General features: G+C 37.3%; 7 protein-coding genes and 1 long non-coding RNA gene across 9 annotated transcripts; 1 reads left to right on the forward strand and 7 right to left on the reverse strand.

The window, feature by feature from the left end:
• Window positions 1-5,820: 5,820 nt before the first annotated feature.
• Window positions 5,821-10,835, reverse strand: LOC121050228. The gene is made up of 9 exons (XR_005802418.1): window positions 10,689-10,835; window positions 10,234-10,557; window positions 9,858-10,014; window positions 9,393-9,454; window positions 8,977-9,141; window positions 8,334-8,481; window positions 7,586-7,695; window positions 6,620-7,410; window positions 5,821-6,473 (listed from the first exon to the last, which is right to left on the reverse strand). It is a non-coding gene; the product is annotated as an uncharacterized LOC121050228 (long non-coding RNA).
• Window positions 10,836-13,834: 2,999 nt separating this feature from the next.
• Window positions 13,835-15,872, reverse strand: LOC112169225 (uncharacterized isomerase BH0283). Its single transcript, XM_024306225.2, has 6 exons — window positions 15,715-15,872; window positions 15,386-15,598; window positions 14,813-15,124; window positions 14,461-14,622; window positions 14,228-14,311; window positions 13,835-14,137 (listed from the first exon to the last, which is right to left on the reverse strand). Exons 1-6 carry the CDS (start codon window positions 15,742-15,744, stop codon window positions 14,030-14,032), a joined length of 909 nt encoding a protein of 302 aa, XP_024161993.1. The 5' UTR covers window positions 15,745-15,872; the 3' UTR covers window positions 13,835-14,029.
• A 7,486-nt stretch (window positions 15,873-23,358) lies between these two features.
• On the reverse strand, window positions 23,359-26,144 carry LOC112169223 (uncharacterized isomerase BH0283). Of its 2 annotated transcripts, none has more exons than XM_024306222.2 (6): window positions 26,000-26,144; window positions 24,957-25,169; window positions 24,374-24,685; window positions 24,022-24,183; window positions 23,786-23,869; window positions 23,359-23,700 (listed from the first exon to the last, which is right to left on the reverse strand). In XM_024306222.2, exons 1-6 carry the CDS (start codon window positions 26,042-26,044, stop codon window positions 23,593-23,595), a joined length of 924 nt encoding a protein of 307 aa, XP_024161990.1. In that variant the 5' UTR covers window positions 26,045-26,144; the 3' UTR covers window positions 23,359-23,592. The 2 variants fall into 2 exon arrangements, with proteins under 2 accessions (XP_024161990.1, XP_024161991.1); XM_024306223.2 differs by lacking the exon at window positions 26,000-26,144 and adding an exon at window positions 25,283-25,559.
• Window positions 26,145-26,516: 372 nt separating this feature from the next.
• On the reverse strand, window positions 26,517-28,623 carry LOC112169224 (uncharacterized isomerase BH0283). Its single transcript, XM_024306224.2, has 6 exons — window positions 28,463-28,623; window positions 28,161-28,376; window positions 27,563-27,877; window positions 27,230-27,394; window positions 26,953-27,036; window positions 26,517-26,868 (listed from the first exon to the last, which is right to left on the reverse strand). The coding sequence occupies exons 1-6, from the start codon at window positions 28,490-28,492 to the stop codon at window positions 26,761-26,763; spliced, it is 918 nt and encodes a 305-aa protein (XP_024161992.1). The 5' UTR covers window positions 28,493-28,623; the 3' UTR covers window positions 26,517-26,760.
• A 290-nt stretch (window positions 28,624-28,913) lies between these two features.
• On the reverse strand, window positions 28,914-32,211 carry LOC112169226. Its single transcript, XM_024306226.2, has 7 exons — window positions 31,774-32,211; window positions 31,414-31,484; window positions 30,546-30,654; window positions 30,279-30,361; window positions 29,854-30,012; window positions 29,592-29,699; window positions 28,914-29,332 (listed from the first exon to the last, which is right to left on the reverse strand). Exons 1-7 carry the CDS (start codon window positions 31,844-31,846, stop codon window positions 29,180-29,182), a joined length of 756 nt encoding a protein of 251 aa, XP_024161994.1. The 5' UTR covers window positions 31,847-32,211; the 3' UTR covers window positions 28,914-29,179.
• A 1,308-nt stretch (window positions 32,212-33,519) lies between these two features.
• Window positions 33,520-37,272, forward strand: LOC112169234 (transcription factor bHLH7). Its single transcript, XM_024306241.2, has 7 exons — window positions 33,520-33,673; window positions 34,444-34,880; window positions 35,288-35,434; window positions 36,071-36,136; window positions 36,592-36,657; window positions 36,750-36,809; window positions 36,904-37,272. Exons 2-7 carry the CDS (start codon window positions 34,476-34,478, stop codon window positions 37,060-37,062), a joined length of 903 nt encoding a protein of 300 aa, XP_024162009.1. The 5' UTR covers window positions 33,520-33,673; window positions 34,444-34,475; the 3' UTR covers window positions 37,063-37,272.
• Window positions 37,273-37,358: 86 nt separating this feature from the next.
• On the reverse strand, window positions 37,359-41,952 carry LOC112171580 (transmembrane protein 64). Its single transcript, XM_040508585.1, has 12 exons — window positions 41,718-41,952; window positions 41,005-41,261; window positions 40,791-40,852; window positions 40,507-40,561; window positions 40,100-40,198; window positions 39,850-39,936; window positions 39,155-39,271; window positions 38,782-38,874; window positions 38,603-38,633; window positions 38,276-38,389; window positions 37,642-37,730; window positions 37,359-37,464 (listed from the first exon to the last, which is right to left on the reverse strand). Exons 1-12 carry the CDS (start codon window positions 41,950-41,952, stop codon window positions 37,372-37,374), a joined length of 1,332 nt encoding a protein of 443 aa, XP_040364519.1. The 3' UTR covers window positions 37,359-37,371.
• Window positions 41,953-53,198: 11,246 nt separating this feature from the next.
• LOC112171581 lies at window positions 53,199-55,940 on the reverse strand. The gene is made up of 4 exons (XM_024308742.1): window positions 55,792-55,940; window positions 55,566-55,626; window positions 54,365-55,448; window positions 53,199-54,031 (listed from the first exon to the last, which is right to left on the reverse strand). Exons 1-4 carry the CDS (start codon window positions 55,938-55,940, stop codon window positions 53,199-53,201), a joined length of 2,127 nt encoding a protein of 708 aa, XP_024164510.1.
• Window positions 55,941-58,024: the final 2,084 nt, after the last annotated feature.

The raw sequence follows: 58,024 nt of genomic DNA on the forward strand, positions 1-58,024 counted from the left end.
TAATTGTTATTTCCTCATATTTACTTAGTTATTTCCTTAAATGAATCCTTTTTGTTTTGGAAAGTTTCTACTTCTAGAAAGTTTCTATTTTCAGTAAAAGTTTCTATTTTTAGTAATAGTTTCTATTTTCAGGTCCTTAGAGCAAATAAAGCTGAAATGAGCACAAGGGCTGCATAAATGAGCTGAAACGAAGAAATGAAGTTTTCCTGGTCCAGCCGGGAAATCCTGTTTCAACCAGGAAACCCTGTTCAGAAAAGGAAACTTTGTCAAAGCAAGACTCTTAAGCCAACCAGGAAGTATGGTCGAAATAATGAAGAAAAATGATGTTGGGAGAAGAGTCCTGGAGGCACTAGGAGACATCATGGCTTGAAGATGACACATGGAGGCCCAAGAATCTTCTAGATTAATTATGGATTTCGGCAAAAATGTGAAAAGCCCAAGTGGTTTTGGGTTGTTGGACGTAAGGAAGATATTTTTGGGAATTAAATATGATTTTTCCATGGGAAATCATGAAGATAATGTGAAAAATAAAGAAGAAATCAAGGAAAAACGTTGGAAATATTATAGGGAGAATTTCAAGGGATTGTGCAACAAGATGAGGCTCAAAACAAGTCCAGATTCGTTCCTAAATCCCCTCAAGATATTCTGGACGAAAATAAGGAATAAAATCTGCATTTTGTCATGGAAATCAAGAGAAAATCAAGGGGAGACATTAAAGATAAGGCCATGGGGAGTTTTAAGGGAGAAAATGTTCAAAATGCGTCCAGATACGTTATCTAGGTACATCCCTAGATATTTGGCCGAAAATGATGAATAAAATCAGAAATAATCCTTGGAAATTCAGCAATTATATATATTAAAGGATTATGGACTTATTTTGGAGCCTTTTGATTGGTTGAGTGACACAACAAAGCTGACATGGCGCTACGTGATTGGTCGAAGCTGTGTGGAATTATTAAATAAATCTTTGGGAAAATAAAAGAAGATTCATGAAGCTTGGAGACCAAGTTCACGTCCCCTATATATACTCCCCCCTTAGCTTGACGTTACACACATTCTCTCATACAGAAAATACTTCCGTAACGTCAGAAAGCTCTTTCCCTCTCTCCATTCTCTAGTTGTAAGTTCTGCGTTTTCAAGCAAGGAGATGAAGAAGAAGAAGGAGCCGTGAAGACATAGCCTCCATCATCCACCTTGAAGACTTGCTTCCAAGATTCAAGAGTCCAACGTTCAAGCTCTCCATCTCCATCTCCACTCACGGTGTAATTCGATCTTTTTCCTTGTAACCTTTTGGTTTTCCTTGCTTGATTTCGTAGGCTAGTTAATAATAATGTTTAGGGCAAAGTTTAAGCCCAATTTCTATGTTTAAATAAATATTTTGAATTCCATAATTGTGATTCTAAGTTGCTTATGTGAGTTTGTTCAATTGAATTTGCTTGATAGAAAACTTTTATATGTTTATCTTATTTGGGTCGACACTTATAGGATTTGCATGTAATTGGTGCTAGATTTAGGTAAACAATTCACCTAATAGTTTTGTAAACCTATTTCAAAAGTAGTAAAGGCTTTGGACAAAGGTCGAATTCAATTGAAGAGGATTGCAAGTAGATGAACTTATTCATACTAGGTTGTGCACTTAAGTTGATAACCTTTGTTTATGCCTCTTGCGTTGAACATGTCTTGATTAGCTAGCTTTATAGACTTTGATTGCATGTTTAATAGGATTAATCTAGGTGCTTTCATTTAGATTAATTAGTACAGGAAAGTAAAATATGGGAAATCATTTGCTTTGAATGTTTCACATGATCAACTTCTTTCTCATGACTTAGATGATCAATTGTAGGATTTGAATCGAGGTACCTCACATGGAATTGGTTTTGATCTTTGTTTCTTACGTTTCATTCTTGTACATGTGTTTTTATATTTTATTTATTTTGTTTAGTTTAATTTTTGAAACCCTAATGTTAAAACCCCCCTTATTTAAAACTAGGAGAGTTTTACGGTGCTAGTTTTTTCGCTCTGCTAAGGTTTCTAGCTAGGGCTTCTTCGCATCTCTTTCTCTCGGCATCCTCCTCTCTCCCACTATGGTTGATCACGTTACCGCTCGTCTGGCAGCAGCTTTGGCGATCTCCAAAGACTGTCGGACATCCTTTGGTCTGGCTGGTGCTGTTGCTGTCTCTTCCCATCATTTTGCGGTGGGGAGACTTCTCTCCGTCACGGCCAAGCGTCGAGCTAATCCCAAGGCTTTCTTGGGGACCATGACCTCTTTATGGGGGTTTGTAAATCATCTCTCTGCACGCGCAGTCAAGGGTCGGTTTGTTTTTCAGTTTTCAAACCCAGAGGAACGTCTGAGGATGATCAAGGGAGGGTCGTGGTTTTTTGGTAAGTGGGCGCTGGCTATGGCTAAGTTCGATGGTTTGAAAGATCCGGCGCAAGTGTCCATCTCTTCTCTTCCAGTGTGGGTGGAGATTATGGATCTACCACTGGTCCTAGTTACTGAGGGCGTTGTGGCACTCATTGGAGCTACCTTAGAGGAGATCGTGAATCTGGACAAGGCTGGTATTCGTAAGGGCACGACGGCACGGGTTCGTATCCGTCACACTCTTTCGTCTCCGGTGAAACAGGTTTTCCCTCCATCCACCTTTGATTTCACCTCTAGGGCATTTGCGATGGTCAGGTTCAGATATGAGAGACTGGTCGGGTTCTGTCGGGTCTGTGGTATGCTAGAACACCAGCGATCGGGTTGTGCTGGCCCTCCGGAGGCGTTGCAGGTCTCTGTCGGCGCCAACCCTAACCCTAGCTTGGTTGGGTCGGCTTCTCCGAGCCTTGAGGAGGTTTTGGCTCAGTCCACAACACCAAATCTCTTTACTTCCGTGGCTAAGTCGACCTCAGGTTCACTCCAGGGTTTCTCAGCGTCGGCTATAGCTGCCCAACTGGCCAAAATTCCATCTCCGGTTCAAGGGGTTAGTGAGCCCATGCAAGTTACTGAAGTTATCCCATTTCTAAGTAGGAAGAAGAGAACGGCCTCTGCGGCCCTCATGCAATATACTAAACGTAAGAAGACAGGTACACAGGTACCTCATATGGAGGTTGTTGATCTGGGGTTTGAACCTGAATCGGCCCTGAAGAGTAAGAATGGGGTTCTCTTAGTCCTGGGCGCAAGAATAATCCAAAACCCGCAGGTTTGAAACCTAAGAAGCTGATTTCTGAGAATCCAAAACCTCGGAGGAAGAGAAGCTTTAAGGCAGTGGAAAATCCTTCCTCTGGTGAAGGCAACTTGGGTCTGGCTGCAGTAACACCATCCCTCACTGGTGGGGGAGGTTCACATGTCTTCTGGCAAAGGTTCTGAGCCTGAGGTATGAACTCCCATGAGTGCCCCCGAGTAGGGGACGTCAATGGGAATATGAATAAATTGGGATGGTCTTTTGTCTTTGGTCGAGGACCATTCTAGTAGTGTCGAACTTTGTTTCTACAGCACTTGAGCTTCATCTCATGGATTCATTATGTTTGATTAGTCTAGGTTTGTCTTAGATTTTTCATTCATGACTCTTTCTGTTGTTACCCGGAGTCCGGGTGAGTCATCTCTTGTAATGTTTCCTACTTTACTTCAATGGACTAACACCCCCCCGCGTTCAAAAACAAACCCCCCTTATTTTATTATTTTGTATATATCTTTTATTTTAGTTTTGTAAATATTATACTTTGTATTTATTTTAATTATTTACTTGTTTTACAATGACAGGTGTACTCTCAATCCCCGAATTTGAATGATCTCTATTTACCGTATACTAACGATGACATTTTCAGGGTTAAATTATACGCTTGCTCATAGCGTATCATCATCCTTGGGAAAGTTCATATTAGTTTCCGTAATAGGTCCTTTTTCTACAAGCAAGTCTCTCGTTTTTGAATCTAGACTATCCCAAACTCGATGATCAAAAATATTCAAATCAACTGATGACTTCAAGCATTCAAGTTCATTGGCAATAATTTCATGGCAAGTATTTTCATTATTTTCTGTTTCACCACTTTCAGTTTCACCTATATCACTAAGTTCTTCGTTTACTTCATTCTAATCTTCTACAAGCTCATCAGAATGAATTTGTAGTTGATCAGGTTCATTTACTAAATTCTCAACATGATTTTCTTTTGTTTCTTTAACAAAATATCTGTCTAAAGATCCCCGTTGAGATTGAATAATTTCTTCTTCTCTTTTCTCTCTTTTTCTTTTGTGAGAACCTGAGAGTTGTTTCCGAGGAAACATTATTGAAACTTGCTAGAAAAAACTCAAACAAGCAAGCCAAACAATAAACTTTGAATGATAAACACTTTAGCATAGAACAATAAAACCTGGAATCTGGAATTGGATTTTTTCCTTCTTGTTTTTCTTTTTGTTCGAGATTGGCTTGCAAATCCAACTTCTAATTGCACCTAATATTGAAAATTGAAAACTGATGAATGAGCAAGTTGTTAGAAATCGCTTTGATTGATAGTTGATAAACACTGGAGCATAGAACATTGGAAATCTCGAATTTGCTTTTTTCCTTCTTGTTCTTTCTTTTCTGATGGAGATTGACTTGTAATACTCTAACTTCCAATTGCACCTAATATTGAAAATTGAAAACTAATGAATGAGTAGGTTGTTAGAAATCAACAGAACTAAAAAAAAAAGTAACAAGACTTTTGACATCCAAATTTTCATTGGATATCAAAATTGAAAAACACACAACACCTATTTTGATTTGTACCTCAGCCTACATTGATGGAAAGCTGAAAGATTCGTATGATCACTGTAAAATAACAGAAACATAGAGAGGAGAAAGATTGGGTGATGGATGAGAATGAACTGAAGAATTGAGTAACCATAAAAATTGCTGGGTTTCAAGGTTTGGGACTTGGGAGAGAGCAAGAGACGCTTGGATAATCAATTTTGCGCTTGCCGTTGTGCGTTGGAAGAAGAAGTAAAGAAGCGATATGCGTCTAGAAATTTATTTTTTTTAATTTTTAATTTTTTACGTTCTACTCTCTATACACATATAATTAAATATATCTATTATATATATATATATATTAAATCTTATTGATAAAATCTGGTGCCCCCTCTATGTTGGGCCCTGGGTTGTCGCCAATGATGCTGATGGGCAAGGCCGACCCTGAGCCTAACTGAATCGTATGACACTTCAGATAAGCTTCATTCATTGCATTTGCATGATTGAGTTGTGCTTCCATCTCAAAGAAGCCTGTGTGGTATTACTGCTTGGTCCGGTGTCTGTGATGTTTTTGTTTTCCAAAGGCAATTGAATACTGTGTGTGTATATATCATACTTTCACTACTACAAAAAAATGATTTAAGGACATTGGAAATGAGTCCTCTATTACATTTAAGGACACCCAAAAAACGTGTCCTCTATCCGGGAGTCATTATAAGTCACATACAAGGACATGGGAAAAGTGTCCTCTTTTCCCTACAAGGACACTTAAACTGTGTCCTTAAAGACCAAAATAACGTGTCCTTGTATCCAATAGAGGACACACAAAATGCGTTCTCACATCAATAGAAATGTGTCCTCTTTTCCCTACTACGACACATAAACTGTGTCCTTAAATGTGCAAAATAAGTGTCCTTGTATCCATTAGAGGACAATAAAACATGTTCTCATATCAATAGAAATGTTCTCTACTAGGACACATTTCTTGTGTCCACAAAACAAAATGAAAGTGTCATCCTTTGCTTGTAAAGACTCATAATATGTGTCCTTAAAAGTTGAAAACTATCCAAAAAAAAATATCCAAAGCATCTGAAAACCACCAAAAGGACTATATTACTCACTAAAATACATTAATATACATACAAAATAAGTCCGCAGTGACTACAAAATGAACTAGAAAAAAAATAACTTAATGAATACTCTATAATCTTCTCTGAAGTGACTACAAAATGAACTAGAAAAAATAAATTAATGAATACTAATCTTCTGATTGGATATCAACCATGAATAACTGCAGCACTGCATTAACTCCACTTATATCTCCTTGCCAAATAATATCCTAAATAAACAACCCAGAAAACATACAATTAGATAACTGCTAGAATGTGTTATGTACCTAATAGCCGTATAATATTATCAAAGACCACAAGAATCCTCAAGTTATTCCTTTCTAAGAATTGGGAACATAGAAGTAAATGGTAGTTACACCTATACATAAAGAATTGAGAAAGCAAAATCAATAACAATAGGTTATAATGTTAAATTTCAAATCAGCAATAGTATGAAACACGCCCAGGGTGGTTTGATGCCCTGAGTGGTTTGAAACATTTCAAATCAGAATTAATAATATGTCACTAATAGTATGAAGTCAGCAATACTATATAAAACATGCCTTGGGTGGTTTGATGCCCACTGTAAGGAAGAGCTCAGGGTTCATTAGAGGCAGCTCCAGCATTCAAAATGAAAGTTTCGAGTTAAAGTTCACTGTATTTCAAATAGTGTAACATTTTAAACTGGTTGCCATTGGGTAGTGATGTATTCAAAGTTCTCTTGTTTTCCATGAGCAAAAGTATAAAAAGAAAAAAATAAATAAAGGCGGAGAGAGAGAGAGAGAGAGAGAGAGAGAATACCTTGTAGGTACAATTATGTGCAGACAAATCAACTGTACTAGTTAATCCTGCCCCTACCCACAAATAAAATGAACCAGCATTCTAAGAGTACAAAGAAACGAGCATTAAGTCATTGAAAATGTAGCATTAGGGCAAAAAAGATAAAGAATTGACTGCTAAAGATCCAGCTATAATATGTATATACATGCCAGGAAACGCATGTCTCAAAAATAGCCACAAGTTAACTTGGGGACATAAGCTTATATCTAGCAGTGTTGAAGAAGAAAATTTACACAGAAGTAAATCTGCATAAATTTGCCATATGAATACTCAACCGAACATAACCAAGAAATGAAATACTAAACCATAACTCTTTTAAATAAGAAAATAACCTTGAAGTTCATCATCCAGCATTTTAAGAGTACAAAGAAACGAGCACCAAGTCATTAAAAATGTAGCATTAGGGCAAAAAAGATAAAGAATTGACTGCTAAAGAGCCAGCTATAATATGTATATACATGCTAGCTGGAAACGCATGTCTCAAAATGTTAGAGAGATTTGTGTAACTGAAGATCCATGAAATCAAAGCTGAACATCAGTTTTGATTCTTTATATTTATACCATTGAATACTGTTTATAACTTATTGTAACAGTAGCATAACAATCAAATTACCTTAGCTATATAATTGCACACTGTAATTCGATTGAATCAATATAGAAACCACATTTTCTACATGGTATCAGCGTTTAGGTTACTTACCTCTTTCCGATCCGATTTCATCTTCCTCTGCTCAATATAGAAACCACATTTTCTACACAAAAATAGCCACTAGTTAACTTTAGGACATAAGCTTATATCTAGCAGTGTTGAAGAAGAAAATTTACACAGAAGAAGTAAATCTGCATAAATTTGCCATATGAATAGTCAACCGAACATAACCAAGAAATGAAATACTAAACCATAACTCTTTTAAATGAGAAAATAACCTTGAAGTTCATCATTGACAAAAGCATGGAGAGCATGGCCTTTTGATTCAATTAGAAGTACTGGTGAGCTTCCTTTCTTTAAGAACTCTTCATTTTCATCAACAAATATGCTGCCATTAGGGAATATTAGGAGTCAAAGAGATTACTTTTCTTTTTAATGAGCAAATTGATTGAGCGCGAAAAACAACAAGCAAAGGTAGTCAGATAAAATATAAAGCTCCAAAGATAATATCAAAGTAAATTATATGAAACCCATGCAATTTTTTTTTTTTTTTTTTTCACATGTCCATCGATTCAAAATGAACAGCCACCTCAAAGTCAAGAAAAAATAAAGCTACAATGTTTCTGTCCTTGAGAGATTTCCCTTGCCTATTCTGATATTAGTTTGTCTTTGAAATAGTGTTTAGTGGTATTCAACCTTGCAAGGAAATAAGTCCCTTAACTAGTAATATTAAAACACAACTACTCTGGAGGCTAATTAACACCCCTCGATATTCATATAAAGGTTAATGAACAGGGTACCAGTAAGGTGGCAAAGGAGGAGGAAATTTAAACTACTTATTTTGCAATTTCAGAGGGAAATTTAAAATGTGCCCATCATGTGTGCCTAGTGGAAACATACAATTCTAATTTTTAGAAGTCTAGGCAATTTCATATTGGTGTAAAGTTACCATTCAAAAACCAAGTCGGTGGATGTCCCTAGAATCCTGCTTTTTAAGAAATTAATGCATCATGAGGAAAGACAAACCTTAGTTGTATACCACAGGTAGTGGTAACTTTTGTGGTATTGATGTGATCTACAAATCCAAAGTCAGCTTCACCCCAGATCCCAGCTTTCTCCACAAATACCTCCCACTTAAGACCTTTCATGCCTTTAGTTTCAGATGCCATCTCAACTACAGAAGTTTGGGATGCTACTTGTTGGAAAATTTTATATTCAACTATAAATCCTAATTGAGCAAAATGATAAATCAAAATTAAGGATAAGCATAGGGCATTTCTCATAACTATTTCACCAGTATTTTATCTGCAGATTACTTGTAAAAGCACAAATTACCAAAAAAAAACAAAATTCATGATGAAGTACTGTAAATTGTAGACCCAAGTGCAAGAGAGTTCTAATTCAAACTCTCTACCAAAGTGTTACACAACAAAAACTTGGGGCTTCAGAGTTCGAATGCGGCTTGTCTAAGAAGCAGACTGTCTACAACTCTACATATATATGTACACACACACACACACACACATATAAAGACAGACATGTATGCATTCATATGTATGTATAAGATACGCAAAACATCTTAACAATTTGAAATAAAATATCTTGGCGGGAAGGAGATTGGGATTCAAAATGTTTGGAAGAATGCAGGCTCAAGAAACTGAGTATCTACCTTTGCTATGTTAAATACTGCAGTCTTGTAGTCAGCCAGTATGCTAACTGACCATGCTGGTAGATGATATGACACATAACGAAATACTACTCTTTTGTCATTATTGTCGTCCATATTAGAAATAAAAGCAGCACATGCTCCGGAAGAGTTGGTGAAAACATCAACCTGCAATGAAGGCGATGTTCATTAATGTCACCCAAGTAGGTAAATAGATTAAAATCACATCAGAATGCAATTGACGGAACTAATGGTTACAAGAGTTAAGCGGCAGAGGATATGGTATCACAGGATAAACTTACTTAACAAGATTCAGAAAATGGGAGTGACCATAACAAAGCTTTAAATAAACAAATCTAAATTCTATAAAGTAGCAGAATGCAATTTGACTCGAGTTCGGAATGCTGAAAAACACTCACCTGAATGATCCAAGATGAGCTATGGTATATGTAGCTTGTCTTAGTAGTCCAACGGAGAGACCCTACACATAAAAATCCCAATTAGAGAATCTAATCTGACAAGCTCTAAGTAACTAAAGTTCAACCAAAAAATTCTTCCACATTTTGAGCCTCAAATCTGATTTGCATTGGAAGGCAGCCATCATGGATGTGCTAACCTTCACAGATGATGAATTTGAAACATGGTAAATAACACATGTTAATAAACATGTAACAAGCGATACTGTTAAGTAAGAACTTATCTTTCTTCCCATGCAAAAATCCATCAAGGTAAAACTACAAATAAAGACCTTTAGTTTTCAAATGTCATGTTCCAATGCGCACACTGAGTGACTGAGCTGATAGTGTAGCTTATCCTATACAACTTTGAAAAATTCAACAACAAAAAGAAACAAAATTTAGAAGGAGAGAAGAGAAATATGATACCATATGCATAAACAGCAGTGTTCAGGAGTGTGTTTCCTTGTTTTGCTGGATCCCATTACCATTTGCCAATTGTGAAGCTGGAAGGACATGGTTCAGGAATCAGGACTGTATTTCCTTGTTTTGCTGGATCAGATATCATGCCCTCAAGGACAAAGCACTTTAGCAAAATAATAAACAAAATAGCAAAACATCAAGCCACATTACTTATCAGAGAATCACTGAGATGCAAACTATCTGGAATATAGATGTATTTTTTATCTTCCTCTCAACTATAAACTAAACAAAAAGAGAAAATGGAGCTAGTATAAACTAGTGTATAGTTGTTCTTCAGAATGATATAACATCAAAAAATAAACAGACAAAGAGGCAAAGGTACCTGGGCAAACAAAACCTTAAGAATGAGGGACTGCCATAAGAGAGGAATCAACCCAAATCCCAGAAATCGCCGAGTCCCAGCCAAGACTGACAGAAACGACACACCGGTCTTAGAATGGACGACGGAGGAGTTGAGTGCGTTCTGGATAAATGGGTGTGTTGGGTTCGTGGGTTAAGTGTGCGAGACGACAGCGACTCCGCCGCCTTCGTCACCTCCTTCTCCAACAACTCCTCCTCAAATCCCTAAATGGAATTTACACCCACACACAACTAAATTTTGACTGGAATTGAAGGACTGGAAAACCTAACAGAGATAGATCGACGGCTGTTTTAATCAACACAAGAGAGAGAGAGAGAGAGAGAGAGAATGTCAGCTCCGATAAATCTCCCAAATTTTCTGTTTGGGAAAAAGCATAATGAAAATGCCATAGTCAGATTGAAAGGAGAGAAAATTACCCATTCGTGGTAAGTGAATTTTTTTTGCTCAGAGCTAAAGAATCTGAGCTCCACAATTTGGTTATTCGACATGAGGAGAGGGCAAATGGGAGAAACGAGGGAGAGAGAGAGAGAGAGAGAGAGGGAGGGAAAGGGAGAGGGAGTTTAACATTTGGCCCAAAAAAAGGGGCGCCTTTGTGTGGGAAAGTTTAATTTTGGCCAAAAAAGGGCTTCTGTTGCCCTGTTTTTTTTCCCGCTCGTCCTTAAAAGGATTTTAGGACACTACAACTAAAAGATGTCCTTGTAGGGTGTCCTTATAGGCAGTATTTGTAGTAGTGTTTAAGTCTTCGAATTGTTCTCTTTTGGTTAATCATATATTTTTATCTTTATGATAAAATATCTTTTTATCCGTTATCTCTTTGAAAAATATGTTTTGTATTAGGTGTCAAACTGTTTAATAATTTTGATCATACTCTAATAGTTTTAGGGCGAGTCTTTCTTTTACCCATATATAGAGTTAGCAAACATGTTTTTTAAAGTACGCTTTGCAGAACTGAAATAGTGCAATTTTACTCAAAATCCAGTTTTACTCAAAAGCAAAGTAATTTTTTTTTGTAGGTTTGACTTTTGACTTGTATGCCAAAGAGAATTAGTGCAAGTCAAAGTTTTTTAATTTACGCTTTGCAAAATTGAAACAGTGCAGTTTTATTCAAAAGCAAAGTAATTTAAAAAAAAAAAATTATAGGTTTGATAACTCATTTGTTCTATGTTAAGGTGAATTAGCAAGTCAATGTCTTTTCATAAATCATTCATGTCATACTACAAGATCAGTTGGGAATCAAGCATATATACACAAGGATTGAAGTTTGAAGAATTTGAGACGAATGGAAGTGCAGTACTAGAAGCAGTGAGTAGATTGATAAAGGTAGTTCAATTGGCTAGAAATTGCCTAGTTAGAGGTAACTGTGTGGGCTGTTATCCGCGTGGTTGTAAGTCTTCCTTGTAAATTGCTTACATTCTTATAGCGTGTGCTTGATCATTGGGACTTCAAGCCTTAACTCTTCAGTTGTTTACTTTACATTGAGGGTTTTACTAAGTATACAAATTCTTGTGTTTTGCCCATTTTTGTCATTTAATTTCCATACGTTGATTGTGACAAGATTCGCCTCGGATTTTACCCTAAAATCCGAAGTGGCCCTACAGGACTCACCTTGGAAGAAATTCTATAAAAAATTTGGCGAAACTTCCCATAAGAGTAGACTACCCAAGACCTGTAGAAAGACAATTACACTTCTAATATCAAACACCATCCTCAACTCTTGGAGCCACGTTGCTCCCCGAATCACAACAAACTCCACAACACAACACAAATCTCAACTGAAGAACATTTAGCACACAGGTAATCAGAGCAATCTAATACACAAGATATACAAGAAAATAAAATAGAAAGATAAAGGATCGATAAATCGTACAATGCTAAAGCAGTGTATGACTCGACTCCATGTACTCCCTACCTCAACTAATCTGGTCTGCAAACTGGACATTTAAAACCGAAGGGCCCAAGGGAAAGTAATCGAAAAACGTTAGCGTGAGTGGACGAAAAATAAATAATAGAATAACTAAAATCGAAAATAAAACTTTAATACTTTCCTGCTTGCTTCTTAAAAGAAACCAACGATGCATGCAACAATAATAAATCATTTTTCTTTAAATTAGAAATCTTGTAACAACATACCAGCCCCACAGGATAAGCAAAATCAGACTAGCCCCGCTAGTCAAGTATTAGTAGAGTAAGGGGAAGAAGAAATCACCATACGACAAAGGAGCCTCCCAGGCTCAATCCTTGACTCCGACCCACAAACACAAAGTAAGTGAGAAGGAGCCTCGACTGCAACACACGTGAGGAGGAAAACTAAAAATAAAGCAACCCAAGTATGGTGAAAGAAAACATTGCGAAAACCAAAAGCCGAAATCCATAAAGCTTCCTCAAAATCTTGCAAATAAAAGCACGAGTGTGGTCTCCAACTGTACTTGAAAAATCTCAAAAATAAATAAATTAAATTCAATGACTTGTCTCATACGCCAAAATATTCTCGAATCAATAACAAATAAGCAAGATTAAATTATAAATTGTAAATCATAAAAAATAATCCAAAACCGAAATCATCACTAAAGCATTCCCAATGCCAAAAGCGAAAGCCGATAAATAATTGAGAAATATAAATCCATCGAAAATCCCATTTTCGAAAGTCTTTCAGAAATATCAACATTGGCGAATAAAAATATAATATTTAATTTCAGAAAATAATTTGTTGAAACTCAACCTAAATCATAAATCCAAATAACAAACCAAAATAGAATTCCAAACTCAAGCCAGTTTTCCAATGCAAATCATAAGCTCAATGAATGATACGATAAATAAATAAATAAATCGCTAATTCGAAAGAAAACAAATGCATGCATCAATGATTTCTTTTAAGAGGCAAGCGGGAAAGTATTAAAGTTTGATTTTCGATTTCAGTTATTCTATTATTTATTTTTAGTCCACTCACGCTAACTTTTTTCAATTAGCTTCCCTTGGGACCTTCGGTTTCAAACGCCCAGTTTGCAGATCCGATTAGTTTAAGGTCAGACGTACATGGAGTCAAGGCATACGCTGCTTCCGCAATATAGGATTGATCGATCCTTTATCTTTCTAGTTTATTTTCTTGTATATCTTGTGTACAAGATTGCTCTGATTACCTATGGGTTAAATGTTCTTAGGTTGAGATTTGTGTTGTGTTGTGGAGTTTGTTGTGATTCGAGGAGCAGTGTGGCTCCAGGAGTTGAGGATGACATTTGGTATTAGAGGAGCAATTGTTTTTTCTACAGGTTTTGAGTATTTCACTTTTAGAAGAAGTTCCGCCAAATTTTTGGTAAATATCTTCTAAGGTGAGCCTCGTAGAGCCATTTCAGATTCCAGGGTGGATCCTGTCAGATTGAACATTTAAATTTTGGTCTAATCTACTTTCGTACATAAGGGATAACTAGCTATTTTACAATCTCTTAACAACGTTCTAAAAAAATTGTGGTTTGACAGAGTTACAGTAGCTGGGATTGGTTGTACTTGGTTTCCATGCATTTTGTCTAAAATCCCAAGTGAAATGTGTAAATATGAGATAGAGAGCTAACAAAGCTAGCTGACATCAATTAGCTAGCAAAGATGACAACTGGACAGCACCAGTATCTTTCAAGATGCCAATAAGATGGAGAACTTATGATGAAAGGTGTAATCTCAGTTCAATGTAAGGGGATCTTTCCACCAATTAGATTTATTTCTTTCAAATGTTTTTCACTTGCATAGTGGAAAATTAAACACGAGGTCAAACTAGAACAGTTCCTTCCATCACAGTAACCGCCTTCCCTCGGAGTAGCACCCTTTGATTTTTCTCATCCAGATGAATGTACAGTGTTCCCCCTCTAGGTGATGCCTGAAATTAAGTACACAATTGTAGTAATATATCATCATAATATATGAACGGACAAAATTGATAAAGTTATGATTAGTGCACAGATGTTACCTGACATGCAACAACATCACACTTTCCCAGTTTCTTGCACCAGTATGGTGCTAAGCCACAATGTGCACTCCCACAAACAGGATCCTTGGAACACAAAAGCATGTTAGTTTTTGTTCTTAAATGGAGTTGAGCATCGATGATAGAAACTTCAAAGTGGAACAAAAAATTTGGTTCCCGAAGATATCAGGCAGTACTATTGTACTAGCTAGAAAGAAACCTGCTAGCATCCTTACCTCATTGATCCCGAATTTCGGGCAGAAGAATCTACTGATAAAATCAAATCCAGACTCTGGAGGAGCAACTCCTGTTACAATCACTCCAGTACCTGGACATTTTTCAATTGCATCTAACTGTGGCAACAAATCTGCAACAGTCTTTCCAGATGCAAGCACCACCTGGAAAATGTAACAAGTCTCAATGAATTAGCACATGCTTAACTCCGCAGTATTTAGAAACACAAATATTGGAATTTGGAAAACATATTCAAATAGTGATGCATATCGTAACAGCCTAATCATTCATGCCATTGTTTATCAAAAAGGAAAATATGAATATCACATCAAGAAAAGGGAATGCAGGATTTACAAGTAGATTATCTGCAACTGTCCTCATTATTTCAACCACAGGAGCACCCCCCAAGGCGTTGGAAATAAACGAAACCTCAGCAGAATTGAATTCAGAAGATGGGTCAGCAGGAAAATTCAGTTCAATAAAATAGTTATCTCGTGCTTCACCATTTTTTAAATGTGAACCGTTGGCTGCCTTAACATGATCTACAACCTTTTTAGCTGTTAGAATTCCAGACAAGGTCGAAAACTCAATAACGTCGGAATCAATCAAACCAGACATAAACAGGGTATAAGCAGCCGCTAATGTTGCATGACCACAAAGCTTAACCTGCAAAAGGATACTATTTTAAGTATTTATACCAAGCTTAACAAGAATTCTATATATCAGTATAAGTCAATTGTCACATCAAATATATCAGGAGCCAAATATCTAAAAGGAATCATTTTCACAAAGTTCTTGTTGAAGATCAAGTTTTTTCAACCGATGATAAAAATTACATGGACCCGGATGAAAGCTAGAAACTCCCAGAGAACTCATGGATCATTTTTACTTTATGAAGGGAAGTAGTAAATAGAGGTGAGCTCAGACCTCTGTAACAGGAGTAAACCATCTGAGTTTGAACCTTGGTGTGGAAGTCAAAGAAGGCGAGTGGTCCGAGCCATTGAGGCGAGTCAAGTAACCTGTCTGAGAGAGATTGAACTCCGTGGCCAGAGCTTGCATCCATTGATCATCTCTGTCTTCCTCTAGAAAGCAAACTGCTGCTGGATTCCCCTTGAAAGCTGAGTCGGTGAAAGCATCCACCTGTTTAAGGGCATTTCAATACTCAACTCTTTCATGCAGTAACTTGCCACGTATAATTCATACACACAGTGACAGACACAAAAGGTACCCAAGAGAGAGAGAGATAAATAGAGTACCACAGAGTATTTCACCGGTTTCTTTGCCATGGAAAATGGTTATGCAGCAGCAGTACACTGTTTGCTGGTGGATAAGACTCTTAATAGACAGAAAAAAGTTTATGCCCGCCGGCGGCTGTCCAAATTTCTATATTTTATCACCGCCTCATAGTACCTTTTCCGAACTTTCCTTTTTCTCTAATTGACCAGTAGATTAGAAGCTAGACTTTTTGGTACGAAAAATACTGGTTTGGTGACTTAGAGATGTAAAGGAAATGGCTAAATTCCAGCGAGAATATTGTTTAGTATTCATTTATTAAGTGGAGATTTTGAATTAACTAATTGCAAACGAACCCACTTCAGCCACACTACCAACCCATGACTAATTCTATGGTGAGCTCTAAGTTCCTCTGTTTGACATATTCTTTCACTCAGGTTATGCATAACTATAGGTTGGCTCTCAATGAAGTGCAATGCTAGTTTTGATTCTGAACCGGCATAAAGCCATAAACAATAGAGGAAACTTGCATATGGTTCTTATTTTGTCCATAAATAACATGGCTCATGAACACATGCCAATATGAGAGAGAGCTAACTAAGCAAAAATAACAGGGTACTCATGAACACATGCTAGAATATAACTATTCATCCACCTAGCTGTTCAATCATTCACACAGTTGGTTCAGTTTTACACAGGACATAGTCATATATAGTGTTAGTATTTGTTTGAACCGACATTTGCATGTTCACTAGAACATAGCTAATGTGCATGGTTATTGAATGACTTCTAATTACAATGAGCTGCTCAACAAGTAATTTGGGCCGGTAGCCAGAAATGTTGGCCAATGAGAGTGGCTCATGGAACCACACCTAACTCATCTCTCTTCCCTAAGTTGACTCATCTCTCTTCCCTAAACCTTAGCAGCGCATGAGTTAGGCTGGCTACATGATGTCAACATGCTTCTTGCACTCTTAGGCCTTGTTTGGTTCACGAAATTGAGGGTATGGGAAATGAAATTTCTTCATTTCCTATGTTTGGTGTGCACAAGGAAATGAACAACTTTCTTTAAAGAAAGGAAAATATGGGGAAAAGTGAATTCTTTCATCTTCTAAATAATTTATTTTTCCTTCCACTTTCCCAGCATAAAATGTGCATTAATTACATAATAAAAATACATAAACTTTTATTACATAAATCATAAACTTTCCAAATAAGTTTCATATCTATCTGACAATCACCCGAATGGTAGTATACCACCCTTTATATGCAATATGTCAAGTTTGTTTGTCCTTATTTTAAGAAGCAATCCCTTGTCTGGAGAATTCCCTCAAGCTTGTAGTCTGTGGTCACATATATTGGTTGTAGATGTCTTGGACAACAATTTGGCTGGCAATATCCCCAGTTCAATGTGTTTGGCTCCAAAACCAGTATGGGTGCAAACTGTCTCTTTTGAGCGTGTGCGCAGGTGTGCCAGCACCGTGGGGTGCAGTCGTCGGAGAATCCCTTGACCTGACTTCTTGATCAAATGTCGTGGACGAGGAGAGCACCAACCTCGTCACCAGGTTCTTCTCTATGCCTTTCGGAAAAGGACTTCTTGCCTTACGGATAAGGCTTTGGTTGTGATCTCTTCGCGACACCGAATCGATACTCAACGTTATAGGTTGAGCAGAGCAATCACTGGGAAGTTTGGAGAAAGCACGGGTTTTGCTAAAGCGTGACTTTAGCTTCGCTGGTTTGCGAGGGTGTTACCTTTGCTTCGCTGGGTTGCAACTAGGTTGCGAGTAGGTTTGCTCCGGAGAGGCTTTGATAATTTGTATGATTAGTTGATTTGAGAGTTGTGTTTAATTCGTCCTTGAAACCTGATATTTATACCTAGGGTTTCGACTGTTCCTTACCATAGAAGGATTATTGATTAAAGTTTTCTATTCGATCTCCGCTACCTGACTCCAATAATGGCTCGTTTTCCTTATGGATCACTGAATGAGTGAAGCTATAACCCAAACTCAAGTAGGCTTATTTTTGGGCAGTAGGTATCGGCCTGCTGTGCTAAATCCCCTAAGGGATCTTGCTAAAAATACTTTTGGGCTCAAACACAATGGGTGTTCCCAGCTCATTAAAAGTATTGAAGCTGAGCAACAGTAATTTTGGGGTCAGATTCCTTCTTCTATATTCCAAAATTGCACCGAGTAGTTGAGTATTGATCTTGGAGGCAATAGATTTATAGAAGGCATACCTCTACAGAGAAAATCAAATGTCTCATCCAAGTTACATATGCTCCGATTGCGATCAAACTTTTTAAGCGGACATATTCCCCATCAATTGTGCTCTCTTCCTTCTCTTCACATCATAGACCTTGGCAACAACAACTTTCTAGGGACCATTCCCACAAAAAAAAGAAGTGATGAAATATATATATATATATATATATATATATATATTTTAGAAGAGGGCCAATCTGAAATAAAATAAAATATTTTGAAAGAGGGCCAATCTGAACAATACTTGATACCTAGCCAACCTGAATGAAAATTGACTCCCTTGATGGCTTACTCTCTTTTGTTGGCCAATTTGGATTTTCTTACTTATTGGCCAACTTGAGTGTTAATGTTTAAGATTGAGCGGTAGCCCAAGTCTTTGTTAACGCTGGTCCGATGGGCGGACTGCTACTTGCAACGTTCTCAGAGGTTCCACTACCTGTCAAGTAAAATACAAAGCGGCGTCAGAGGGAGACCGCGTTGGGCGGTCTTCTCTTCTCCGATGCCTAAGTTAGTCAATGTATTTGTGTTGACAGAATAACAGCAAGTAAGTAGTAAATGCGTAATTAATGAGGAGAGATGAGAAAACCTTTTATAGGTGGGGAAGGGGCCGAGCTCTTCCATGTTTTCAATGTGGGACTGATAAGCTTCAGTTCCCAGCTTCTGGAGCCTCTGAAGCTATCTTGGCGTGGCGCGTCAGCAGTGATCTGGGGGTGAGCCGGGGCTCAGGCAGTAGCCTGCTTGGCTGTGTTTCCGTAGGTCACACCGTTGGCGGTAGTTGGTACCGCTGGTGGTATCATGAGCGTGGCTCACTATAGGTAATTATGCTTGCCAATGCTCATGTAAGTACATTGAGATTTTTCATTTGTTGGCTTACTCAAAACAGATTGCTTGTTGGCTTCCATAAGTCATTTTCCCTTGTTAGCTTACCCTTCCTCACTTTGGCTAACTTGAAAATTGTCTCCCTTTATGGCTTACTTTCTCTTACTTGGCCAACTTAGACTTATCTACGAATTGGCCAACTTGAACTTTTTCATCTGTTGGCTTACCCAAAATAGCTTTGTTGGCTTCCTTGAGATTTTTCATGTGTTGGCCAGCAAGAGCTACAAATTGGCTTTCTTGTGATATTTTTTCATTTGTTGGCTAATCCTTGGTGTAGCTTACTTGTTGGCTTCCATAAGCCACTCTCATTTGTTGGCCAACTCCAGTTCTATCAATCGGCTAAACTCGAGTAAGTTATTTGTTGGCCTTCGTTAGCCGATTTGCCGATTCATTCTTCCGTTGGCCGATTTGAACATAAATATTCATTGGCTTCCATGCATCCATTGACTTGTTGGCCACCCATAAGATATATTCACGTGTTGTCCTACTCAGACTTGTTCATTGGCTTACTCATGAACAACTCACTTATCTACTCGAATGTCATTTGATCAAGTTGTCCAATTACTTACTTACTAGAGCGTGAATATAGAAGCCAACTTATCAACTTGGATTTTGGCCAATAAATTTGGTTCGCTAGCAATGTTTGTACCCACATTTGCATGTTCACTCGGACATAGCTAATGTGCATGGTTATTGAATGACTTCTAATTACAATGAGCCTCTCAACAAGTAATTTGGGCTGGTAGCCAGAAATGTTGGCCGATGAATAATTGGACACTTCGTTTGGTCCAAGTTGAGTCAGACAAAAGTTAGGCCTTTAGTTATCAGCCGACCCGTAGTCATCAATTTGAAAAGAGATTTATTGACTGAAAGCTCATCGGCCAATTGTTCAAATCACTCTAGTCGGTTTCCAACTCGAACTCAAATTGGGAAGATAATAGCCGATTGACAGAGAAGGTCGATAAGTGATAAAGATGAAATTTGATCAAGTTAGTATTTCAATCGAATTGAAGTTCGTTAGCCGATAAGGAGAGTTCAATCTAAGATAGTCTACTTCAAGATTAATTATAGTCGTTGGTGATGACCATCAGAGCCAATCAAGATAGAATCCAGCGTCAAGTCAGTCGACGATAAGTATTGGAGCCAAATCAAGATAGAGTCACTTAGCCAAGAGGAGGCCGAATTCCACTCAACTTCAAAGAGTCAAGATATCAGTTCAAGTCACAGAGCAATCAATATAAATAGATGCATCGACAAAAGACATCACACACACAACTCCATAAACTCAAGCCATCAAGATTTTCTTGTTTTCGACTTACCTTTTGCTTATGTAGAATTTCCGTCTGTTCCTTAGTTAGTTTGCTCTGCTAGTTACAATTTCAGTTACTTTACTTTCCTTGTTGCTTAGTGCCTTAGTATCGATTTTGAGTTGTTTTCTTTGTTTTCTTTCAAACAATAGTTAATAATTTTCAGCCATTCCATATTTTAGTTTTGTTGTTATTATCTTTTATTTGCTCCTTCTTGTCTTTATGCTTTGTTTATTTGATCATGTTATTTACTATTCGTAGTTGCATAGTAGCTATCAATCTTGAAGATTGCATTCGTTACGAGTTCACTTTTACAGTTACATGTTATTACTTGGATCCGATTGACTTAAGCCTTGTGACCAGACAATTCGTATTCACTCACACTTTCACAACCACACCTAACTTACCCAACCTTCAGCCACCAAGTCCTTGATCCAGAGGCAGCGAACTATCGGCCGAGAATAAGTTCCTTCCTCGGCCAACAATCGCTTGACAAATTAGAATCACACGCACTACATCTCCGATTGCACACTTGGCCTTCTGGCTGTGTGCTGGCACGCTCCACAATCTATTCATAGAGAAGGACATTTGTTCCTTCATCTCTCGGATATCTAGGCCGAGGTGATTTTCAGAGGCAACATCTTTTGGCACGCCCAGTGGGACACTAAATATTTTTAGGCGTTGTTCGTAGCATGCAATTCAATCAATCACAAAATAATTTGTATGAACCGAATACGGCTGACTCAAGTGTCGGCCAACATGGCTATAATTATCAAAATTATGGTTTGGAGCAACTTAATATCGGACGAGGTTACTACCAAACCTTCGGCCAAAATATAAATGGCCAATTGGGTCATGGTAATTGGCAAGGTTATAATTCTAATATACATATGTATGAGCCAACTAATAATTCTATCAGCCAAAATTGCCACTCTCAATTGGCCGATAAAAATTATCATAAGCCGAGGTATACCAATGGTTTCAATTATGGTCAATATAACCAAGATAGTCAATATGGGAACGGTTTGTCTAACTCTACATATGGCTACAATGGGCAATACATCAATGGTAACAATATGGTTATACTTTGGCATATGGTTGTAATGGACAAAGTTATGGCTTCAACCAATTCCAAGTTAAGCCACAAGCTTATAATGGAATCGTTCACAACCAAGTTTCAAGAAATCAAAATGCTTATGCTGGTTTGAATGGTAGAACTGATCAGACCAAACTGAAGGTTGAGGCACCTCAAGACTTTAGAAAAGTTGCCAAGGAAATTGTGGCTAAAGTTTGGGCTAATTGGCCAACCCACCCTTATCATTCCCCCGCTACAAGACCTACCTGGCAACATATATTTTCTGTCTCCTAAAGAAGTTCCAAAACAAGTGGAAGTGATAAGCCTAGTAGACCAAGAAGTAGGAAATTTCGATGAAATAGAGCCTATAGTCAATGAAGAAGAATTCGAAGTAAAAGAGATATATCAGAAAGAAGTCATTGATTCGCCAATCTTTTGGGGAAGTTTTGATGAACCAAATTTTGTCTTCAACATAAAGTCATTCCACGATGCATATGAAGACGATGAGCCCAATTATGACCACAATGATCTTGAACTTGGGGGGCTCACTGACCACCATTTGGGGAAACATGAAATTCCTACACTTGAAGACACCAGACACATTGACATGATTATGGAAAACAAAGCCAACCAAGAGAAGGCTTGGTCGACTGAAGTAAACTTTGAAGATGAGATCAAGAAGCCGATTTCTCTGAAAAATGATCATTATGTAGTTGGTTTCAACGACCATTCAATCAAAGAATTTATGCATGTCAACATGGTCACTGGAGACAAAGCCAATTTAAATGAATCGAGGTCGACTAACCTAAATGCAAAAGCCATAATGACTCAATCAAGTTTGCTAGTAGAAGAAACTCATTCTGGAGTTAAGCAAATAGACCATGAGATGAAGATAGATATACAAATCAAGATGGTCATCGGAGATAGAGCCAAATTCAACAAAGTTTTGGCTAAAATAGATGCATGGGTAACCTTGGCCAATCAAGAATTCCATACCACACGACTTACTTTAAGGCCGAAGATCAGGAGAATTTGGTTGATCTATTCTGCATACCTCTTTACGGTTTTCACAAGCATTTAGTCGAAGCTAATGACTCTTGTAGATCAAAGCTTGGAGTCAAGCATCGTTGGCCGCCGCCAGGCCCTCCTGAGTCACTACTCTAACTCGATATTTATGTGTGGCCGTAACTTTATTTTTCTGCCAAGACTCTTTGATCGAGTCTCTTAATTTGCTCAGTTGAACATTATTAGCCAAAACCTTATTTTTGGCTGAGATTCTCTTAAGATACTGCTCAACCATATGATATGCAAATGCAAACCAATCGGCTGAAAGATGAGTACCGAAAACACATACTTTATTTCTTGATAATCAGACCATCATATGGTTGGGAATCAAGCATATATACTCAAGGATTGAAGTTTGAAGAATTTGAGATGAGTGGAAGGGCAGTTCTAGAAGTACTAGAAGCAGTGAGTAGATTGGTAAAAGTAGTTCAACTGGCTAGAAATAATCTAGTTAGAGGTAACCCGTATGGGCTGTTATCCTCGTGGTTGTAAGTCTTCCTTGTAGTTTGATTACATTCTCATAGTGTGTGCTTGATCACTTGGACTTCAAGAGTTAAAATCAGCAGGTATTTACTTCACATTGAGGGTTTTACTGCGTAAACAAATTCTCGTGTTTTGTCCATTTATGTCATTTAATTTCTATACGTTGGTTGGGCATTTAAATTGTGGTCTAATCTGCTTTCGTACGTAAGGGATAACTTGCTATTTACAATCACTTAACAACGTTCTAAAAAAGCTCTGGTTTCAATTGTCTTTTCTATTCAAGTCCTCGATCTCTAGGCCATTCTAGTACTTTAATTGTTTTATTCCTCGTTTATGATATGATAATCTTAGCCTCCACATTTGTAAGATGTATTAATCTTTTGGAGATATAATATATTTTGGACCTCATCTAACATTATGGACGGGGCAATAACTCTAGACCAATGTTCTTTTTGTACCAATGAAGTGTATCATCCGAGTCTTGGTAATCGAACTGTTTTAAAATCCCAGCAACTGTAATTCTGTCTGAAATGTTGACAGGGTTACAGTAGTTAGGATTAGTTGTGCTTGGTTTCCATGCATTTCGTTTAAAATCCCAAGTGAAATGTGTCAATATGAGATAGAGAGCTAACAAAGCTAGCTGACATATCAATTAGCCAGCAAATTAAGATGACAATTGGACAGCACCAGTATCTTTCAAGATGCCAATAAGATGGAGAACTTATGATGAAAGGTGTAAACTTCAGTTCCAATGTAAGGGGATCTTTCCACCCATGAGATTTATTTCTTTCAAATTTTTTTCACTTGCATAGTGGAAAATCAAACACGAGGTCAAACTAGAACAGTTCCTTCCATCACAGTAACCGCCTTCCCTTGGAGTAGCACCCTTTGATTTTTCTCATCCAGACGAATGTTTAGTGTTCCCCCTCTAGGTGACGCCTGAAATTAAGTACACAATTGTATTAGTATATCATCATAACATTTGAAGGGACAAGATTGATAAAGTTATGATTAGAGAGTCTACCTGATATGCAACAACATCACACTTTCCCAGTTTCTTGCACCAGTATGGTGCTAAGCCACAATGTGCACTCCCAGTAACAGCATCCTGTGAAACACAAAAGCATATTCCTTTTAGTTTTTGTTCTTAAATGCAGTTGAGCATAGATGATAGAAACTTCAAAGGGGAACAAATATTTGGTTCAGGACAATATCACAATACTACGGTACTAGTTAGAAAAAACCTGCTAGCATCCTTACCTCACTGATCCCGAATTTCGGGCAGAAGAATCTACTGATAAAATCAAATCCAGACTCTGGCGGAGCAACTCCTGTTACAATCACTCCACTACCTGGACATTTTTCGATTGCATCAAACTGTGGCAACAAATCCGCAACAGTCTTTCCAGATGGAAGCACCACCTGGAAAATGTAACAAGTCTCAATGAAATAGCACATGCTAAACTCCGCAGTATTGAGAAACACAAAGTATTGGAATTTGGAAAACTATTCAAAAAGTGATGCATATCTCAACAGCCTAATCATTCATGCAATTGTTAATCAAAAAGGAAAATATGATTATCACATCAAGAAAAGGGAATGCAGGATTTACAAGGAGATTATCTGCAACTGTCCTCATTATTTCAACCACAGGAGCACCCCCCAAGGCATTGGAAATAAACGAAACCTCAGCAGAATTGAATTCAGAAGATGGGTCAGCAGGAAAATTCAGTTCAATAAAATAGTTATCTTGTGCTTCACCATTTTTTAAATGTGAACCGTTGGCTGCCTTAACATGATCTACAACCTTTTTAGCTGTTAGAATTCCAGACAAGGTCGAAAACTCAATAACGTCGGAATCAATCAAACCAGACATAAACAGGGTATAAGCAGCTGCTAATGTTGCATGACCACAAATCTCAACCTGCAAAAGGATACTATTTTAAGTATTTATACCAAGCTTAACAAGAATTCTATATATCAGAATCAGTTAATTGTCACATCAAATATATATATCAGGAGCCAAATGTCTAAAAGGAATCATTTTCACAAAGTTCTTGTTGAAGAATGAGATCAAGTTTTTTCAACCAATGATAAAAATTACATGGACCCGGATAAAAGCTAGAAACTCCCAGAGAACTCATGGATCATCTTTACTTTATGAAGGGAAGTAGTAAATAGAGGTGAGCTCAGACCTCAGCAACAGGAGTGAACCATCTGAGACAGAACCTTGGTGTGGAAGTCAAAGAAGGCGAGTGGTCCGAGCCATTGAGGCGAGTCAAGTAACCTGTCTCGGAGAGATTGAACTCCGCGGCCAGAGCTTGCATCCATTGATCATCTCTGTCTTCCTCTAGCAAGCAAACTGCTGCTGGATTCCCCTTGAAAGCTGAGTCGGTGAAAGCATCCACCTGTTTAAGGACATTTCAATACTCAACTCTTTCGTGTAGTAACTTGCCACTTATAATTCATACACACAGTGACAGACACAAAAGGTACCCCAAGAGAGAGATAAATAGAGTACCACAGAGTATTTCACCGGTTTCTTTGCCATGGAAAATGGTTATGCAGCAGCAGCACACTGTTTGCTGGTGGATAAGACTCTTAATAGACAGAAAAAAGTTGAGGCCTACCGGCGGCTGTCCAAATTTCTATATTTTTTCACCGCCTCATAGTACCTTTTTCTCTAATTGACCAGTTGATTAGAAGCTAGACTTTTTGGTACGAAAAATACAGGTTTGGTGACTCAGAGATGTAAAGGAAATGGCTAAATTCCAGTGAGAATATTGTTTAGTATTCATTTATTGAGTGGAGATTTTGAATTAACTAATTGCAAACGAACCCACTTCAGCCACACTACCAACCCATGACTAATTCTATGGTGAGTTCTAAGTTCCTCTGTTTGACACAGTCTTTCACTCAGGTTATGCATAACTATAGGTTGGCTCTCAATGAAGTGCAATGCTAGTTTTGATTCTGAACCGGCATAAACAATAGAGGAAACTTGCATATGGTTCTTATTTTGTCCATAAATAACATGGTGCTCATGAACACATGCCAATATGAGAGAGAGAGCTAACTAAGCAAAAATAACAGTGTATTCATGCACACATGCTAGAAACTAACTATTCATCCACCTAGCTGTTCAATCATTCATACAGTTGGTTCAGTTTTACACAGGACATATGTAGTGTTAGTATTTCTAAGAGAGGTGAAGAAGAAGAGAGAGAAGAGTACGTACCAGATAGTATTTCACAGGTTTCTTCGCCATAGATAAAATGATCATGCAGCAAAGAGTCTAAGAGAGACTAAATATTAATAGTCTAAGAGAAACTGGCGGCTAGTCCAAATTTCTATGTTGAGAAACTGGCGGCTAGTCCAAATTTCTATGTTGGGATAAGTTTTCATTGGTCGGAATGCTCGATCTGTGTGGTTTGGTCAAGTTGCTATTTCAGTGCATGACAACAACTAAAACGTTCACAACGTTTTACACGCAATTCATCAATGACCTGGAGAAGCCAAGGAGTAGGGTCTTTCCGACTTTCTGTGGAACAAGCCGTTTCAATCTTAAAAGGGAAATTGACGTTGGAGTTAAAACAAACAAAGATCGTATTGAGGTAAGAGTTAAAAGATAAAAGATAAAAAAATTTCACTTGTGACGAAAATTAGTCAGCAATAGTTTCGGCGACAAAAATATGTTTGGCAATGGTCTCGAAGATTAAAATCACTTTCGCCAACAAAATTTCATTAGTCGGCAATGATGTCAAAGATAAAAAAAATAAATAAATCTCTTTTGCCAACAAATGATTAGTCGGCCATGCAAATTGTGCAAGTTCAGAAGACACACACTTTGGTGCAAAGTGTATTATGGTCATACAATTGAAAGCTGTATATCAGACATAAACGAGCTGGCTCAAATTCAGACCTTCATTCAAATTTAAAGTGCATTCCCATCATACAAGTTATTCATTTTAATTGTTTGTAAATTCACCCCGGCCAGTACTAAACTAAAACAGTTCCTTCCATCACAGTCACGGCTTTCCCTCGCAGGAGCACCCTTTGATTCTGCTCATCCAGATGAATGTTTATTGTCCCCCCTCTAGGTGATGCCTGGATGTAAACAATGATAGCATATCAACATACTGAAGTGAACAAATAGAGCTATGAGAAAAGCGTGCATGAAAAAGAGAGTACCGCATATGCAACAAGATCACACTTTCCCAGCTTGTTGCACCAGTATGATGCTAAGGCGCAATGTGCACTCCCACAAACAGGATCCTGATAGACAACAACAACAACAATGTCGACATTTATTTCAGTTTCAATTCTGAAATCATTTTCATTTCAGTTTAATCCTTGCAATCAACGTAAATGAAACTGGTAAATACCAAGCTGCAAAAGGCACAGGACAAGGGACAAAGTAGGTTATGCACATCCATAGTTCCATATATGGTTCGCGCTAGCTTCATACCTCATCGATGCCGTGTGTAGGACAGAAGAATCTACTGTAAAAATCATATCCAGACTCTGGAGGAGCAACCGCTGTAACAATTACTCCCCTTGTTCCAGGACACTTTTTTATTTCATCATACTGTGGCTGTAAATCTACAACAGCTTTTCCTGACGGAAGCAGAACCTTGGAAAATGTAACAATTAAGTTTCATGTAAGAGTACATGGTAGACTCCAAATAAGCCAAAAGCTAAATAAAATGAACAAATTTCTCCCTCTAAGAAGCACCTTGAGAAATAAAAGGATTGGGGAGCATATTCCAACTAACGATTTGAGAAAGATAGCAGGACTTACAAGCAAATCATCTGTGACAGTTGTCCTCCTTATATCAATGACTGAAGCACCATCCAAGGCATTGGATATTAACGAAGCATCAGCAGAATTGAATTCATTTGATGGATCAGCTGGAAAATTCAATTCAATAAAGTAGGAGTCTTGTGTTTCACCATTTGGAATAGTTGAACCACTGGATACCTTAATATCATCTGGAACCTTTTTAGCTGTTAAAATTCCAGATAATGTGGAAAACTCAATAATGTTGGAATTTACCAAACCAGACTTAAATAGGGTAGATGCAGCTGCTAATGTAGCATGACCACAAAGATCAACCTGCAAGACAAAATCATTTTTCGAAGCTTAATTTACTGACCAGAAATTGCTAAAAGAAAATCTAGTAGGTATTAACACTACACAAAATTGAAGATAACAACAACAGCAATTCCATACTCTAAAATCCTGATAGGTATCACAAAATCCTAATGAACACCCTGGATTTAGTACATAACCTTGTTATCATGGACTCCGATCAAACACACTACTACCTTTCAACCTTGCCACTATGTAGACAAAGAGAAATAAGAACCAAAGAAAGTAAATATAGGTGAGCTCAGACCTCAGTGACAGGTGTGAACCATCTGAGACGGAACCTAGCTGGAGTAGAAGACAAAGCAGGGTCAGAAACCAAGTCAGTGAGCCGACTCAAATAACAGGTTTCGGAGAGATTAAACTCGGCAGCCAGAGCTTGCAACCACTTGTCATCTCTGTCTTCCTCCAACAAGCAAACCGCTGCCGGGTTTCCCTTGAAAGCTGACTCAGTGAATGCATCCACCTGTGGAATCATTCATACTCTTACAGTTTATTTATACAATCTAACTGAAAGAAAGAAGAGAGAGAGAAAGAGAGAGAGGAGAGTACCACAGAGAATTTGACAGGCTTCTTCGCCATACTGGAGATGATAATGCTGTTTTGCTAGCGGGTGAAACTTCAAAGACAGAGAGTCAACACCTGCTGGCGGCTAGTCCAGGTTTCTGGTTTACTGGTTTGTCAAGTTGCTATTTTAGACTTTTAGTGCATGATAAGAACTGCAAGTTTTTTTTTTTTTTTTTTTTGAGTATGACAAGAACTGGAAGTTTAACAAGTAACAACGTTATAAAGGTAATTTATGTGTTTTCATCGGCGACATTGACAAGCTAAGGTTTTCAACCTCAAAATGGAAACTCATGCTGGAGTTAAAATCAAACAGATCTTAGCTGCCCATTTTAAAGCATCTGGTTGTTTAATTGCCCTAGAAACATCCAATAAGATAATTCGACCATTTTGTGCAAGGGAGAAAGGGACCTAAAACAAGCTCAGGAGACGGAGCCTCTGAAAAGAATGTAAAAATCATGAATTCATTGCGCCCTACAAACACAATCAACTTCTTTTGTTGACTGAGAAATTAGGACAAAGCCTTTACAGAGTACAAACCTACAGATGAACAACTATTTTTACCTGAGATAATCAAGGGTCGGTGCCAAGTAACTTAATAATTTACATGGTGAAAATACACAAAGTAGCAGCAGCAGCACTAGACGCCCAGCTTTTATTATACGTTATAATATATATGAGAGCTCCTCCCCAATGGAAATGGAATCACCAAACTCCTTGTTTGGTCATCTTCAAGAAATGGGACAGAGTGATATTTGGAACTTCAGATGAGCACCTTTTTTTCTTTGTTATCTTGGTCATCTTAGCTGACTTCCCTTTCTCTGATTCAGTTACAGTCACCGATACCAAGTTGTAGAACTGTAAACACCACCAGCTTGTTATTAAGAACATTCCATGAAGGCTTTGATAAACCAAACAAAGTTGGCAAAACATGCAGCACCTCTACCTTCAAGGTATACTATTTCTTTAGGTCCGGTTTATTATTAAGAACCTTCCAAGGAGTAACAAATTTGGCAAAACATGCAGCGACTCTACCTTCAAAGTATACTATTTCTTTAGGTGGTTAATACTATCCTTTGATAGAATCCATAGGAATTTGAAATATGTGATTATTTACCTCACAAACACCATGCAGCAGTAAACGACGAAAAGGGTCTTGAACCCGTAGGATGAGAGAGTCTGCATCTTCTTCTCCAGTCTCCGTTAAATAACCACGTATGCGCTCCTGAAAATGAAAGAAATTTTCTACTCAAATGATGAGAAAATATTCCAGTTGGGTTATAATTTAATTTAGAGAAAGATGAAACTGCGTATGTGGGATGGCAAAAAGTATGTAAAGCAAACCAACAGAGAGATAGTGAACACAAACACAGATTTACCTCATATCCCTCAATAAGGTCTGAAACAACGCTGCGGCGAAGTGCCTCCCTTGTTTGAGAATCCACCCTACGCCATGCATTCAAGACAGCCATTTTATCAGCATCAACATTGCCCTTCTTGGTTTCACAAGAGCTCTCTAGGGAATCAATAATATTAACCTGTCAAGATGGGATATTGGCTGGAGGTCAGTATGAACACACATGCAGTGATGTAGATACTGAAAGAATAATTAATAATTTTAGAAGGGCCCATTATCTGTTAACTTCAAATATAAAATTCTTCTCTAATAGACAAACTTGAGCCTCCATTTGGCTGCCCGAATACTTGAATTTAATTTTGGCCAAGTTCATTGCATTGAAATCACTGGAACGAAGGAACTTAAAAGAAAAAACCATGTCTGGAAGAATGAGAGAGGCCGAAGGACCTGTCTATCCATGTCTATATTCCTAAATGTGTCCCACTCTGGCACATTAGTCATGCAAAATGGTGACAGCGGTACATCATCACCTGTAGATTCAACCAAAGCCATTGTTGGTATGAAAAGTTCTAAAAAGTAATAATCATAAATAGGCTGCTGCAGAGTGAATATATGCAAGTTCAATAACCACAGAAACTTCAGAAACACATATGGAACTAAAGTTGCTATACATAAATACTTATATTATAAGACTTTTATCAGTTATTTCAGTACCAAAAGGTGGTGGAGCAAACAAGCCTCTAATTTCTTCTGCATTCAGACGAGGAACAAGTTCCATCAAGAGGCGATCATTTAACCATCTTCGAGACCGGCGGTTGCTAACCTACAAAAACTAAAAATCGTCACAACATGAACTGACAAGGAGAATAATTTCTCATTTGACCTCGGAAACTGAAAAATCTTCAATATTTTATGAAGGATTAAAGCAATACATTTATTTGATCAAAAGAAGGCAATTCATTCGTACAATTTTTGAAGGCTGTGAGCAACTTCACATGCAGAGCAGACGGTTGACAGTATAAAACCCATCACTGCAACCTCCAAATATAACATAATTGGCACACATCTTGACATTTTTTTTTTTTGAGAAACTATACTTAAGAATTGCTCTCTCAACTTTATTGAACTTCCTTTTTCGGCTCATTAGAGCTAATTATATGTTCCAGTATATCATGGAAAACCCAAATTTCCAAGGATGCAGAATCACTGGAAACTTCAGACATGTTCACGCAAAAGAGCATGTCTAGAATTCATCTACCAGATAAGATAGGGCTGTCTTAACAATTCACTCACCAAAGCACAAGTAATTTATGTAACTGAGGCAACATTGGATTATTCGATTGGCAGAAAATGGATTGAAAATGCATGCTCTTTGTTGGTGAATTGAGTTCTGAAGATAATAACATGCCATTTCAATTATGTAAATCACTCCTACCCCATAAGTAATACACCATAAATTCACCATCTACAGTCCAGATTGAGTAGAAACAAGCGATACCACAATTGGAAAACTCAGTTTCAGAAATACATTTTACCACACAAAAACCAGAAGTCAACTTATTAAAGTGAATCGAGATAGTACCGTTCCAGCCAACCCCTCCAGAATCTCAATCTTCTTCTCAACCGACATTCCACGAGATTTGACACTCTCACCTGTCCAAAGGCACCATCTTTAAATCCAAAATTTCCAACACACTCATCAAATTGATCCTAAATTATAAGCTAACAAGCAAAAAGAACTAGCAGTAAATGATTTGGGAATAAATAAAATGAACATGAAAACACAAAAAAAACTAATCGAATCCAATTGGTACCCAAAATTCTCACACTGTTTCACTCTTCACACATAAAAAAAAGGCCAAGTTTGCAACTTTACTACCCCAATCCAAATAATGAGTTAAACCCATTTGCACAAGACATAAAGGAGGCATAAAAATGGTACCTTTTCTGGGTTCATGGATAGGAGAGGAGAGGAAAAGGGCTTCTTCTCTGTTGAGAACATCAGCGGTCGCCATGATTGATTGATTGAATGAACGAATGGATCTAAAGCCTCTGGCTTTGTTTGACTCTTCTTCTTCTTCTTCTTCTTGTTCTCGGTTCTGGGCTGGTGGGTGTTTCAGAGAAAGCAAGGTAGGACTTGTTCTTTGTCAAACAGAGCCTTGGAAATAATAAGGAAGAGAGAGAGAGAGAGAGAGAGAGACTCGGAGAAGACTGTGGAATATGCCTCTGTATATGCTTCTGTCTCTGCGATTGTTACTTGTGAAATTGTGAGTCTGGGCACGGGGCGCGTGGCACGTGACTGACTGAACGGGAAATTGTGGATGAACTCTCCTGCTGCTCTTGCTGGCCTGGTTGGTCTGCCTTGTTTTGCTGCTTTCTTTTCTGGGTTCCTTGTGTTTGTCTTGTTTTGTTTTGCTTTGCTTTGGGCTCTCTTCGTTGGTGGTTAAGCTTGTTCAGTTTCGGGTCTTTTCATTTCGGCCTGCTTTCTGTTGGGCTCTTTGGTGTCTATGTTTTTCTTTTTTCTTTTGAAATAATCTATGCTTTTCTTTAGGGTCGAACAAAATTATGTTTTTTAAATTTAATCGGTTCCTTTTTCTGAGCTTTGGTTGATTTTTTTTTTCGGTTAAATTTCAATTTTTGGCTTGGTTTTTTCAGTTTTTGGCTTCGGCTCATTCTCTTAAGTCTTGTTTGGTTCAAGGAATTGAGGCTTTTGTTCAATGCTATAAGGTGTTTGATATGTATAAGGAAAATAATAACTTTCCTTAAATAAAGAAAACTAAGGGGAAAATGAATCCTCGATATTCATTTTCTCTGCATTTATAACATAATAAAAAGACCATTATACCCTTGTTGAAAATTAATATTGGAATTTTGTTCCAAAATGTTTATGATATTGATATGATTTAGGTTTCTGTTATTGCAGAGTAATACATTTCCTCATTGCTTTCATATTGTTTCCAAATAATATAAGTTGGGGAAGTTTACTTTCTCATCCAACCATTCCATGGTAAACAGAAAAAAATTAATTCTCTTTCCATGAATCCAGCGACGCCTTACAGTATAAATGATTAACAACACTAGGAGTAGATGAATTCATGTATAGATGTTGTGCGGTGTGGACTTACACTCAAAATGGCCGGCTATACTACTAGAGAAGCTATATTTTTGCACATCAATTACAAGCCACTCAGTTTTCATATGTTAATTCAATTACTGCGAGTGTTTAGTTTAGTTACTAATCTAAGTTGCAAATCTGTATTGCAAATCCTCGCCCTTAAAGATTGTAGTGCTAAAGTACTGTACTATTTTTGCAAAACAAAAAAGAGAAATTCAAACGTGGTTGTGACAAAACCAATATAAATGATTTTCACTTCTTACGTAAATTAATATGATCACGTAACATGAATAATTGTATTTTTCATCTATATATTTTGAAGTTCATAATTTTACTACATGTTCAAATGTTCAATAACATTCGCATGATGAGCTATTTCAAACAATTTTCCCAAAAATAAGTCATTTATTTCAAATTTTACTGCGATTCTCATATGTTTTCAAGCCTAGAAAATACCTAGCTAGATTGTAAAAATTATTGAACACATAGACCACAATTGCAAATTTCAAACAGGGGCACAATAGGTTTTTACAAGCTGACAGAGTCTGAAAAAGCTTCACCACAGTACGTACTACGTAACCACTAATAGCAAGACAGAGCTGGGAAGCAACCCAATACCCAATTTCTCTTCCTCGTCGCCATTTCCTCTTCCTGAGCTCTCTGCCGTAAAACCCTAACTTCAAGCTTGCCCTCTTCACGCCGAAGCTGAAGCCTTGTTCCAAAAAAGGTAATCTTTCACTAAGAAAAACCCATCTCACAGCTTATAGCTAGTTGTCACCATCTATGTTCTTGTTCTACTACTTCATTCTGTCATAAATGTCCCATCTTTTCCTGTTTTGCACTTATTTGGAGTAAATATCAACATGTGTTTCTTCATTATATTTGTTTTCCTTTGGATTTGGACACAAACTATGCATGTATTGACTGTTATTAGGCTCGTCGTCTGTTCTTCTTCTGCTGTGCCACCCATTTGGGTTTTTTATTTTTTTTTCTTTTCAACATTTTTTTTTTCCTAATGAAAAAAAGTGGGGATTAAAATGAATTTTATAAATGATTGTGAGATTGCAGCTTTCCTTAGTTTTTCTAAGTTATGTTCTTATTGTGAAATTTATGGGAAAGTTGCAAGATATTGTGGGTTAGCATTGAAATGGGTAGGCTCAGGGAGCATCCCCACTTTTGAATCTTCCTAAAATAATTTAACAAAATTGATACATAGAACTATGTATAATGATTCATGCACTATGTCCTTGTTCTAATGTTAGTAGCAAACCAAAAACTTTAGCTTATATTGGTTATGACTTATGACATATGACTTGTGAGCACTAGTCTAGCTAGCTCCAGAAATGAAAACTCTGTTACTGTTTAATTTGTGTATAAGATATAGGCTAATGGATAGATCGGAGAGCTTTGTGTTTTTCTTGGATTTGACTGTCAAATCGTGACAGTATCATTTGGATGGTCTAATGGTAGTTATGCCTTCTCTTTGTTTGTGTTTAGTTAAGGTGAAATCTGTTTCTCCTCTGGTTGATATGGAAGGAGAGAGTAGCCATAATGACCCCTTGCAATTGATGTCTTTGAATTTTGGTGGGAGTGTTGCGAATCATCTCTCTCGTGAGCCACAACATGAACTGAACCAAAAGATGATCATGGAAGCTGGAAGTAGTGTGAACCAAACTGATGCGCTTGCATTCCCTTGGATGGTTCAATCCCCAATGCCGGCTCAAAGTTGTGTTGACTTTCTAGCAGAAAGTTCAACATTTCTGCCAAAATCTCCTTATGAAGACATGCTAGAGAGGATTTCTTTATCTGGTAGTGGCATACATGCTGCTGGTGGAGTCTCTGAATTCCATAGAGATTTGTTATACTGCAGCAGTCTTGGAAAACCTTCTGGTTCTAGATCAATTGATTTCTCTATGGACATGGATCCTTGGAAGGTAACTGTTTGCATTTATGTATTACTTTACTTGCCATCTGGTCATTTTAAGATGATAAATTGGGAGCTAAACAATGTATATTTCGGTAATTTGAAGTTCTTTCTTGTTCTTTGATGAATATCTGCATTTAGATCGAACTTCTCTGTCCGAATATCTCTATATTTAGTATCTATTCAACATACAAAAGTTTTAATGTGACTGTATATTATAGTGTCAAATTCCTCCTGTTGTGGTCGTTGAAAAGAAACCATGGAAGTAGGTGACATTTCTGATGTCACCTAATGGAGAACTTGTTCAAAACATCAGATTCATGTTCATTTTCAGTTATTTTAACAACTTTGTTTAATTTCACATTCAGCTGAGATTGACTTGGCTTTTTTTGCTTCTCTGCAATGTACTTGCTACAGCATCATACTTCATGGACAGATAATTTCACTGGGGCTAGTTTTGACAATGTTTCTCAAGTTGATCAAAAGTTAACACTGGCTGCACCTGGTTTTCCTTCCCGGCCACGTCAAAGTGCTACAAAACAGAAAGCTCTTGTAACTGATCGTGTAAGCCAAATACTTTCACCGGATAGTGGAACTGATTATCATAATCCATGTCATTTTTCCTTTCAAATAGCAGGCATTATCTTTACTAGTTTTGTTTGTCTTAAGTTATGATCTGTGTACCAGTTAGTGTAAATGTGATTTGTTACACATTTCCTTTCAAATAGCAGGTATTATCTTTACTAGTTTTGTTTGTCTTAAGTTATGATCTGTGTGCCAGTTAGTGTAAATGTGATTTGTTACACATTTCCTTTCAAATAGCAGGCATTATCTTTACTAGTTTTGTTTGTCTTAAGTTATGATCTGTGTGCCAGTTAGTGTAAATGTGATTCGTCACACATTTCCTTTCAAATAGCAGCATTATCTTTACTAGTTTTGTTTGTCTTAAGTTATGATCTGTGTGCCAGTTAGTGTAAATTTGATTCGTCACACATTTCCTTTCAAATAGCAGGCATTATCTTTACTAGTTTTGTTTGTCTTAAGTTATGATCTGTGTGCCAGTTAGTGTAAATGTGATTTGTCACACATTTCCTTTCAAATAGCAGGCATTATCTTTACTAGTTTTGTTTGTCTTAAGTTATGATCTGTGTGCCAGTTAGTGTAAATGTGATTTGTCACACATTCCCTTTCAAATAGCAGGCTCGTAGGATCCGAATTGCTGAAAGGGTAACTGCACTGGAAGAACTGCTTCCACAATCTGTAGAGGTAATATTTTGCCTATGCCAGATCATGCATGCAGTTGCTCATTGAAGAGGGTTTTTTAATGACTTGTGAATGGTTTGTTTTCTTTTATTATGTCCTTCTGATGCCATCAATCTGAATATTTTGAATTAGTAACTAGGTTACTGACATGGGCAGCTGACTCTGCATATAAACGTAAATAGAGTTTGATATGCAATACTTTCATTGACATATTAATCAAGCCTATTGATAAGATCAAGTGTGAGTATATAGAGAATCACCGATTAATAGAGTACAGAATCTAGAGATATAATTGTGTCTCCTCCAGAAATGGAAGTACAAGATTCAAACTCATCATATAGATGAAATATGCTGCCTCAAATTATAATGCCATTTTTACAATATGATTTGGAGTTTCAGTGTTATATAAGTTCAATTATTTTCTGCGGATACTTGACTGGTTGCATTTGATTTTGTAGGGTGGTCAAGAATTTGTACTGGATGATGTCATTGACCATATCAAGTTTTTGCAGCTTCAAATAAAGGTAGGTCTGTCATTGACCATGATTTCATGTATGCACCTGCTGCTAGCTACAAACTGAAGTTTGCTTCTCTGAACCTTTATTAATTTTTGCAGGATCTAAGTAAAAGCAGATTGGGAGGTGAAACGATTACTGAACCGATGATTTTCTGCGAGGTATAATTAATTGTCTATGCTAGCTGAATTATTAGTGAGGCAAAGAATTCACATTGATATGTTTCATCAATATATGATCTTTTATGTTTGGTAGGGATATGGTCACTACTTCTTACGCCAGCAAATGCTGAGTGAACCTCTTGAAGAGATGATCGGAAAATTGCTGGAGACAAATCCAGCAGCAGCAGACCAGCTGTTAAAGGACAAGGGTCTTTCGATGGTGCCTCTGGGTTTAACCAAGAAATTATTCTGAGCCACATAGATGCCTGGTGGACTCATATGCATATATCAAGTCTGGGTTTTGTTATATATTACTTATGTTTATGGTCTCCTTCAGATAGTTACTTGAACAATCTCATCTTCTGAGCTTTAGGGAAATCATTTACATGGGTTGTTATTCAGAGTATTTAATCTTTGACAGTCCAACACTTAGATTATTACTGCAAGCAACTCGTTACCATTCTTTATGTGTGCTGGATGCCCTTGAACCAATTTTTTTTTTTTTTTCGTGTGGCGATAATGGAAGCAGATAAATTTGGCACCAAGTCATTCAGCAGGTTGATTATTGCTGTAAAATAGTACTCATTATTGCTGTTAAATAACATATAGGCCTCGTTTGGTTCACGGAAAGGAAAGCAATTCCTTTGTCTTTCCCCTGGAAAGAGAAATAAAATTTCTCAACAACTTTCTATTCCGATGTTTGATAACTTAAGGAAAGTTATCAGGAAAGTTGTTAAAAAGTTTGTAAATAATGTAATAAAATAATATGTTATCAGTAATAAATGCAAGGAAATAAGAGGACAAAGTGATTCATTTGGGTTTTGAAAGGTACCACTTTTCCCCTGATTTTCTCTCCCTTCAGGAAATAATTTCCTTTCCTTTTGCATCCCAAATGCAGGAAAGAAACAAGAGTCCTCAATTCTGCAAACCAAACGAGACCTTAAGGTAAAGAGAACTTTGATGAGATTTTGTTAAACAAGAATTGAAGCTTGCCAAGCAAGATGATCAAAGTAATTGGGTGCTAAAGCCTAAAATTGACCTATTTGAATCCTTGGGAATCTTGTTCTTGCTACTTGGGAACCAACTGGACACTAGCAAAGCAAGGTGTTGGGTCACTTTAGAATTTCAAGATCATGATAGGCTGAATTGGAAAGCACATAATTGAACTTGAAAATGATCATTTACGCATTCAATTAGTTGCTAAGAACTGTTCGGTACAATTGGAATGGCAAACAAAGTGGGTGGCTGGGTGCGGCTGCTGTACATTAATGCTGTGGGAGAAATTTTCTTCTCTTTTACTCGTTTATATAGTTAATTCCTATGGGAAAAAAAAAAACTAAAATCTACACCAAATAATAATGAATGAGAAAAATATACATTGAATCTGCAAAAACTTGTGCTTCTCTTTCAGTGGGTCTATGAGTCTATCTGTATGATGAGAGTTTTTGGAAGATCTGGGGATGAACCTGCTACAATGGGCAGCGTTGAAGATGAGAATATCCCTTCTATTTCAGCATTGTCGGCCAGTGCTTTTTCCAAAGCAGCCTTTGCAACTTTACTAATGCAAATCAGAAGAATCACTGTGCAAGAAAGAAGGAAATGGAAAGTCTGTGAATACTCAAAAAAAGAAAAGTACAAACTCAGTTAAAAAGCAAAGGAAGGTCTCCGTATAAAGCAGACCTTGCTTTTCAAGGAATGAAATATCATGAGAATTGATAAGCAAATTCAATTCAACACTAACAGGTAAAACAAGTAACAAGACGAGTGCCGAGTAAATTTAAGGAGCTACTCACCGGATATTCCAAAACCAAGTACTATAAACACCTGCAACCAGAAGCAAATACTAGCATTAATTTAAAAGATAAAAACATGGTGGTCTGAGAGTGAAAATTTTATTGCCCAAGTGAAAGAAAAAAAATATATTAACATAACATAATGAATAAAGGGTCATATAGAGATATATAGTACTTACCCAACGAGTTGTTGAAACTTCATTCCATCCATGTGTAACATCTGAAAGATCCTTAAGCGTTGTACCAACATATACCAGTGCAAATGTGATGGGCTGCGATAAAATCCAGAGCAGATCTCATCACTAGATCATTTAGTCACTGAACAAATACAAAGACATAGTCACACAGAAACAAATATATTCCCTACCAAAATGAAAAAGAGAAGACATTGACGTAACCTTCCATGTTTAATTAATTTCTTTTTATATCCAAGTTTTAGTGTTTTACTGTTTCTTGTGTCTGTTTAAAGTTCCAAACCTTCACCTAAGGTACCTGCAGCAATATAATTTTTACTAGTAAACATAGCACTTAGTAATTAAAATGAGTGAATACCATCATTCCCAACCAAGTTGCCAGCATATAGTCCCCTATGTGAACAGGAGTCACAGAGAGTAGGTAGTTCAGCATGTTAAATGGAAGCAAAGGAGCAAGCCGCAGCAGAAGAACTATCTGTTATACAAACCAAAAGAAGGGGAAAAAAGCTCAGGAGCTCCATGAAAAAATGGGAAATCCACATAAACAAGAGTATCCAGTCAGATTCATTCTTGATAATGTAGATATATATTTATAAATTATAATCCACTAGCACCACATTCGCTCTATATAATGTTGATATATATTTACAATTTTTCTGGGGTAAGATAACATTATCTTGAGATATCAACAAAGTTAGACCAAGTGGTAGATTTCTTCTTGATAAATTACTGGAAATCTCCTATCATGTTAGTATGTTACTTTATATAGAGTCATGCACAAAATGGCACTCTCGTAAACAAAACATTTAGACCATGTTATGAATGTACCAATGGTGCCATTTTTGGTTAATCCCCATTACTTTGTGCAGGAGACAGTGTACCCAGACATATGAACTAACATATTTGGTTTCCCTTTGGATTGTTATTAGGTGCTAGGGTTTGGATTGTACTTCTAGAATATAACTTTACTTGACAGGAACAACCGCAATGTGTCTAGAATTATGTCAATGGTATCACAACAATATTCAATGTCCAAAAAGTTTACAACTTTACCTTGAAACCAGATCTCTGAATGGCAACAGCAACAGCTTGAAACTTTGGATAATGCTTTAGTTTGGAAATAACATACGATCTTCCAATCTACATAATGATGACAAATTATGATAAGTATAAGCATAATAAACCAGTAAATGCCAGTACGCATTTGTCAAATCTCCTGTTTGGCTTATATGGAATAGAGCATACACGTCTACAAATGCGCATGACTCAAGAACTCATACAGTCAATGGCATTAAAAACTTACTGTTCTTCCAAGAATGAATGCTGCTGTTGCACCTAATGTTGCACCGATAGAGTCTGCAATGAATCCCACGGGCAAACCAAAAAGATAACCTCCACCAAGCTGCAAAGCAAAACGCAAAAAAAAAAATCGCACAAAATTCAACAACAGAGGGGCACTAAGAAAAAGATAAAATTAAGATAAGTCCTGCCTATCCTTGCACTAAAACAATACGTTGACACTAGACACCATGATATCACAAGTCAAACTTAAACATTGCCCACAGAGCTTGATCAATAATCAAAAGTTGAAAGCAACCTTGACACAAGATTTCCAATGCAAAGCAAACAATGATAAAACAACATGACAGAAGATAAACAGGACTACAACTGTTGAAGCAACAGAAACCAAGAAATTTCTCTCTTGCTTACGGTAAGTACAGAAGCCGGAACTGCCAGCACCGTGAGAGGAACGTATGCGACAGCCCTGCAATTTTCCAAAAACGGAAAAGTACAAATTAGCTAGATGATACAAAAACCTATTTTTGCCGAGTATTCAAAGGTGAGCTACGACAAAATGCACTAGTTGAATACGCTACATATATACAGCAGTCCAAATTAAGAATAATAGAATAAATACCACTGCAATTGTTTCTTATAATGCAAATGATATATGAAACTGATCCAAATTAAGCAACTTGATGAAAAATACTCACAAAACAAGTGGACCCCAAGGTCCAAGATCCTGCTTAATCCATAACAAGAAATCCTTCAGACTCTGCATGGAACCAAAACCAGACAAGGATTTAGCTCAGAAACTTTGCATCTACTTCAGTTCTTGCTTAAATAAGATTGAATCTTGTTTAAACTCCTGAATTAAGCTCAAACCACATTCCAAAATCAAAGATTGAGAGAGAGAGAGAGAGGTGCCTTTTCGATTGGGAGGGAAATGCAGGCGGTGGCAATGGCGGCGAGGAGGAAGAGGAGGAGGGCGAATCTGAAGGCGGAGGTCCAGGTAAGCTTGAGTTTGACGGCGGTGAGGGAGGAGAGGAGTTTGCGACGCCAAGATCTCAGATGACGGTCGTCGTCGCCGTCGAAACTGCGGGCCCCATCAGGCCTAAACGACGAGCGGGCTCTCAAGTTTGCCAGATTTAGTAGCTGAGGAAGAGTCACCGTCACCCCGACTCACCCGCCGTTTTTTTACAACGCCCTTTTTTTTTATTTAAGTGGTCTTTACCCAAAAAAACCAATAAGAGTGACAACTCCATTAATATATAAAATGCACATGAAAACAAAAATCTAGCAAAAATATCATTGGATGCATTAAGGGATTTGATTACACACTGGATGTAAATTTCTAATAATTCTATAATAGCATAATCTTCCATTAAAGCAACTAATGATATGACCGATCAAATATATTCCTCGCACATCTTACGTCAGAAAAAAGAGCAATCTCTCACCTATGTTATTGATAGTATGACCGACCATGAAAGGACAATTTTCTAACAATGTAACTGGTGATGTAACTATCCCAATATCTTCCACATAAAAAATACGCAAAATAGAGATCAATCTTCCTCTAAAGTAACCTACAAACCAAGAAATTAAAAACCAACCAGGATCCCAGATCTGTACCTAACCCCAGGCGCAAATCCAGACCCGACCCGGATTCCAAATCCGAATCCTAGCCTTTGGACCCTTCTTCACCACGCTATCTATCGCACATCGTCTCCAGCCTAGAAAAGTTGTGGGCCCTTTGCTCATCATTCGGTGATCTATCTCCAGCAGCACGACGCCAAACACCGCTTTCCATATCGCCCTTCTTGCTGCAAATTCTGGTATGCAGGACACGATCACCACAAGGGACAAAGACATATATCCCACAACTGCATCAAAACACCGTCACGGCAACCGTTTCACACCTTTCCACCACCAAATTCTGATGGTTAATCCTACCACCCGAGAATCTTATGGCGCCGAACTTCACAGTTGTGACCTCCTCGCGAAGAAACAAGCCAAAACACGCAAAAACTCGATCCGCCCAGCACCTCCTCGCGTCGCCGGCCTCCCAAATCAAGTTTCAGATGCAAACCACAACAATGGCGGCCGCTCTCCACCCTTGCAAAGCGCTAGATTTTAGTATCTTCATAGTTTTGTATGTCCAAATAAATAGTAAACAAGTGCATTCATGCAGTAAATTTGAGAGTGATGTTCAACAAATCACATATTTAAATTATGAAATATGATCTAAAGTTGCTCAACTAAAATAAAAATAAAATGTAAGGATTTAGGATGACTCCATGGCACATCCAGTCGTTAGTACATGCCTAACCATGTCAATCCCTATTTTCAATCAAATTTTTCCTTGTCATGAACTCACCGGTGATAAAATATAATTTTTAAAATGGTGTTCTAATTGATAGAACTTGGAAAAATCAACCCTCTTTTTAACACGATTTTTCTAATTTTCTGATTTTGGAAAGAAATAATACTTCTAATGTCGAAAAAAATTGATTTGGATTTGGGTTTGGGCCTGGAGCTGGGTCTAGATTCGGGACATGGGTTGGGCCTCTCACATGTGAAGATGTTTGTATATGTTTTAGGGGACCCTATGTTTTATGTTTGGCCCTTTTCTGTTTTGGCTTGTACCTCTTTATGGAGGCAAACCAATTAGTTGTGGAGTCTTTGTGAAGGAATGCACTTTTAGGGCTATGTGCTTTCTGTTTTGGCTGTAAAAGAATGTTTATTGGAGTTATATATTTATGTTGGTTTCTTATTAACTGTTAGGGTATCTAACTGATGTTTTTCATCGACATTTGCAGCTAATCCAAACTATTTCATGATGAAAGTTTGGCATGAAGGGTGCATAAGGGACAACAGGGAAGACAGTTTACTATGACAATGTGGACAAAGATAAGAGGTCCTATGTAGAGGTAGATAATATGGTGAAAGAGCTAAATTCAACTTATGCAAGTCCAAAGGATTGACTATTGGTATAAGATTAGTGATGAAGATGATGAGTTGTCCAAGTTGGAAACTGATCTACATGTTATCACCATGTGTACTGAGGATAATGAAGATATGTTTGCTGATGAAGACTCAGATGAAGATCAGCTGGATTACATCATTATTTCTGATAGGGAGCAGGAAGAGGTTGGTCTTGAATTCAACCCTTAAACAGACATGAAAATGCATGTTTTCAAATAGGGATGAAGTTTGGTACAGTTCAGATCTTGAGGGATGCTTTTAGGGAAATGGCTACATAAGGTGGCTGGGAATATGTTTACATGAAGAATGACAAAGTAAGGCTGAGGGTTGTTTGCAAGGAGAATGATTGCTCTATTGAGCTGCTTACTTCCAAAATGCAGCATAAGAGCACTTTGATGATCAAGGGTTATAATCCAAAACACATCTGCACAAGGAAGTTCAACAACAATATGGTGAAACTGAAATACTTAACTACAAAGTTCAAGACTCCGATAGCCCTTAATAAAGCATGGAAATCAGGTATATTTTCTAACCAGGTTCTTATTTCATTTTTATTACTATTGTGTAGCTGCTTGTATTGATGTTGTTGTATGGTGTTGCAGATTCACTAACCAAGACAATGTCAGCCAAGATTAGAGCAAGGGTATCAACACAAATGGCTTATAAGGCAAAAGAGCTGCTTTGTTGGAAGTTGAGGGTTTTATAAGATACTAGTTTACAAGGTTGAAAGATTATGGAAGTGAGCTCAAGAGGGTGGATCCAGATACTACCATAAACATTAAGTGTGATTTCAGCAACCCAAGCAAGAATTCAGTCTTCAAAATAATGTATATATGCTTGAGAGCATAAAAGAATGGAATCAAAGCTGCTTGTAGAAGTATTATTGGATTGGATGGAGAGCACACTTGAAAAGCTGTTTTGGAGGCTAGCTTTTGACTGCTGTGGGAACTGATGCCAACAACACAAATTAGGGTGTGACATATGCAATGGTGTAAATGGAGAGCAATGGTTGATGGATATGGTTTCCAGAGCTATTGTACAAGCACTTGGATATCAAGGAAGATGGAGCATAATAGGTTTTCATAAGTGAAGCAAAAAGGTCTCAAACCTGCATTTGAAGAGATGGTTTCAAGTACACATATGAGATTTTGTATAAGGCATATGTGGACTAACCTCACAAAACTATCTCTTGAAAAAGTGATGAAGGATCAAATGTGGAAATGTGTAAAGTCTACTACTTTGCCTTACTTTCGAAATGACATGGAAGAGATGAAGGCCCTTGATGAGGATGCTTACAAATGGATGACAAGGACTTCAATATAAGTTTTCTTTTTTCCGTTTATATTGTTTATTGTACTTAATTACTGTTTTGGTTTTGCAGATGAGGAGAGGCTTCCTAAACATTGGTGCAGAGCTTTCTTCCACACAACTGTGAACTGTGACATTATGGACAACAATTTGTATGAGAGTTTCAATAGTTGGATTGCGGAAGCTAGAAAGAAGCAACTTGTGACCATGTTTGAAGAGTTAAGATTCAAGCTTATAAAGAGGATTCATATGAGAAGTGAGAAAATGGAAGCTTTTCAAGGAAATATCTAGCCCTAGCCAAAAAAGGTGTTGGATAAGAATAAGGTGCAGGCTGCAACAGACTGTACTCCAACTTTCAATGGTGGTGATGATGCTAAAGTTAAAAATATTGAAGGAAATAAGAATGTTGTGAACCTTAGATTGAGGACTTGTAGTTGCAGGAGGTAGGATTTAACTAGAATTCTATGCAAGCATGCAGTTTCTATCATACACTTGAGGGGGCATGACCCAGATGATTATGTGGCAAATTTCTATTTAAAGAAGACTTATATGTATATCTACAACAATCTCATAATGGTTGTTAATAGCATGAACTTATGGAAAATAAGTGAAGATCACCAATCTTACCTCCAGAATATTCAAGGCAGTCTGGTAGGCCAAGAACAAAAAGAATTAAGGATGCTTCAGAAAAGGTTCAAAGTGGAGATGATAAGATTAGAAGGTAGCAAAGATCTCTGAAGTGTGACAATTATGGCCAAGTAAGGCACAATGTGAAAACATGTCAGAGGCATTTGCCACCAAAAGAAAAGAAGATTGCTACTATTTCTAAGAAGAGGAATGTCAGTAGTGAAGAAGGGAAAGATTCTGAAAATTAGGTATTCCTATTTTGTAACATGTTGATTGTTATTTTGAAGTTATTTGAATAGCTCTAAATTTATAAGTCATTTGATATTGTTACTGCTTGCTGTAGTCCAAGAAAGGGAAAAAAATGTCCTATGACTATAAATCAGTTAAGTAAGAAAGCTAAAGAAAGAGCTAAGCATCAAGGGGTAAAATTACAGTCTATATTGTTTAAGGATTTTGTAAATATGTTGCTAGCACTTTGTTTGACATAAACTTGATTTTGTTTAATGGTGGTGTGTGTCTAGAAAAAGTTTGTTGCTGCCAAGGCTGCAAAGTTGGCAACAAATAGGTCTACCCCAACAACATTACGGCCACAACAAGTTACAACCAAGGTTCTAAAAAATGGCCTAGGCACCTCTAAGCCGTTCCGATTTTGGCCTAGTTAATCGAGCTAGGCGTTGGGCTGAAAATCGGCTGCCTAGTAGATCTAGGCGGTTCCTGGGCGGCCTAGGTGGGTATGCTGAGCAGTCGGCAATTAGGCGCTCTATTCTATTTTATTTTTTTAAAACTCCTTGTCAAAACTAAAAACACTCAAAGTCTGGACTCAAATCGACTCAAACTCCTTGAAACCTAAAGGGAGACTGCAGTCGCCTTCTCTCCTCTCTCTCTCTCTCTTGCATGGCCTCCAGAATCTTCAAGTTTGGGTTTCTGGGTTCCTATTTTTCACTCTTCAAGTCTTCATTCTTTAATCAATCGGTCTCTTGCTTTCTGGGTTTTCAATTTTCAATCTTCAATTTGCAGCAAAGCATAGATGTCCTCAAGCTTGGTTCACTTTCTGGTTTGATTTCGGATTCGTCAAGCTTGGTAAGTTGCTGCCTTGCTGGGTATTCAGTTCTAGTGTATGAAACTATGAATAATGAATGATTGGTAACTGATTTGAGTTGTATGAATATTTGCTGCCTTGCTGGTTTTGTCGTTTTGGATGATCGAGTTGTATGAATATTTGCTTATTGTCTTCCTGTTACTGTCTTACTGATTTGAGTGATTTCAAATTTGGGAATTTTCAATTGAGCTGTATACTTGTATTGGTCTTGTCTGGGTTCGATTTTTTTTGCCAGAAACTGTTGGACGTTTGAAGTTTTGATATTTGTCATCTGTTTTGCTAGTTCTGAAATTGTATCTGATACTGATAAATTGATAGCTATGTGATATGGACTGATGGACAACTGGACAAGTGCATTTAGTTATGATTTTCAAACATTATAATATCTTTTATATTTTTATTATATAATTATATGTTATAAAAATAAAATAAAAATTTAAAAAAAACAGCCTAGTCCCTGCCTAGGCCAAGCGCTAGTCCTCGGGGTTCCGCCCGACTAGTGCCTAGTGTTTTTTAGAACCTTGGCTACAACTAGACCTACAATCTCAAGGCCTTAACAAACTACAACTACCCTAACCAGTTGAAGGACTCCACAAGCCTCTACAACATCAAGCAAGAAGGCTGCAACTTCAACAAGGTCATCTCAAAGGATCAGATAAAGGTCAGGTATAGGAGATGGAAAATTATAGTGAAATAGACCGCTTGGATTAACATAGGCAGCAATTGATTGTACAACCCATTTTGTGCAACTATGTGCTGTTTCACTTAGTTGCTAGCTCTAATCGTTTACTAAGATGATTAAAGCTAAATTACAGTCATACTTGAACAATTGATGAGGGATGTAATGCTCTAATTTTTATCTTTGATAAATTAGAGCTTTTTCATAGCTTGCTGTAAATACTATGCCTTTTTTTTTTCTTTTTCTTTTTTAATAATGCCACGGGGGCGAAATAGTATATTCATCACAAACCAGAATAGACCGTTACATACCCTTCTACTGCCATTTATAGACAGACAAGAAGTTAGTGGTAGTACCCACAAGTGGTACGTACATATAATCCTACTCATTGTACAATCAAATACGTAGAGATGGCGGATATCCTCCTTCGATACTACTCCAGAGACGCTAAAGAGACATTGGGTGCACATTAGTGCATTGGTTCCTAAATAAAAGGAATTTATTGTAAAAGACAAGCTAAAACATAGTAAAGCCCTATGGCAACAACCCTAGACCAAAATAGCAGGCCCAAGAGCATCCAAAGAAATAGTCCAAACTCCATAGCCCATCAAGCTGATCTGGCCCCAGCCTATCCGTCCTCGACGACAAGTCGTTCGCCACAATCCCAGCATTCCTGATGACATGTCATAAGCCACAATGTCAGGGACTGAAACGATGAAAGAGGCAAAAAACAGAGACTATACAGAATTTACTTCATGCTAGGTGTTGAAAGTGTAAATTTATTAATGCACAAGGTAGTGAAAAAAGAGTAAGATAGTTTTAACATTGTCTCTAATCAAAAGGTAGTTTTAATATGAGAGTTTCTATTGGGACCTCCAAATCTGCTCAATTGACCTCACTCTATTATGAATTATTAAATGACATATATAACCTACTATAAAATGACTATTAAGGATAATAATTATACCAAAAAATATTATATTTATTTTATGTAGATTTTCCAATTCAATAATATTAGATTGTATTCCTTATTATATATTTTCCTTATCTATTTTCATTTTCCAATTTTACTACATACTCATTAAAGCATTCATATATATTTAATAAGAATTAAAAATATGATTAAGATCATGTGACATAAAAATGTATGATATATATGTTGAACGCATATTGGTGAGCGAAAACAAAATAAATCCTCTTATGATTTATAACCTAAATCTAAGTCAATCCATAATATTTGGAAAAAAATAATAATAATATTTAAATAATTAATCATGTGGTACAAAAAATACAGAAAAAAAAAAAAAACAAATGATTTTTTTTTTTGAGAATAAAAACAAAATGATTTCTTCATTTTTTTTTTGCACAGCTAAAATAGAAAAAAAAAACATAATAGTTCATGGCATTTTCTTATTGATTAGACATTAATTTTTGAAACTCAAGTTTGATTAAGAAATGTATATTTAGTTAAGATTTATAGAGTGATTAAATCATTGAAATGGCTAAATTTTTTATTTTAAAGATAATTAATAATTTGTTTGCAAATTATATGAGTGAGGTTATTTGAGGAAGTTTAGTGAGGTTTAGTGAGTAAATTTAGTATTTGAAAATTTGATAAGAGGTGTAAAAAGCATAGAGGTCAAGTGAGTAAATTTGGAGGTTCCAATAGAAAAACTCAAAAATTTCTTATTGATTAGAAATTAATTTTCGAAACTCAATACCTTGTGTTTGATTTTTTTATATTTTATTGGAAAAACAATTTATGCATGTTGTTTGATTAAGGTATGTATATGTAGTTAAGATTTATAGAGTAATTAAATTATTGAAATGACTAAGTTTTTTATTTTAAAGATAATAATTTGTTTATGAGTGAGGTTATTTGAGGAACTTTAGTGAGGTTTAATGAGTAATTTTAGTATTTAAAAATTTGATAGGAGGTGTAAAAAATAAAGAGGTCAAGTGAGTAAATTTGGAGGTTCCAATAGAAAAACTCAAATAAAAATGTCTAATCAAATCCAATAACAAAGGTTGACTGACACCGTAATCGATTCTATATTGAATGTAAGTAAAAATTTCTTACCAAGTGTATAATAAATGTAGCTGCGAATTGAATGTAAGTAAAAATTTCTTACCAAGTGTATAAAAATTATCTTTTGGACCTCTCTGTTTTTTTTTTCTATGATAGTTGGTTTAGTCAACACATGTTAAATTACATAATGACACAAGAGAGAAATTTTTTTCTTTACCTCTACAACAAAAAGTACTACTTCATAATGTTTTAGAATTTTGTTTATGGTTTGCTTCTCAGTTAAGGAATGCTCCCAACTTACTACAACATGATCATGGCCTCTTGGTATAAATAGGCTAGCTCGCCCGACCATAAAGAACAACGCTCGCCAGGCGTGTAACAAGACTAGGCTTTTGACAAGAGGCCTCAGCCTCAATCTATATGGTGAAAAGGTCTTGCTGAAAAGTGAAAAGCTCTTCGAGGTAAGTACAGCCTAACCACCTGCACTCCATCTATTGGCTTGTACAAAGACCTAAGAAACCGAACCCCCTCGTAAACTCATTGAGGACTTTTTTGAGCCGGCTCGAATCGTGTGTTTACGACCCCGTCCCGTACAGGTCTTTAGACTTCTTTAACTCTGAAAGAAAGATTGCGTACGGGCCACTCTCTTACAATCTGTTACTGCCTCTATGAATCTGTTACTGCATTCCAATCTATACCATGCAACTTGGTGAAGCTTCCTGCAACTATCTCAATTGGATTCTCTTAATAAGAAGTTTCTTTGCCCAACAAGGGATCATTCAATCACTTTCAGAACAAACTAAGTGATTAATTCTATTCATTGCGAGACTAACAAAGAACAATTGCCTAGCCAAAAAGGCTCGTTCTATCCGATCCGAAACGAAGCCGACGAGATCGGAGTCCCACTATGATCTAAAGTCTTGAACCATTCCTTCTTTCAGAACCTTCCTTTACAAAAACTCTCATGTCAATACCACTTCCTTTTCAGTTTTTCAGTTTTCAGCATGATCTGGTTGGATGGCGGAAGGTTTCGGGCGGCATCTCTCGGAATGGATGTTGTTTTTCTGTACAGGGACGATGCACTCAAGGAGGTCTTCCAGATCCAGCGGCGACGCGGCTTTTGGAGCTTCTTGGCGGTGGTGCGCGGTGCTGAATCGGCGGAGTGGGCTCGTGGGAGGCTTGTGTCAAGGTGCTGCTTCAACGATGGCTCATGGCAGCGTTGGTTTGTCTCTTGGCGGAGCTAAGCGGTGGGACTCTAGTTTTGTGGTGGAGGTCGTGCGGAGGAACTACACCGGAATGTACAGGCGGCAAACGGCTGATGGAGATGGTGTCCGGACTTGGGTCAACCATTTCTGGATGGGCCTTGAGTTGGGCCTCTTCTCTAAGACCTCTAGGGCTCTCTAATTTGGGCTGGGGTGTTTTGCCCTAGGCCCATCCCTATGTTTTTAGATTATCTATTTACAATAATTTCCTTGTATTAGGAAGCTAAGTATTTCTGTGCACTCTATTACCTCTCTAGCGCCTCTGGAGTAGTACCAAAAGAGGATTTTCGCTAGGTCTACGTATTTATTTGTCTAATGAGTGGGTCTATATGTATGTACCACTGTGGGTACTACCACTATCTTCTTGTCTAATGCGGAAGGGTATGTAACGGCCTATTCTGGCTTGCGATGAATATATATATTGACACCCGATTTGGGTTTGATTCAAAAAGAAATATTGTGAGAAAATTAGGGAGGTGTAAATAGCATATTGGTTATTTGTAAAAATAAATTGAAGTTTTATTAAGTAAGGAAGTCTAAATGTCAATTTCAAAAGTATGAATAGAAATTCCTAATATGACAGATTAATCCATCAAGTACATCATAGACTAAACTTAAAAAAGAAAATATGTATATATATTAATCTTAAAAATAAGAGAGTCTACCACTTCTTTCTTCTTTTTGGGAGAATCTTCGGTACACGGTGTGAAAATACACGCACCGCTGAAATTAGACGATTTTGAGTAATAAATAAAGGACTTCACATATATAGACAGCTGATATTGCATAATTAGTGTATGTGGACTTGCACCGCCATATATAAAAGAATTTTCGCTTCTTCTTTGCATGTTCCCATGAACCAACAAACTTCTTGGGACCCTCTGAACCTTTCTTAAGTACACTGGCCATGCTGGGCTATTTTTTATATTTTTTTTTTGGAATTTTCTCTGAGTTCACTGGCCTACATTATTGGGGTGGCCAAACCAAAATAAGTAACCCTATCTCTTGGGCCCAAGTTTATTAGAATTATTCCAACCCCATCAATGCGCAAGCCAATCATTGAGCCTATATCATTATGGTACGTTGGAAATTATTCACAAAAAGATTAAAAAAAGAAAAGAAAAAATATTCTCAGTTTTATTTGGTACATAAAAAGAATTTAAATTTTCATGACTTGAGAGGAGTATCTGGTACTAAATTGCATGAATGATTGAAAGGTATGTAAGTCAAAAAACACAGCGATTGTTACCAGCAAAGTATGGTCCTGCAGATAAAGGTTTTATGCATGACCAAACAAATCTGCATTTCCTTGATGCCACACTTTTCTAACCTTGAGGTCCTGGATCATGTGGTCCTAAATCCTAATGCTATGCAACAAAACTAGTTGCAAAATTCAAATTGCTTTGCTTCCTTCATTTCCATCCGCAAAAGAAAACAATATGATGATGCAAATAGTATGTCGGGTACAATAAAATATCCGGTCATGAACATTTTGAGGTTTTATTTGACGTTTAAGCACTAATAACATATGATACAGATATGATAGGACTTCGATTATGAAACAAAGGCATTACTGTGATAATTGAGGATATGAGGCTCAGTTTTGCATAAAGGGTACGTTACATCATTGATTCAAGACTTGATTTGACAAGGTATTTTGAAAAACGTTTGGTAATTGCTTATCAAATTTGGTCGTTGTTATACATACCAGCGATACCACGTACGACACCTTAAGTTTAACCATTATAAGTGCAATTGTTGAGATTTTTCATATGAACTAGTTTTTGAAGCTTGTTGATTTGATACAACAATATTTTTAGAATCATAACTCAATAGATGGTTAACTATTTTTCAAAATTACCTAAACACAATTACAAAATTTTTCTCCACGAAACAGAAGCATTATTGAAATAATCTCAACTCGACTCCTCCCAATAATTTCTTTTTAAGTCCTCTATTCTTTTTTTTATTTTATTTTATTTTTAAAGAAACTGCAAGGTACTTTATTAATGATTTAAAATGTTACAATCATAGAGTAGTACATCAACAATGCAACTAGGAGAATGAGTGAGCCAAGTCTCATTCTGATGTGATTCAAAACCAATACTAGCAAGACGATGAGCCACTTTGTTACAACTTCGAGGAGCATACTTGATTTGCACCTCCGGCATGCTATATAATAGCATTAGAATATCATCTATAATGCTGTCAAACTCGGTGAGTGCAGCATCCTTGTATGCAATATCTTAGACTGCAGCAAGACAATCCGTCACAACTATAGCCCTATCCAGATGCAATTGTTGAAGAAGATCCAGGCCTACTCTTATAGCTAGCAATTCTGCTTGCTGGGCTGAAGAAATATGAGGCACAAAGTGAGCTAAAGCCGCCATCAACTGACCATTAGAGTCCCGAACTATGCCCCCAAGGCCTCCATGAGTAAGTGATGGCAGAAAAGCACCATCCACATTTATCTTATGTTGGTGAAATTACAATAAAATTATAATTTCTATATGAGAAACTCGTTGACAATAGGCTGAGACGCGGGTATCTCACTCCCTTTAAGGAGATTCAAGCCCTCTACAGAACAATGCCTGTGCAACAGAAATCTCTTGACTTGTCCCTTTCAGGATACAACAGCTCAATAATAATTGTATGGTCTCACACCAATCTGCACAAATTGGAGGAACCCAAAACTCCACCAAAAGAACACCTTTCTTTGGCCAAATGAACAGAAAACACTTTGGAGTTTTTTTTAGAGAAAGTTGATGGGTGAATAATAGAGTAAGAGTTTGATATCTGTTAGCATGCAACAAATGGTGCTATTTATAGGCTCTTAGGACACTCCCTACAATTAATAGGGTAGTAACCAAATGCCATAGGTTACAAAAATTAAAACCCAAAATAAATCAAAATAAAACACCATGAGTTACAAAATAAAATTCAAAATAAATTCAGAATTTAAACACACAAATAAATTCAGAATTTAAATACAAAATAAATTCACCCAAATTTAATTTCAATAATAAATAAAATATTAAAATGTTACAACATCTTAACTAAAGAACCCTGTGCAGGTTGCCATCGTTCTATCCCCTGTGACCGGTTAATCTCAGAAGATGCTTGAGCTTTTTAAAACTCATCTAGCCAAGTCATGGCACTTAGGAAAAGATCAGCAGCTGGTCTTGAGGTATTGTCCCATAACATACTATTTCTGTTCTTCCAAATCGACCAAATACCCATCTGAAGCCTCTCAAACACCTCAGCTTGCAAGTGTAAAGCTCTTTCTAACATCCATTCCTTAAAAACTACATTAAGTAGAAAGGAATTCTGAAGATGAAAAGGAGGAGTAGAGAAGAATTCAACAGCAACCGGACACTTACAAAAGAGATGTGCAGTGTCTTCTAATGGATGCCTACACAACAAGCATCTTGAGTCTCCCTCATAGCCCTTTGTAAGAAGCCGGTCTCTTGTAGGTAACAAGTTGTTACATGCCCTCCAAACACCTTGGCACCTTGGCTTTCCAAAGTCTTCTCCAAAGTTCATTAAACGAATCCCCTTTGATGTAGTAGCCAGCACATCACCTAGTACATGCTCCCTGGCCACCCAGTAGGCTGTCTTAACTGTAAAAAGACCCCTACGTTTTGGTCTCCAATACAATCTGTCCCTAACAGGACGTCGAGCTAGAGGAATAGATAAAATATGTTCAACCATCTCAGGGGGAAAAAGAGTACTCACCGAGCCAATGATCCAAGAACGCTCATTGAAGTCAATTAAATCAGTAACTTTTTCAACCTGGCAATTTGTAGGTCTTTGAATTTGGTACTGTGGACAGTTAGGGATCCAATCATCATGCCACACATTTATGCTCACTCCATCCCCCGCTCTCCATTTAACCCCTGCTTTGAGCACCGGTCTCCCTGCAAGAATACTCCTCCAAGAGAAAGAAGGGGCATCTCCTAATTCTGCATTCCAGAAGGAACAATTTGGAAAATATTTTGCCTTATACAATCTCGCAATGAGAGATTGAGGATTTGAAATAATATTCCAGACTCGTTTTGCTAGCATGGCAAGATTGTAAGCATATAAACTTTTGAAGCCCATTCCTCCCTCTTTTTTTGTTAGGCATAATTTGTCCCAACTCCTCCAATGAATCTTTTTCTTGTCTTCAGTATCACCCCAGAAGAAAGAGGCACAAAGTTGGTGAATGTCATCACATAGACTTTTAGGTAACAAGTAACAATTCATGGCATATTGTGGCATAGTTTAAGCCACAACTTTAATAAGTATTTCCCTACCTGCACTGCTTAGGATCTTTGATTTCCAATTAACCAGTTTCTTCGTCAACTTCTCTTTGATGTAATGAAACTTTTCGGTCTTGGATTTGCCTACATGTAGCGGTAAACCCAGGTATCTATCATGCTCTTCTACTCTCTGTACTGCAAGAATAGTTGCCATGCTAATTTGCATAGCAATAGGCACATTTTTGCTAAAAACCATACTACTTTTCTGAAAATTAATTTTCTCTCCCGAAGCTTTTGCATAGATATTTAGAATTTCACGAATAGTCTGACATTCGTGAATCGTTGCAGCTCCAAAAAGAAAACTATCATCCGCAAAGAACAAATGATGTAGTGTAGGGGCTTCAGGACACATCTTCAAACCTTGAATAGCACCTACATCAACTGCTTGAGAAAGAAGAGCTGAAAACCCTTCAACACATAAGATGAATAGGTATGGAGAGAGTGGATCACCCTGCCTTATCCCTCGTGTCGGAGTAATTATCTCAGTTTGTTCACCATTAACCAGGATGGCATAGGTAACAGACTCCACACATTTCATAATTATATTGATCCACCTCACATCAAAACCCAACTTGGTTAACATAGTTCTTAAGAAGGTCCACTCTAGCCGGTCATATGCTTTTGAGATGTCTAACTTGAGAGAGAAGAAGCCTTCATTTTGAGTCCGCAGTTTATACATAAAGTGTGCAGCCTCAGTTGCAACCAAAGTGTTGTCTGATATCAATCGTCCTAGGACATACACACTTTGTAGGGGAGAAATAATCTCCGGTAACCACTTCTTTAACCTGTTGGCAATGACCTTGGAACTTATTCTGTACAGAACATTACAGAGTGCGATAAGTCTAAAATGAGAGGCAACAGTGGGATTCTTGACTTTCAGAATAAGGAAAAGATGAGTGAAGTTGGAAGCTGCCCAAATATCTCCTTTTTCCAAAAAATTTCGAATTGCAACACAAACATCAAAACCAACAATATGCCAATATTTTTGATAGAAGAAAGGAGACATACCACCAGGCCCCGGGCTTTTAGAAGGATGCATTTGAAATAATGCACGCTTAATTTCAGCATCTGTATAGGGCTGCAGTAAATCATCATTCATATGAGTTAACACTTTCATTGGGGTGGCGTGAAAAATAGTGGAGAGTGCACTATCATCTGTTCCCTTAGTTGAAAAAATAGTTTTATAATAATCAACCAACATGCCTTGAACAACAGTAGGATCACTTTGCCAAATACCCACATCATTCACAAGCCCTCTGATGCAATTTTTACACCTCTTGTTAGTGGCCTTTCGATGAAAGAAAGACGAGTTTATGTCACCCTCCTTTAGCCAGACCGCCCTAGATCGTTGTTTCCAATATTGTTCTTGCTGTGAAAGCAATTGACTGTGTCTTACATGAAGGAGATGTTACTCCTCATACTGTTCTGGAGCAAAAGGTTGCCGCATTATATCCGCCAATTTCTCCCGAATCTCCCTCAATTCCACTTTCTGCCTCTCAAACTCAGTGGTGTGCCACTTCATAAGTTGTTTTCCAGTGGCCAAAATCTTTCGACCAACCTGCTGTAGCATGTTACCTGCTGTAGCATGTTGCCTACCGTAGGGATTGCCCAATTCTTTCGAATAATGTCAGAACATTGTTCATGTCCGTGCCATATCTCCTCAAATCTGATTCTGCACCAAGGTGTTCTAAACCTATTTCTGTCAGTTCTCAATCCCACTACAATGGGACAATGGTATGATTCATTGAGTGGCAACACCACCGTTTTGCTATTAGATAACATGGTTCAAAAGGAAACTGACTGAAAGCTTCTATCCAGCCTTTCCTTGGTAAACTTGTTGGACCAAGTATACCTACTACCCCAGAAACCCATGTCGATGAAGCCGCAGTCAATCATCGTTTGCTGGAATGCCGCCATAGGAGCAGCAGCACGAGGGGGACCTCCGGATTTGTCTGCTAGACACATAACCTCGTTGAAGTCACCTGCCATGAGCCAAGGCAGATGACAAACTTCTGCAGCTAGGGCATGAATTAAGTCCCAAGTTCTGCTACGTTCACCTCTGGCTGCAAAGCCATACAATCTTGTGAAGCAATACTTCTCCTGTTTGCCCAGATCACTAATCTCAACATCAATATGATGAGGGGATTTCGTTCTGAGATCAACATGAATTTCACTACTCCAAAGCAGCGCCAAACCCGGGGATCCATCCTCATGAGGGTAGCATATATGTCCTGCAAAACCAAGCCTGTTCGCAAGAGAGGCAATATGAGATGGCTGAGCAAGGGTCTCTGCCAAAAAGATCAGATTTGGCTTCTTTAATTGAACCAGATCAATAAGGGCTCGTTGGGTCTCGTTGCACACAACACCCTTGCAATTCCATACTAAAACATTGCCTTGCAACATATATAGTACAAGGTTGGATGCAAAGCAGATTCGTTGTAGATGCGAAACACCAGGAACCCTAGTGCCACCTTGTTTTTTCCGTGTGATCTGTTTGAAGTCACACTATTGTCATTTAGTTGCTTCTATTCTTTTCTTTTTGTATAGACTCACACAAAAATAAAAATAAATAAATAAAAATAAAGTCTGTTTCAGACATTTCTACCAACATTTTGAGCACAACGTATCATGATCATCACCTAAATTTGCCAATGCTTGTATTCGAGAGATTTAGTACGTATTATAAAAATGGTGCCTTACCTAGCTATGATGATCAACCCATGATTACGTTACATTCTTTTCTTCTTTCTGTTTTTGGAATTTGACTAATGCAATCATGTTTATGGTGGTAGGAGCCACTTGTAACTTATCAAATAATTTGAAGTTACGCAGATCAATTTCCCCATGTAGTTTGAAATTTTCTCACATAATTGACATGGTGATGATTTTATTAAGTTGATGGGATGTTGATGCAAAGCCTACAGTAGAAAGGAGTGATCCGTGGCCATAAAAAATATGGCTTAATTCATGCTTTTCTTTAGTTTTGTTCCAAATTCATTTCATTGATCCATCTCTCCCTAAAGTCCCCGCGTGATCTGAATTGGCACCTTGGATGTGAAAATTAATATGACATCTCATGTGTTCATAGCCCCGTATTATATGTTTTATGATTGATTGCTATAATTCAAAGAAAGAAATTTACGTAAAAAATTAGGCTACACTAAAAATAGAAATAAATGAGATGATCATACTGAAAACGGAGACAGATGAAACAAAAGATTACACTGTCTATTCAAAACCAAATAATAAATTATTAAAAAAGGGAGAAAGTTTGTTAAAATTAAAATATGTCAATTAGTTTCGATCTCTTATATCTATAGGGGACGTATAAAGTCTATCCATTCTACATGATAGTTATAACCTCATATCTTGATCATGCTTATGTTGCAAAGGTAGTGATCATCAAGTCACGAACTCAGTTACAGTACTCTTGCAGATAGGTTCGTAACGTGTATTAATATTGTAATATAAGCTTTTACATATAGTATTTCATGATAATATATAGACTATCGACAAATGTAAATTCAGTGGAGTCCTAAGAAATTTTTATACAGAATAAAGGTTGTTATTCTAGTGCAATATCCGAATGAGAAAAGTGACCATTGATAGTCGTGATTTGACCATCACTAAAATGACCCTCTCAAAGCTGGAATT

This window comes from Rosa chinensis, chromosome 6 (genome assembly GCF_002994745.2).
Source record: "Rosa chinensis cultivar Old Blush chromosome 6, RchiOBHm-V2, whole genome shotgun sequence".
Lineage (NCBI taxonomy): Eukaryota > Viridiplantae > Streptophyta > Magnoliopsida > Rosales > Rosaceae > Rosa > Rosa chinensis.

Bases quoted from the DNA above. Each gene is read 5' to 3' on its own strand.
- LOC112169234 (XM_024306241.2), top strand. From the start codon at position 34,476: ATGGAAGGAGAGAGTAGCCATAATGACCCCTTGCAATTGATGTCTTTG. The intron at 36,137-36,591 runs GTAATATTTTGC...TTGATTTTGTAG, and splicing joins TGCTTCCACAATCTGTAGAG to GGTGGTCAAGAATTTGTACT. The intron at 36,658-36,749 runs GTAGGTCTGTCA...TAATTTTTGCAG, and splicing joins TTTTGCAGCTTCAAATAAAG to GATCTAAGTAAAAGCAGATT.
- LOC112171580 (XM_040508585.1), bottom strand. From the start codon at position 41,952: ATGTCTTTGTCCCTTGTGGTGATCGTGTCCTGCATACCAGAATTTGCA. The intron at 40,853-41,004 runs GCACCTCTCTCT...GGTTCCATGCAG, and splicing joins TTTCCCTCCCAATCGAAAAG to AGTCTGAAGGATTTCTTGTT. The intron at 38,390-38,602 runs GTGAGTAGCTCC...TTTCTTGCACAG, and splicing joins ACTTGGTTTTGGAATATCCG to TGATTCTTCTGATTTGCATT.
- LOC112169226 (XM_024306226.2), bottom strand. From the start codon at position 31,846: ATGGCGACCGCTGATGTTCTCAACAGAGAAGAAGCCCTTTTCCTCTCC. The intron at 30,362-30,545 runs GTACTGAAATAA...TTGAATCTACAG, and splicing joins GTTTGCTCCACCACCTTTTG to GTGATGATGTACCGCTGTCA. The intron at 29,700-29,853 runs GTAAATCTGTGT...TTTCATTTTCAG, and splicing joins ACCTTATTGAGGGATATGAG to GAGCGCATACGTGGTTATTT.
- LOC112169223 (XM_024306222.2), bottom strand. From the start codon at position 26,044: ATGATCATTTTATCTATGGCGAAGAAACCTGTGAAATACTATCTG. The intron at 25,170-25,999 runs GTACGTACTCTT...GTCCTTAAACAG, and splicing joins AACCTGTGAAATACTATCTG to GTGGATGCTTTCACCGACTC. The intron at 23,701-23,785 runs GTAGACTCTCTA...ACTTAATTTCAG, and splicing joins GTGATGTTGTTGCATATCAG to GCGTCACCTAGAGGGGGAAC.
- LOC112171581 (XM_024308742.1), bottom strand. From the start codon at position 55,940: ATGCTACAGCAGGTTGGTCGAAAGATTTTGGCCACTGGAAAACAACTT. The intron at 55,449-55,565 runs GTTGATTATTAT...GATTTACTGCAG, and splicing joins CTGTTGTTCAAGGCATGTTG to CCCTATACAGATGCTGAAAT. The intron at 54,032-54,364 runs GTAGGGAAATAC...TCTGGAATGCAG, and splicing joins AAAGATCCTAAGCAGTGCAG to AATTAGGAGATGCCCCTTCT.
- LOC112169224 (XM_024306224.2), bottom strand. From the start codon at position 28,492: ATGGCGAAGAAGCCTGTCAAATTCTCTGTG. The intron at 27,037-27,229 runs GTATGAAGCTAG...GTTGTCTATCAG, and splicing joins CTACACACGGCATCGATGAG to GATCCTGTTTGTGGGAGTGC. The intron at 26,869-26,952 runs GTACTCTCTTTT...GTTTACATCCAG, and splicing joins GTGATCTTGTTGCATATGCG to GCATCACCTAGAGGGGGGAC.
- LOC112169225 (XM_024306225.2), bottom strand. From the start codon at position 15,744: ATGGCAAAGAAACCGGTGAAATACTCTGTG. The intron at 15,599-15,714 runs GTACTCTATTTA...GCCCTTAAACAG, and splicing joins AACCGGTGAAATACTCTGTG to GTGGATGCTTTCACCGACTC. The intron at 14,312-14,460 runs GTAAGGATGCTA...TTGTGTTCCAAG, and splicing joins CGAAATTCGGGATCAATGAG to GATCCTGTTTGTGGGAGTGC.